A 65,894-nucleotide genomic window follows, 5' to 3' on the forward strand; every position below is an offset into this window, starting at 1 on the left:
GTGTGTGTCTGTGTGTGTAGACTCACAGCTCATCACGCTGTCTCTGTGACAGCACCATATTGACTGGTTCTGGGTGCTGTCTGTGCTGCAGCTGTGATACGTTGCCTGGGTAAGGAGCTACTCTATAGTCCACAGCACCGTTCTTGGCTCTGAAGACGAGGAGGCAGAGGAGGCGGAGGAGGAGGAGGAGAAGGGCGGATGGTGTTGGGAAGGGCTGTTTGCTCTTAGAGAGATGGAAGCAGGATCGGTCCAAAAACCTGCAGCACCGAGCTCAGAGGCACGTATCCAAATCAGCACACGCCTGTATAGAGTCCCACAGGTGTCCTAACAACGATCCAATCCTCCTTTCATCTGTGGGTGGGTGAGAGAGAGGGAAAGAGATGGTCAAAATACAAGAATTACAACTGTGAGTCTAAATATAGGATTTGAATGAAGCTACCATAAAGCCAACAAACTAATAAAATTCTCATATTTCTATGTAATGCTTGAACATGTAAGCGTTTATTTCAATTTCACTGAGATACAATGTGGAAACATGGTGTGGGTGACAGCGTAAAATAGCCTAAGGAAAAGAAAAACCCTCTAAGTAATACTACAGAATACAAAAGGTCTAATCTGGTTTAACATTAATATTTAATACAAATATCCTAACATTTTTGCAGGGGGTAGAAAATGTTGGTATTGTACTGTGATTCTACACGCATCCTGACCTGCCCATTTCAGTGCTAGAGTCAAGCATTACACATCAATATTCAATTTACTCGGCCTAAAGTAAACTACATTAGACTATAATTCCTGTCACTGCACACAGCATATTATTAATGCGTGGCCGCAGTAATGAGCTAAAAGCTTAACTTGTATAAAGGAAGACCTATTCAGTCTGCTGCCCTCACACTGATAAAGAGTACTCCAGAGATTCACTAATGGAGACACTTTTCTCGAAAAAAATGGAGGGTACCAGCTTCAGGAAATAAAGTCATCATATCCCTCTTACTCTACAGCAGTTTACTAAAGTCTGGATCACAACAAAGACAGATAACTCATCTGTTCATGACTAAAATGATAACTACAGTTACACTTGTGTGTACAACATCATCAGCTTCAAGCGATAGTGCTGTAATTGGACAACGAGTCTCACAGTTCAGTGGTAGAGGACTACGCTGGACTGGAATAATCTACTTGATAAAAGGTGTCCCATATGTGGCATAAAATGTGAGATATCACAGTGATTAACACCCAGAAGGCAAAGGCTTGGTGAGTCATTCTGCTGATTCTGATTCAGACATTCCTAACAAGGGCTGTCTAAAGCCAATGATGGGGAAAAAAAGAGAGAATATGTTGAGGTATTAACAGTGCATAACAGTGCCTAGGGCTTTTGGTACAGACATTTTTATGGATAGCTGCCAAGGAATATCACTGTCGCGGTGGTCTAAGTGAGAGATTTGGCCGCTGAAAAGAAAAAGAACTTTAAACTTAATGGCCTCACAAGTTTTGAGCTTTGAGGTTTTGGGTTGGAAAGTGGAAGAGGTGAGTTAGCTAAGCATCTGTTCTGATACTGTGTGAAAACACCTGAAGGCTAAGCAAAGTCGGAAGATGACAAGGGTGATGAAGGGGCTACTTCAAACCTCTTGGTTGAATTAAACATAAACTGTCACTTTGAGAATGCATTACAAAAAGAGAAGGGAGTACTGTCAAATGCTGCTAATTGCAAAAAAACAAAAAACAAAACAAAAAAAGGCAACAAGGACAGAACATTGCTCTAGTTAAAAAACTGGCGAGTGGCTTGAGGGGTAGAACTGTCTGATTTTTTTTTCAGCTGATATAGTAATGTGCCTTGAAAATGGTAAAGTAGACAGGGGGTATGAAGCTGAATTTAAACCACATACTGAATTCAAACTATATATCAGAATGACAGTGCTTGATCCTAATTTACACTATTTTTCAGTACTGCAAAATAAGTTCTGTACATGATTATGATGTTTAAGTGATGCAGGCTGTGTGGATAACCTGGAGTCAATAGAGCTTATTTGTGATCACCTGCTGCAGTTCAGGTGGTCAGGTGAAAAAGGAGCTGACATATAACACAAGCTATCTAAAGCTGTTCCACGCAGGAGAGATTTCAATACAATTATCAGCTGCTAAACGAAGACGCTCAAACGTTACACTTTCATTTGACCGTTAGAAAAAGACAAATGGGCTGGTGGAATGTATCATCTGGGTATCTTAAACGAAACGTGCAGGAGGGAGGGAGTCGTAACCAATACTACCACGCCTGTGAGCACCGGTGAAAACTACAAAAACCGTCGTTGTTGTGAATGGTCATCATAAGATCAATGATCAGCAACACTGCCACCTAATGTCACATACACATACAGAACTCAGGAGAGAGCAAGAGAGCAACGGCATAGCCCTAAAACTGAGGCCCTGTGTTACCTAACGGTAGCAGTGGGAATGTTTTCCCTTGCAAATCATGACAGACTACCAAATAGCTTGTTAGTCTACATGTTGACAGATCCCAAGCACTGACATCATCCATAACGCTAGCTGGGATGTTGTTTATTTAACAGGGGTGAATTACAAAGGAATATCTGACAGGAGAGGCATGTGCATTTGCCATTTTACTAAAAATGTTCAGTTTATACCCAACACATTTTTAAGGCCAAACTTTGAGTTACTAGCGAAGTTAGCTACACCCGTAGCTACACAACAACAAGGTGTGCGCTACGAGCTGACTAGCCAGCTAACGCAAGACTAATTTGGTGTCAGTGCTCAAAACATGTACATTTAAAGCAAAATCAAATACTACAATGCCCCGGTCAATGTCAAATTCATGAGAATAAAATTTGGCTTATCGTTAAGAACAGATTACCACCCTTTTTACATAGCTCTAGTTAGCATGGCACAACTTGCTTGATAGTAAAGCAACGGTTGTTAAGTTAGGTGTAAACACAGTGTTAAAGGACGCAATTGATACAGTTTTTTTTTATATAGATCTTCTTATGATTGTGTGAAAAAGACAGAAAACACACTCTATGAATTATGTATTAATCTTCGTTGCTCCGGCACGGCCTATCCGCCATTTTGAGAGAAACGGGCAGGCGGTGTAAATTTTGCAGCTATATCCACATTTTACCGTTTCATTTTACGTGGACAAAACCCCGCAAGTATATGAAAAGCGTTGTTTTACCTTGCTCTGAGAGGTATGTCTCGCTTGCCAAGTAAGATAATCAGACAGAATCATAAGCAACTGATCTTAATGGCTATGACAAGCCACTTCCGATTCTCCCGGCCAAGGCAACACTGTTTTCTCCCCTCCTCGGTTTCTGTAGCTACCGCACTGCATCGGGGACGCGCACGGTTTAACGAAGGGCGCGTCTTCCCTGAAACATCACTCAATCCGTAAACCAGTTTGTCTTCAACCGCGCTGCTTCATTACTCATGAAAAATCGGACGTCTCTCTAAAACAGGCAGCAGAGGACAAGTTTCTACGTTCAGCATGAAGTGGTGCTTCGAGAGTAAAAAAAAAAAAACTTAAATATAAAAAATATATTTTACATCTTATTGAGTATTATTAAGTTATTAAAGGAACTTGCCAGTTCACTATTTTTTCAGATATGCTGTTCATATCTGGTCATCGTCATCATCATCATCATCATTCATCATTATAATTATTATTATTATTTTTGTTGTTGTTGTTGTTGTTGTTACTTCAAAATCCCAACTTGCTGCTCATTCAATGGCTGGACAAAACTCAGCGTAGTATTATTTCTCATATTTTCTTATAGTCACCACTTTTTGCCACTCATTCAGGTAAACAAAACTTGGCATCTACCTCCATGCCATGCTGAAGCAGATTGCTATTACTTCTCCAGCTGACGATCCAAATTGTTTTTACATTGTAAATTTTCCATGTATACACATTGGTGAAATGTTCACAAATTCACACTCTCTCAACATTTCAATGCCATTCCAGAGTCACAAATTTTGTACATGTCATTCAAATCTCATAACCCCAACCCCATTTTGTTTCACTTTCTTTTCTGTTGTTTGGACAATATTTTCATTTTTTCATCCACTCCTTTAATTCTTCCATTCATTTATCCACACTTGTGAATGTATACTGTAGTTGCAACCATTCTACATTGTAAAACCTAATCTTTTTATCTTTTTATTGGTAGAAAACTGGTTCCCCTCCTCCCCTCTCCTCCAAACATATGTACAACCAATTTAATAACTACAATTCAAAACAAAACTTATTGTAATTGTCACCTTCACCCTCAACCAACGGCTTACAATTACAAAACTACCTGAGAATGCTTTATTTCTATTGTTTCACTCATCCCCTTATCCTCCCTTACGGATTTCCATCCTTCCATCCACGGTTGCTCTATTTGAACTGCACCACTATCTGTTCAGCAGACTCTTTATGTTACAACAGTGATACATCTTCCATTCTTTACTGAAGCATCATCACTTCCTTCTACCAATTTATACTTCTTATACTTCTATCTCAACTGACCTGGCAACAAAGAAGGAAGACAATATAGTGGGGAGAGTGGCATGGATTGATTTCAGTACAGATTTCAGAGAAATAATGCCTAAAAGTAATATTTCACAAATTAATTTAGCTTAATTAAAAAATATGTTGCATTAACCCCTACTCCTACAAAATGAGGATAATACACTATAAAGAGGCCATGAATGAGACACCGTTAACCAACAAGACGACATTTAACATGGAACATAATTTAGTTAGACAAATGTGTTCAGCTTTAATTTTGCACTTCCTTCTCTTTACACATTTTTTTGGTCACAAATCAGTCAGCATTTGTGGACCCTACACCCTTGAAAAAAGGTTAAACTCTCCCATGTAAACACATAATCAGAGCAACACAAATTTATAGTTCTTAGTCCATTTTTAATTCAACTCATTCTCACTGAACGAAAAAATATACAGAAAGTTATGAATTATCATGGAACAATATTAATATTCTAGATTAGACCTTAGCAGGTAACATTCATAACTTTATGTAAGTGTGAGTTAAATAATTTCTCACACCCTCTCAGACAATTCATACAGCCACCTGCATCAAATATTCTTTACTGTCTGTGTTTTTCTTTCTCTCTTTAAGAGTGCAAATTTATAGTGACATTTATATGAAAGTAAAATGAAAAGTAAGGCTCTCCTCTGTGCTTCAATATTATATATTTTCTAGATATTTAGCAAGTAACTGCTTATTTCAAATAGTAAACCAAGTTTCCTGAAATACCAAGAGAGCAGAGAACAAGTAAGCAACCGTAGCATTCGTGTTTATTTGTTTCTGTCTTCAGGGATCATAAACACAAACACACAATATTGTTTTAGGGGAATGCTGGGTCCTCCTGTGGAACAGGATTTGGCCAGATAGAGGTACCCAAGGCGCTCTTTGAACCAGTGGAATAAACAGAAAACTTTGGAAGGAAGCATAAGCACCTCAAATTGATATTTGGGTTACAGAACAGAGCTTACTGTTAGTCTCCGCAGCATTCCTGTCAGTAAGAGAGGGGAAAACAGAGACATATATTTAGAAAGCCCATTTTGTCTTGCCATATCCATGTGTAAAAATGAACAAGTGAAGGTTCATTTTATAACCACACTTTTGTAGGTAAATTAACCAATTAGGCATGTAAAAGCTACACATGGGAATGTCACATGAGAAGGGGACAGAGAAGATATAGTAAAAATCAAAATATTTCAGAGAAAAAAATCTCTTCATTTAGACCAGGGAACTTTAAAGCGCTAAAGGTATGTATCCAGAAGGTCTCCTTTATTCAGAAGGTGCTGTAATCTATTGCTGCTTCAAATAGATGGTTTGATAAACTAAATAACCACAAGAATTTACAGCAAGTCAACACTGGCATACATCTCCACAGAGTGCATTGAGACTGGATAATCAAGATTTCTCTCCCTAATGGTATACTTGTGCTCCACAAAGTAGTCTCTCTTTAGCAGGGGCAGGTTAGTCGATGTACAACATAACATGTATTACAAACAACAGTATCCCTTTCTGTCTCAGAATTCCTTCATTAACATAGATATTCCATGTATATGTGTTCCATTTTTGTCTAATGGAAGGTACCTACAAACTATTGTCTCTTAGAGTGGAAGCTCATCTGAAGGACATCAAGTAGGGGCACCACCCACCACCAACTCTGCCACTGACAGTTAGCTCTGTTGTGTACCTTCCAAAGCGTTCATATACCTTTTTTGAACTTATGCTCCCTTCTACAAATACACAGTATACTTTAGTTTGCAGAGCATACAATGTATTGAAGCTGTTTTTACATGCTAAAACTTTTGGGTGGCACCTCAGAGAGCAAATATGCCATTACATGTAGTCTGACATTTATCCTGCTATGAAAAAGGGTGCATGGTAATAGGATTTTCTGCAGACCCCTGTTAGCTCTATACTGCTATTTCACAGATTTCCTTGTGAAGTTTGTGGAGTTTTCTCAGCATCTGACCCCATGTCCTCCACATTCTTGTTGCTCCAGGTCCTTGTTGATGTAGGACAGAAGAAGCACAAGGAAAATAAAATGAGAGATCCGAGAGGAGAGTGGAGAGGACTATGCATTGAAAAATTAAAGATTTTCCTCTTTTAAGTATTTATTATCACTTCTATTTTAACAGTATTTCCTGTGTGTTTCTCTGTGATTGTCCTGTTTTACCTGAGTGGGATTAGGACAATGCCTGTTATAAGGTTGAGCTTTTCCAGAATCCAGATCTTGCTTGGGGGTGCCAGCTAAACAACAGAGATCAAAAATCTATGCACATTGTTGGTGTGAGTCAAAATCCTTTTTGTATGTAAACACACAGAGACACACAGAGACACGCAATATTAGGACATTTCTCTGAGATAGTTTAGAGGTACTCACATTAAGAGGGATGAAGCCAGTATCAGAGCTGTTCTTCTGAATGATGTTTATAGTTCTTTGCATGATCACAGCTTGCTGTGTGAGGTGTTTCAAATACTCTGAGCTCTCACATGTTTTATCATGTGTTTCTCCCACCTGGAGAAGATAACACACAGCATTGTGATGAAACAGTCAAAATTTCCTTATTCAATATTAGGTGTTCATCACCTTAGTTAATATGCTCCTCCTGATATATGACAACCTGTGCTGTTTAAATACAACTTAAACCAAACTGAATAAACGGAAGCAAGCTAGCTTCTAGGAAACAAGGCAAAAGCTAGCAATACTGTAAACTGAATATCTTTTTTTCCCATCCCCTCTGGTCTGAAGGACACATCATCAGTGGCTAAGCACTCACCTGGTTTCTGTAAATAGTGTAACTCTCCCTCTCATGTCTCAGTGCGGAGCGGAACTCCCCTTTACTCTCATATACCTTTGCCAACAAGTGATGACTGAAAAAGAAGACACAGCAAAATCCACAGAAGATTCACATATAAATAAATGCACAATGAAGAATGTCCACTTACACACATGCACATTTAATAAAGTACTGAATTACTTTGATTGTCCAACCAAACATATCTGATGGATTTCACCAGCTCCAGTGGCCTTGTTGCATGTTCCTCACCTTTGAGCGAGTTTAAGAGATGAGGCGCCATGGTATTTCAAGGTTAATGTCAGGGCGTTTTCCAGAAATTTAACTGAAAGGTCACACTCCATTCCCCCATGCAGCATAAGACCAATCTTACTCTGGCCACACAACAGAGGAAAGAAAAAACATACTGATGATGCATTTTTTAATCCTTACAAACATATAACTTCCCTTCAGAGTTCATTTTTTGCATATAGCTCAGTTAGAAAACAATATTGCGATTTTCAGACTGGGCATTAATCAAGACTGTAAACTAGCCATGCATAGTCAATTTTTCACTGGTAGTGTTCCATGAGAATGAACTCTGTATCACTTGATTACTAACTGTGGGTGTTCTCTTGTTTATCTTTACAGATCATTGAGAAAGCTTAACACTCTCAGCACTTTCAGAGAAACAGAGTATGGAAGTCTGAAAGGATGTAACTACTGAGCATCCACACCTTTAAACAAAAAACCTATGAACAGACTGAGAGAGCGAGAGAGAGAGAGAGAGAGAGAGAGAGAGGGAAAAGGTTTCAGCACCATGGAGAGCAACTAAGTGTCACTCCCAAAAATCAGCGCCTATTAGCACTGATGGAAAACTCAATGTCTCATACACCTGTTGCCAGTCTGGAAGAGCAGCAGAGTTCTCTCATTTGTCAAATAAAAAGCCAGAGACACCAGAGTATATGTAGCTCAGCTGGCCAGTGCCTCTTGTTTTGTCTCTGTTCAGGTAGTGATACCATCAACTGCTAGCCAACCAAGCTTCTTAATACTGCATTTCAACACTGGAGATAAGAGGAAGATGCTGACTTGTCAAAAATATGGGCTGTCAAAGAAAACACCAACAGTATGATCTCTGAGAAAATATTGTGGTTCATTACAATGAAAACAACTGTGTTTGACAATAGGTAACTTACATCCAGTCTAGCCATCTCAGGGTGGTCGTCCCCACACACAAGTACCATGAGGTAGCGAGCACGGTACAGCAGACGAAGAGCAGTGGAGAGCTGTCCATTGGCAAAGCAGTAAAGTCCAAGGTTCATCTAAATGTACAGGCATTAAATAAGACATTAAAAGAGACACTGAAGAAATATCAAGGGAGCTGAGAAAAGACATTTATGGGTCTAAATCGTGGACAAACAGCAGACAGGGACACAGAGGGAGATACTCACATATTCTTGTATGGTACTGGGATGGTCAACACCCAGCACTCGTTCACTTATTAGAACAGCCTTCTGCTGGTGAACGAGTGCCTGAGAACACACACACACACACACACATAGACAAAGCCAAACCCAAACACACACAAACATGCATACACATATGACCAAACATACATACACACAGAGGGACACATATAGAGTTCCATCACTCAATGAGAATGTTATCATTTTTGTGAGTGATGCGTGTATATATTTACGGGGATGGACACTGAGAGTGAAGATCTAACTTGACCTAGAGAGAAGAACACATATTTTCTTCAGTGCGTCCTGGAGTGTGTACACTGTACCTCAGGGTAGTCAGTGAGGATGTAGTGTATTCGACCCAGCAGACGAAGGCAAGTGCACACGTCCTGGTGCAAAGGCCCATACACATGAGTGAAGAAACTGAGGGCCTGGTTGATTAAATCACAGCCATCTTTCAGACAGCCTTAAAAAACAACAACACACCAATAGAATTCTGAAAACATTGTTATTGATGTAGTGATAACTATTAGATCTTTATTCTTACACAGAATAAAATTGTGTAGTACGTAACAAGTTTGGCAATTCATATTTTGCACAGTTTGCAGTTTGCTGTTGCAGTACACATGGTGTATTCACCTTGCTGCACTCTTGCCTGGCCGCAGCGCAGGAGGTGGTGTGCTTCACAGGGCTTTGGGTTTATGTGTTTCACTCTGGGAAAAATATTGAGTATGTCCTCTTCAGTGAACGTTGTTCTGTGTTTGCCACCAAACTGATACTCCCTATTCAGAACCTGGAGAGAGGAGAGGAGAAGGGGATATGGGTTAAGGCTGAACAGACAAGCAGAGAGAGGTGGATATGGAGTTAACTGGGTAGTAACTTGGTTCAGATAGAGTTGTAATGGATAATGAGAGAGAGAGAGAGAGAGAGAGAGAGAGAGAGAAGATTTCTAAAAAATGATGTGATTAACATAAACTCATGCTGCTTGTAGAAACGAGTTTGAATGCAAAAACCAGATAGTCAAGTTACTGTACGAGGTGATTAATTTTCTTTGATTAAATTATTATCTCTCGATGTATATTACTGTTCCTCTACCTGTATTAGCCCTATTTCCCCCCTCAGAGGTCGAGATTTATATAACTCTTTTCTAACTTCTTTGAATTTTTCAGTTGATTTCATATTCTTTTTTTCATTACAAATATACCTGAAATGAACACATAGACTGATGGATTGATGGATGGATGGATGGATGGATGGATGGATGGATGGATGGATGGGTGGATGGATGGATGGATGGATGGATGGATGGATGGATGGGGTTCACAGTGAGGTGGTGGGTGACCTGGATGCCGGTTTTGATGGTGAGTTCTCTCAGCAGGGTGATCCTCTGTAGACCATATGTCTCCACTGCATGGTCTACACTCTCACTGCCAAATCAAGAAGAGACATCAGAATTTCACAAACCATTCATACAGCAAAGACATAAAATATATTCCACAAAAGAGTATTTATGAGGAATTGTGTGTGTGTCCTGACCACAGCGACCTAAAAAGGCTCATCAAACAGAGAAGTCCATTGTACATAAATCACCAGCTATGGAAAGCTGGATCATGGATTTCATCAATGCATTTTGAACTGTGTTAAAGTTCTTTATTTCTGAAGGCATTTTCTGCAGGTGTTTGTGTGTGTGCGTGCGTGTGTGTGTGTGTGTGTGTGCGTGCTTTGCCAATCAACACGTAGAGCCTAATGTATGACAGCATCAATTTCATTAGCTTCAACTTAGTTGAGATGCATAAAACCATTTATAAGCTGTAATATCCAGATAATGCCACTCATAAACTGTCATGTTCAGATAAGACCAATTATAAGCTTTAATATCCAGATAATTGCATTTATAAGCTGTGATATCCACATAATGCCATTTATAAGCTGTAATATCCAGATAATGCCATTTATAAGTTGTAATATCCAGATAACACCATAGCTGTCACATCCAGATAATGGCATTTATACGCTGTCATATCCAGTTCACACCAATTAGAAGGTGTAATATGTGGGTGCCAAGCCTCACCACTGCAGGCTGTAGTGGTAGTACTCCTGAGCCTCCACTTGTATGTTTCTCCAGAGTTCACCTGTGGTCAGGCTGGACCATGATACGGCACTGCCGCGCTGACATCGGCTCCTGCGACGGGACACCGGTCTCTTAGTGTGCTGACTGCCCTTGACATCCGGACTGAAGCTCAGGAGGCAGTTTAGGAAATGACTGACAAAGGCAGAGAGAGCTGATGGCTCCACAGCCTGAGGTCATGATGAAGAAACACATCATTAACATACTGAGGATCATAAATGCTGAAAGGAAGAACCAAAACAGTAAAATGACAGGTTTTGTGTCTGTGTGTGTGTGTATATGTGAGGCTGCAGCCATATTTTCAGTATTTTCCTTATGTTTCTAGCGTCTCCTCTCCCCCATGTCTTCTGTGCTCTCCCTAGTGTTTTTTGTGTCTCTCTGTGTTGAGTGTGTGCCTGTGCTGTGGGCGTGGCGCTCCCTCTCTTCCCAGATTGCCAGTCAGCCTACACACCTGCGGTCGACCTCCTCATCTACTCAACAGTATATCTCCCCTGGTTTTTCACCCATTCAGCCTGTGCGGTAGAGCTCGTTCCTTGGCCATTAGAATTGGGTTTCTACCTATTCTCATGTTCGCTACTTCTTTGTCTCCCTGCATCCAAGATCACCCACCACTCAAAAAATCTACAGTAAACAAACACTATTTTCATTCTAACACTGAATCTGTGATCTGCATTTGGGTTACACTGTTGATTACAGCAGAACAAGTCGGCCAGCATGAACCCAGCAGACACAGACTCCCGCCATCAAGCCCTAGATAACCGATGTTGGAGAGAAAAAAATAACCGTCTGTTGTCTTCATCTTCTTTAGTTAAAACCACCCCTAGCCCTTCCTCACCACCGCAAGCACTTTCCACCTCTGACACTCCAGCCTCCCCAGAAGAAGAACCTATGCAGTTGGGTTAGGTTTGCCTTTCCCCCGCCGAAAGTCTCTGGAGAATGAGGGCGGGTGAGTGTCTTGACTGCGGTCTGACCGGTCGTTTCTTCACCGCCTGCTCACTTCGGCCAAAATAGGAGGCTCACCAGTCGCAGCTGGGGTGCTGGTGAGCCAAACTACCTCCTCTCTTGTCCCCTGACCCAGAATGCAATTTCAAGCTACCTTGTGCTGAAGCCAACAATCTTTGCCATTGCTTATGTTGGTGGATTCAGGAGTAGATGAAAATTTTCTGGAATCGAACCTGGCTGCTCAGGCTGGCATACCTGTAGAATCACTTACACATCCTTGGACATCAATGCCTTGGATGGATGACTCCTAGCCCATGTCACACAATGTAACAAACCCCTGCACCTTGTCCTCTCAGTAACCAACAGATCCAGTTTCACCTCATCACCTCTCCCCATGCTCCTTTGGTCATGCTCCTACATGGTCATTGCCTTCGGTCTAACCTACGCTCCCCCACCATCTTCAAAGCCTTGATTAATGACGTCCTCAGAGATTTCCTCAACCGTTTTGTTTTTGTTTACCTTGACGACATCCTCATTCTCTCCTGTAATCTCAAAGAGCACATCCTCCACATCCGTCAAGTTCTGCAAAGGTTACCGGAAAACAAACTATTTGTTAAAGCCAAGAAATGTGAGTTTCACATCAGCTCTGTAAGCTTCCTGGGATACATCATTGAAAGCAGGCAGGTGAAGACAGACCTGGGCAGGGGCAGAGTGGCCAAGACCAAACAGCTTCAGCGTTTCCTTTGTTTTGCCAATTTTTACTGTTGTTTCGTCAGGGACTACAGTAGGATAGCTGCACCTCTAGCTCAGCTCACCTCATCTTCCATTCCCTTCACCTGGACCCCAGACGCAGACCAAGCCTTCTCAGAACTAAAGAGACACTTCAGCTCAGCTCTTCTTTGGTTCAGCTGGATCCCTCTTGCCAGTTTATCATGGAGACTGACACCTCTGACACTAGTGTGAGTGCAGTACTCTCTAAATGCTCAATCCCCAACCAAAAACTCCATCCTTGTGCTTTCTTCTCTTGCCGCCTTTCTCCTGCGGAGCGCAATTATGATGTTGGTAACTGTGAGTTGTTGGTAGCTAAACTTGCATTGACAGAGTGGGGAGACTGGCTAGAGGGAGCTGAACAGCCTTTCATTGTATGGACTGTAAGATTATAGTGACATCTGAACAGACATGGTTCAGGATAAGAGAACTGTTTAACCTGATGGTCGTATTACCATAGATACAAAGAAAGCTTCACACCTTTGGCGCCACATTACAGTTGGAGCCAAGAGCAATTGATTAAGGCAAAATATAACCGGTAATGGGCAAATGGCAGCCATCACAGACAAAAGGGGACTTTAGCATTAACACCTAGATTCTGATTTGCATCAAGCAACATTGTACACCTATTGTCTGTTTGCTTCATGGTATAAAAGGCCGATCACGGTAACAGTTCTCTGAGTTAAGCTTCAGCGCAAGCAGACGTGCTGCCGGATTCCACCACCACCAAATAAAACTCTTCTCCAAGCGCGCTTTTGGTCCGGTTCGTTTACTTGTAAAATCACAAGAAAATCCAACAGGATTGACCATAAGAATCTAGCGTGCATCCAGACATCTAATCGCCTTAATTCTTGTCAAGCCCTTTGGGCACTGTTGTTTGGTCCTTTCAATTTCAACTGACCCCATCTTTCTATCATCATGTGCAGTGGCTGCTGTTTCATTGGAAATCAAGTCCGTTGTGAGGGAGGCCCAATGGGATCAACCTGACCCAGGTACCGGTCCCCCTAATTGTCTCTTTGTGCCTGGCTCTGTTCATTCCAAGGTTCTCCACACTTCTCGCTTCGCCTGCTAACCAGGGGTTGGCAGCACACTATCGCTTCTGAAATGGCATTTCTGGTGGATGCTATGGATGCTGACCCCTGTGCCTATGTCTCTGCTTGTATTGTGTACCACCTGCTAGATCGCTCTCAAGTTTGGAAAGCCCTCTGCCAAGCTCTTGGAGCTTCAGTTAGTCTGTTATCTGGTTTCCACCCACAGACGAATGGACAGACTGGAAGTGGCTCTCTGCTGTGTCTCTGCTCAGAATCCATCCTCCTGGAGTTCTCATCCTAGATGAGCGCACACCTGCGGTCCCAAGCCTGCTTCTCCAACCATTAGGCCACAGCTGCCCCTAAAACACTACCTGGTCTGTATGGGGATCGAGCCCCCTTGCTTTTATTAGCACCACACACTAACCAACTGGTAATACACAACTTGGAGTTCTCTATACACTATTTGGCAGCGGTGGGATTCGAACCCACGCCCCCAAAGAGACTGGAGCCTTAATCCAGCGCCTTAGACCACTCGGCCACGCTACCACGACTGAACAAGGTCACAACTTAATGACCAGCGCCACCATTGAACTGTTTCCTTTTGATTGTTCATTAGGTTATCAACCCCCTCTGTTCCCCGTTCAGGAGGATGAGAATTCTGTACCATCTGTCCAAGCCCATCTCCACCAATGCCACAAGATCTAGAGAGGTGCCCGTTCAGCTCTGTCCCATTCCACTGACTGCAACAAATGCATCGCTGGCTGCCCCTGGACCCCCGTACCTGACTATCAAACAGGTCAGAAAGTTTGGCTCTCCTCAAAAGACATTCCGTTACAAACAGATTCTAGGAAACCCTTGCCACGCTACATTGGCCCATTTAAGACTGAAAGTATCGTCAATCCTTCAGCTGTCTCAAATTATCCAGTTCATTGACGATTCATCTGACTTGTTCACATGTTTCGCAATTAAACCCCACAGTTTTTCACCCATTCACCACCAGTTGCTTCAGCCTGTGTGGTGGAGGTCGTTCCTCTGCCATTAGAATTGTGAATTCTACCTGTTCTCAGGTTTGCTATTTGTTTGCTTGAACTAATCCTTGTCTGCCTACAACCAAGGTTTACCCTCTTGCCTGCCTGTTTCCCCTGTAAACCATCCATCCTGCTACGCTCACAGCCTGTCTTTGCTCACCTGCCCTGCCACCGTTGTCAGCCACCAGCTCCCTTTGCTCTCTCTGCCTTCGCCGCTACCTCCATTTCATCTCCACTCACAAAATCTACAATAAACGAACTCTGTTTTCATTCTAACACTGAGTCTGTGTTCTGCCTTTGGGTTACTCCGTTGATTACAACTGTCTGTCTGTGTGTGTGTGTGTGTGTGTGTGTGTGTGTGTGTGTGTGTCTGAATCCCACTCTGTCCCTCTCACTACCTTTTCCTCCTTCTTCCCTCTAACTGACTCTGAAGTTCTTCTACTAATAAGTGAGCTAACAACGCTACCAGACAGCGAACACAGTTCTAAACAGACGGAGAACCTAAGGTAAAGCAAACGCTGAAAGAATCGCGCACGAAGTAGATTATATACGGAAACGACAGCAGAGTATACAGGGCAAACGACTCCTTCCCCCCTCCCCCTCCCACCTCGGATCCTGCACCCTCCCCCCCTGCTATCTTCTCCTCCTTCTCCCCTCTATCTGACGCTGAAGCTCTCTTACTTATCAAATCCCATCGTCCTACTACCTGTCCTCTTGATCCCATCCCCTCCCCTCTCTTTCAGGCCATCTCGGACGACATTCTGCCCTTCATCTCGTCCTTGATCAACAGCTCCCTATCTACTGGTACGGTTCCTTCTGCCCTGAAGAGAGCACGGGTCAAGCCACTGCTCAAGAAGCCCAGCCAAGACCCTGCGGATGTCAGTAGCTACCGCCCAGTCTCTCACCTACCGTTTCTCTCCAAAACCTTGGAACGTGCTGTATATAACCAACTCTCACCATATCTTCTGCAGCACAATCTCCTGGATCAAAATCAATCCGGATTCAAAGCCGGCCACTCCACCGAGACGGCCCTTCTTGCTGTCACGGAGGAGCTCCACTTGGCCAGAGCGAAGTCTCTCAGCTCTGTCCTCATACTCCTAGACCTCTCCGCAGCATTCGACACGGTCAACCACCAGATCCTCCTCTCATCCCTTGCTGGGCTGGGCTTCGCGGGTTCTGCACTCGCATGGTTCAAGTCCTATCTGTCTGACCGCTCCTACCAGGTCTCTTGGAGGGAATCGGTCTCCTCCACCCGCACTCTACACACAGGTGTCCCACAAGGGTCAGTACTTGGTCCACTCCTCTTCTCCCTCTACACCAGATCACTTGGCCAGGTTATCTCCACCCATGGCCTCTCTTACCACTGCTACGCTGATGACACACAGCTGTTCTTCTCCTTCCCCCCCTCTGACTCCCAGGTTCAACCTCGCATCGCAGCCTGCCTAGCTGACATTGCCTCCTGGATGTCTGCTAACCATCTCAAACTTAACCCGGAGAAAACAGAGCTCCTGTTTTTTCCTGCTAAGAACTCCCCAGCGATCGACAATACAATCACCATCGAGGGATCTGCGGTGTTTCCCACCTCAGCAGCCAAAAACCTTGGCGTCACCCTCGACAACCAGCTGACATACTCCGGGCACATCGCAGCAGTCACACGATCCTGCAGATTCGCCCTATACAACATCAGGAGAATCCGCCCTTTCCTCACGCAACAGGCAACCCAGCTCCTAGTCCAAGCGCTTGTCATCTCCCGCCTGGACTACTGCAACGTTCTACTGGCTGGCTTGCCGGCCTGCGCCATCAGGCCGCTCCAGCTCGTGCAGAACGCCGCTGCACGCCTGGTATTCAACCTCCCTAAGCACTCTCATGTCACTCCGCTGCTTACTGCACTCCACTGGCTTCCGGTAGCAGCCCGCATCCAGTTCAAGACACTGGTGCTGGCCTACCAGGCCACAAGAGGCTCTGCCCCATCATACCTTCAGTCTCTTATAACGCCTTACACCCCAACTAGGACCCTCCGCTCCACGTCCTCCGGACAACTGACGGTCCCCTCACTCCGGGAACCCGGCAGCCGCTCCTCCCGACCACGCCTCTTCTCTGCCATTGCCCCGAGGTGGTGGAACGACCTCCCCCATGCAGTCAAGACTGCGGAGTCTCTTACCATCTTCCGCAGGAAACTGAAAACCCACCTCTTTAGAACACACCTGTCCCCCAATGCCTAACCTCCCTTCCCCCAATGCCTAACCTCCCTTCCCTAGAGGGAAAAAAAAAAAAAAAAAAAAACCTTTGTCTTGTATTTCTGTTTGTAAAAGTATTCCAGGGGCGCAATGCGAAAGGGCAATTTGACGCTCAGTCTTATTATGATCTCTGTTGAAGGTATTAGAAATCCGACTGATGCACCAATTGTAAGTCGCTTTGGAAAAAAGCGTCTGCCAAATAACTAAATTGTAAATTGTAAATTGTAATAAAATCCCACCGTCCTACTACCTGCCCTCTTGATCCCATCCCCTCCCCTCTCTCCTTCGGTCCATCACTGAGAATATCATTCCCTTCATTTCGACCTTGATCAACAGTGCCCTGTCTACTGGTACAGTTCCCTCTGCCCTGAAGAGGGCATGGGTCAAGCCACTGCTTAAGAAGCCCACTCTAAACCCAGCTGATGTCAGAAGCTACCGTCCAGTATCTCTTCTAACATTTCTCTCTAAAACCCTGGAATGTGCAGTCTATAACCAATTCTTTCCTTATCTTCTCTAGAACAATGTCCTGGATCAGAATCAGTTGGGATTCAAAGCTGGACACTCCACCAAGACCACCCTCCTCGCTGTCACAGAAGAGCTTCACTTGGCCAGAGCAAAGTCGCTCAGCTCTGTCCCCATACTTCTAGACCTCTCTGCAGCATCTGACACTGTTAACCACCAGATTCTCCTCTCATCCCTTGCTGGGATGGGCTTCATGGGATCTGCACTCACATGGTTCGAGTCCTACCTGTCTGACCACTCTTACCAGGTTACTTGGAGGGAATCAGTCTCCTACCTCGGCCCTTTCCAGACTGGTGTCCCACAAGGTTCCGTACTTAGTCCACTCCTTTTCTCTCTTTACACTACATCACTTGGACAAGTTATCTCTGCCCACAGTCTTTCCTACCACTGCTACACCAATGACACACAGCTGTTCTTTTCCTTCTCCCCCTCCGACAATCAGGTCCAGCCACGCATCGCAGCCTGCTTAGCTGGCATTGTCTCCTGGATGTCTGCTAACCATCTAAAGCTCAACCTGGAGAAAACGGAGCTTCTCTTTTTTCCTTCTAGGAGCTCCCCAACAATCGATGCTTAGATCATCATTGAGGGTTCTGTGGTGTCCCCCTCCAGAGAAGCCAAAAACCTTGGCATGACCGTGGATGACCAGCTGAACTTCTCAAGCCACATCGCGGCGGTCACCCGTTCCTGTAGATTCTCCCTCTACAACATCAAGAGGATCCGCCCCTTCTGAATGCAACAAGTAACCCAGCTCTTGGTCCAAGCACTTGTCATCTCCCACCTCGACTACTGCAACACCTTACTGGCTGGCTTACCGGCCTGCGCTATCAGGCCGCTTCAGCTTGTTCAGAGTGCTGCTGCACGCCTGGTATTCAACCTCCTAAGACACTCTCATGTCACTCCGCTTCTTACTGCACTCCACTGGCTTCCGGTAGCAGCCTGCATCCAGTTCAAGACACTGGTGCTGGCTTACCAGGCCACAAGAGGCTCCGCCCCATCCAACCTTCAGTCTCTGATAACTCCTTACATCCCAGCCAGAGCTCTCCGCCCTACCACCTCTGGTCAGCTGGTAGTCCCCTCACTTCAGGAACCTGGCAACCGTTCTTCTCGACCACACCTCTTCTCTGCTATTGCTCCGCAGAGGTGGAATGACCTTCCTCACTCAGTCAGGACTGCAGAATCTCTTGCCATCTTCCACAGGAAACTGAAAACCCACCTTTTTAGAACCCACCTGTCCCCCACTGCCTAACCTCCCTTTCTATGTCTCACACACACACACACAAAAAAATCATACTAACCTTGTGCCTATATCACAGATCTTGTTTTTTTATCATTTTTGTCACAGAATTCCAAGAGTGTGATAGTGAGGGTAATTAATCTACAGCCTAATTGTGATGCACTTATTGTTAGTTGCTTTGGTTAAAAGCGTCTGCTAAATACCAAATTGTAAATGAATCAGTGAATTAGTGTGGAAAGTGAGTCCAAACTACAATATTATCACATTACAGAACAGTATTTAAACTAACTCACTTACCAGAAGGTATGTCTTGAAAAGATGTTTTGCACATCTAGTAATCAGTTCATACATTGATATTCTCTGTGATTTGATGAAAGAACAAATAGTAAACATATGAAGAGACGTGGTATTAATGACATTATGACTTTATTAAGGTACAGGCACATGAGGTAATATACTCACGTAAACATGGTCCAGTCTGTCTCTGTGGGTTGTATTCTCCAGAAACTCCAGCATTTTGCCAAGGTAACGTACATTTATGCCATGCTGGTGTAGAGCTTCAGTCAGTGTGTGCCCATCCATAGGTACCACAGTGTAGTCAAGGAAGCCTTTGATCTACACACACACACACACACACACACACTGCTCATTACTATTCCATTTGCTTTCCAGTGCAGTTACAGACATTTTCCCTGATTTATTATAAATTCTTTTTATTAAAAAGTTTAAAAATGACTGAAACAGAATATACTTACCAAAGCTGGGATTTGGTGTGAAACCAAAAATGCTGCAGCATCTTTCAGCAGTTGTTTCTGTTCCTCTATCATCTTCTTGCTCTCCTTAGGAAATCGTACCTCTAAAACACATGTACACACACTTTAGCACAACCTGCTCCCTTGCCTGAGCGGGACAATATTAATGCATATTCATGTAGAATTCATACCCATGTTTAGAAACAGAACATGGTCTTAAATCACAGTCTTTGGCGGTGGCATGTCTGAGACTCAGTTTTGTATTCTCAAAGTTCAGCCTTTGTGATATATTTACAGCAACTAACTTACAAATATTTAACCATTTACTTATTTGAGGAATTCACACAGGGAATAATTTATACAATCTCAGTATCAACTAAGTTCAGTAATAGTTTAAAAAAACAAAGAGAGACTGAGAAGGATATTAAAAAACACTTTTGATTACTTGTGTTGGCTTAGGTACCTGCTGAAAATAGATTGGGGTTGAAATGTATGTTGGGTGGAGTTTGACTGACAGGACCCTCAGGACTATCAGCATTTGTCATCATTACTCTGTTTCTGCTCACTGCAAAAGAATACTGCACTAGTAACATCAGTTTATATATTGCACAGCTGAATTGAATAATTAAGAACAGTCCTTAATTAACAGAGGCTCTTAATAACAGTGGCTTTAAAGCTCTAAGAGAGGAGCCAATAAAAAAGTTACTTTGAACTCTGAAACTTTAAAACTTCTTCACACTTTAATTTTCAGGTCTATATACTTTCAGATGTGTACATACCTGTTTCTTCTCTTTTCTGTGTTAACACTGTCTTAGCTAATTCTTTCTCACAGATGGACACAGATGATATACTGTCTTTTGACTCCATGGCTTTGTTATTTCTCTGAGTATCTGAGAAAGAAGTCTCAGTATCCGCTATTAAGGAAGTGTCCATTTCACCTTGGTTCACCTCAGACTTTTCAAACATGTAAAGCAAAGCATTTCCTGTCAGACCATCCTTAACTGGGATTGAATCAGCAGTTTTACTGGTGTGTCTTTCCTGTCCAGAGCGCTGGAAGACTGTTTCCGTCAGTAGTTTTTTTCTAAGGAAATTAAATGCACAGAAGTGAAAAAATAAGTAAGTGAGCTGTGCTTAGACCACAAAGCTCACAAATGCTAAAAGCCACTTAGCTGAAGAGTCTGTGCATTATATCCAAAGAGTCTAATCACTAATTTAAGCTTCATTAAATCATTTTCCTCAGTAGTGTTGAGAGCCAAGACCAGTCCTCACCTGTGCTCCACAAATACCTCCACCAGCTCCTGCCTCAGGCATGCCAGACGATGGGGATGTTGATGAGGGAAACCGAGTTTCTTACACTCAGGAGGAACCTCTTCCCTCTCCACAGGAAGGAAGTTGAGGTCAGATGGAAAGGTGCGAAGAAGGTCCAGGATGTAACGACGGCCATCATTACCCACGATGCCCTTGCACTCAACAGAGGAACACAGTTCTACCTTTTGGTCATCCTTATCAAGCACCTGGTGACGTTGTATTCTCAGCTGTCGGCTTGGTTTATCCAACAGTTCTAAGAACCTTCAGAGGGACAAAGGCTCAGATTACCTACTGACTTTCTCAGTAACTGAATTAGGATTGACTACCTCCACATTAAACCAAATGATACATCACAACCTGGTAATAAAATATGTCTATGAATCAGATGAGCTGAAGGTTGTTTAAAATTGAAAACGTAACTCTTAGTATGAGTGCTATAGAGGATGAATTTTAATGACATAGTGTAATGTAATCCTTCCCCTCTTGACAACTCTGCAGCTCAGGACACGTTCATCATAAAAATGACTGTGGAACAAAACATAGCCTTTATATAATGACGCCAAAGCCCTTCAGAACATGAAATGAATTTGTTTACCTGTCATCGGAGAAGACAGTTTTGCCAAAGTCGGCGGAGCCATAGACGATACTCTCCTCCTGGTTCCGTTCCAGGATTCCTGGAACAATGGACTGGGCAGTGACGCGGTAGCCACGGTAATCCACAACAGCGGTGCCAAGCAGGTACAGGCCCTCTGCATCCAAGGCGCTGTAGGCTCGCACACCGTTCAGGTCGTTGCTAGCAGCGGCATGAGCTGCAGCATCTCCACCCAGTTCTCTGTAATGGTCACGAATGTCAAAACCCAGACTGAAGAAGATGTTGTTCCAGATAAACATACGACTGCGCGGTTCTTCGCTGGGGTTTATGGGCATCACGCTTCCGTCAACAACCGCCATAGCCCCACATGTTGCCGCAGCAACAAAGTCACTGTTTACCTACCCAAAGGAAGAAAGGATACAGAAATTATTAAATCAATTTTTGCATTTTGAAAAACAATCGATTATGTTGGCAGACTGAAATGAGATGTAATTTTCCACTTGCATATCAAGTTGTGAGGGAGGACTGGGGAGTTTGCTGAGTTATGAATGAGAGAATTTTGCCTTAAAGGCAGAGGTCTATGTAGAGCTGGCTTTACACTGGGCTGGCTATTGTACCATTTTATTATCAGCCTTCATCACCAATAAATTAACAAAAAGTATATAAGATCTCTCTCATACACAGTGCTTCAAAAATGGCTCCAAGCATGTCTGTACATCGTTAATGACTTGAATGAAAGTTCTGCTGATGAACTGTGATTACTTCCCTTCAGTGAGAATGGAGATGATGGACAGAATTAAAGAAGGAAAGGCTCAGACCTGAAACATGGCTCTGCTCCTCTGCAGTCTTTCTGAAAGACTCTGGCGTGGGAGCTCTCTAATGCTCTGGAATTCCTCATTCCAGTCACGAGTCTATAGAAATGCATACAAGCACACACAGACAGACAGACACACACACACACACAGACACAGACATAAACACACACACACACACAAACATACAGCACTATTTTAACTTTAATGACCATAAAAAATCCTCAGTATGTACTGACAAAAATCATCAATACTGTCAGAACATAAAAAACTTTTTTTTTGTTGTCGGTAGTTTCAAAACCATAAGGCGATGCTTCAGTGCTGATGGAGTGGTTCGCTCTCTGCCAGGGTAAGTGTATATGCTTGCTATGTTTCTTCCCCCCTACCTGTCCAGGCACATGTTCCTCATAGCCCAGGTGGGAGGAGCTGGCATCCTCCGCCCTCACACAGTCTACAGAATGGTGAAGCTCTGGAGCAGTCCAGCTGAACAGCTGCAGGGGCGTGGCCATCCTCTCAAACAAGTGGCACAAATCTCTGAAAGTCAACCCAGGGCACGCACTGAGTGACCAGGAACTCTCTTCAGGAGTCATTATTTATTTATTTTTGTCAGATACTGCAATGCAGCGGTTCAGGAGCAGGACTTTGGTCTGTATTGAGAGTTAAAAGTGAATTAGGGTTACCTTTTTTTCAATAAGGCACTAAAATTCCTCTTAAATATTGGACTGATCTGACTTAACAGATCTGTTAGGTCGTGACACAGGACACCAGGGCTGGCCGGTTTGGGGTTGAAGATGTAAGTTGTGGACCTGAAAAAGATGGCGTAGTCACAACATAGAATCTGCTATAAATGTATACACGTTGTCTCTAAACTGAGACCTCTTGGATTAGGTTGATTTAGGATTATGATTTATCATAACAATCTAAACTGCTCATTGAGATTGAGAGGCAGTAGTGGGGATTTGATACAAAAACCTCAAAGATCTGAAGAAAGAAAAGAAAAGTACTTGTCCTGTTCCCCGAGGGTTCAGTGTGCCAACAGTAGGTCTCATAGACCAGCTATGCATATGCACAGATTTGACCATAACACGCATAAGAGAAATTTCAGAAACATTTCAGTAGTGAGCAATTTTTTCTTAGCAGGGGTGTCCTCATAACTTTTTAATATTTCTTGACTCCCAATTGATTCATGTCTCTTTTTTCTTAATTGTTTTACTACGTTCCTTTCCCCTTCTTTTTTTATGTCTTCACATGTTTTTGCACACTTTATTTACTCTCCTAATGTGGGATTATTGGAACGTTTACTCTTGCTAATAGTGATTAACAAGAATGTGTGTCCATTTTAAGAACTGCCATTCATCATTAGATGTATTTGGGAGCACACATTATCATTAGCATACGTTTCACAAAATCTACACTGTTCTTACATACTCACTTTGTTTTCCATACTCAGGAACACATTAATGCAAGAGGCCCAATTCATCCATAAACTTAATGATATGAGTATTCATTTTTATACCCGGTATATGTGTATGTATGGACTCATATGGCATAATGGTCTATAAGTTTGTCGAGATGGGTGTGTAATGGTGTGTAAATGGTGTACTTGCATGGATCTTTAAGGCATGGTTGCATATGTGTTGTGTAAGCGTCTCAGACTTCAGCAGAAAATTATTCTTTCAGTACTCACTGATTGAGGTAGAATCCGCGGGCTGATGCCGTGATGCTGAGCTGTCTGTTCTCCATGGTAACCACATCGAGATACATGAGATCACCATGCATCTTTCTGTTCCCAGGAGGAGGGTTCCAGTTACTCATGGTCAGGGCCTTCAAGCATTCCACAGGCTACATGGTGAAACCAGACAAAGCATAGCCAAATCAATTATTTATGTCAGTCAACAATGATCAACTACAAGAATGTTTCACTCAATTCTACTCAATTCTGCTTTTCATTATTTACAACATTGCTATAATGTCAAGTAAGTGTAGATTTCAAGGGCATATCTGGGTCGCCCGAGATATTTTCTGAGGTTTCTTCTGTGCTTTGCCTCTCTGTTAATTCATGTGCTTGATCTACACATTAAAACACAATGAAAAAAATAAATCAAATTTTTATTAAGACTAGAAAGTCTGGACACACTCCCTTTAAAGTGCCTTTAAGGAATAATTTATTACAGACAGAATATTTCCCCAAACTGTTTAAATGCATGTCAGGCTTAAGATATATTTCAACACCAGCTGGAAATCAATGCAGATAATTAACAGTCCCGACGCTGTTAAAGACTCTTTCTTATCTGGGTACACACTGTCAAAGTGCTTAATTAACAACATTACATATACATGGGGAATGTTAAATCCAATCATTTTGAAGGTTCTGATTATTACTTTGCCACAATTCCCTGAAGATATAATTATGTAAATAATCATTTAACTGACATCCTTCCCTTAGAACCCTCCGGCCTTCCAAACAGAGGTAAATGCTACCAATTCTAAGATAAATTTCAGCAATTTTACAGAAATTGATGTGCCTTCCCATAGCAAAGGACAAGGACAATGTTTGGGTAGTAAATACCAGCATATCACCTTCCAGTTTTCTCTTGGAGGCTGCAGGGGTGCCAGTAGACGCTGTTTACTGCCTGGAAGAAGGTGTTCAGGTGGGGCACAAGGAAACTGCTTCAGCTCAACTCCTTTCTTCTTGACCTTGCGTCTCTCTGGCAAAGAGAAACACTACTGTTGCTGCCGTCCATTTGAGTTAGTTAATAAAACACCACAAAAATGACCATGTTAATCTTACTCTAAAATATTTCCAAAGAGCAGTCCTACATTTCATCCACTGTTCATTGTTCATCCACTGAAAATTATGCTATCGAGACGTTCCCTACTGATGACTAACCTATCTCACTCCCTCCTTACCCGTCATTTTTTCATCAGTGAAAAGAGAGAGAAATGATGGGGAGCGACACTCTGCTCCATTATAGCCGTCTGTAGGATCCATACTCTTCAGCAGGTTTCGAACATGGCGCAGATGGATACGTATCTCTCGCACTGTGTATGGCTCTGCAGTGCACAAAATGGCACAGTGGTGACACCTAACATAAACGTCAGCATGTCCGAAAGTGAAGCATCAAACTCTTTATGAGTTCAACTGTATTTTTGGCTTTCATTGTAGACCTGTGATTGAACTGAGGCTTTCAAACTGTGCCTCCAACAATCAAAATAAGTTCCTAATAAGTGTCTAAGAAACTCCTCTATCATTCTCTTTCCAGGAATTGCACTAACAAAAAGAATTACAAAATGTATTTCAAAAAGTATCGCAAAAAGTTTGCACTGCTATATGTTCAGGTGAAAATGAAGGTCTAGCTGTATGTCTTAAGACCTAGTTGATTGTCTCTATACATTATACCAATGGCATTGCTGTTATTCACCAAAAGACATTTGCTTAAATAGGGTAAATACTTCACACAGATATATCATGCCTGCAGCTTTTCATTCTCTGTTGATGCTTTGTACACCACAGCTGAAGAAAATGGAACGGGAGGTAGCACTGGGTCACCGTAGAAAAGATAAGGGAAATCTCACCCTCCACGACCTTGAGCACAGAGCCTTCCTGCAAGCCTGGGACGGACTTGAGTTGAATGAAATTATCAAGCGAGTTTCCATTGAGCTGCAGGGAGAAACAGGTGCAGTGGCAGCTCTCCTTCCGATCCATCAGCACCTGTTTGATCTCCAATACCACTGCCAGAGGTGACACCTAGCGTAAAAGTGGCACTTTGATACGTTGCTTTCACGTACCTTGTCTGAGTACGAAGGAATTAAAGGAATAAAGTGGAAATACATGAAAGAAAATATGCTCAACATGAAGCTATGACTATTCTCTTTCATATTATGAGTCGGTACAGACTGCTTTAGATCTCCTGTGGAGTGATGTGACTGATTAGACAGTTTTAAGGGATGTCACATGGAGCTTGTGTGTAACAGCTTGTTCTGCAGTGGTGATCTCATATTTGGGTCTGTGCGTTTGTGCACGAGAGGGTTGTCTTTGTGAAACTGATTATGCAACAGCTCTAATGGCAAAGTACACAGGACATAGTTCTTAATGAAGAGGGTCTCTATATATTTGAGAGATGAGTAATTCATCAGTAGGGGTGTTTTAAAACTACAGCTGACATAGAACATAAAAAGAAACAGGACAAGTGCACTATCAGTGAGCACCTGTAAACCACAGTTAAAACCAAATCATAGTTGGACTGAGCCTCAGAGAGATTTTACCTGTAGCTCAATAGATTCTGTGAAAGGGAGATGGATCTTGACATTGAAACCATTTTCCGAAGTGAGCATCATTTCTTGTGCCGTAGAGTCTGGTTGGTGCTTGGTGCTACAACTGTTCTGTTCAGTGATGTGATTTATGAATTCTGTGTCAGGGTTGTATCCTAAATTTAAAAAGCATTGGTGGACAGGAAAAGAAGAGAACAGGCAGTGAGAGAATGATGAGGTAAATGATTTTTCTCGAGCAAAAATCAAGTTCTAGCGCAATTCTAAATTGGAAAGTGATAAAGGGTCTCTCGTGAATGTTATGTCATTGAGAGAATGGTGCCGTAGTAGTGATGGATGTGATCTAATTTGCATGTTTATCAAAATTGTAGTTGAGGCACACACACAAACACGTGCGTGCACACACACACATACACACACACACAGAGGGAGAGAAACAAAACCAGATACTCTAAAAACAGAGGCATGGATACACGCATGTCCTCACAGACATAGACCTAGCCATACACACTTCACCCCAAATGTGCACACACACCTGCGAAAGGTGGAGTAGTGAGGAACAGTTTGTCAATCACAAACAGAGTGAACTCCTCTGTTTGTCCCAGCTCTCCATCCGTATATGTGAAAATGAGCGGTAGCTGTTCACAGTCTTGTCCTTCCTGTTTAATGTGCGGTCCTTCCTGTTTACAGTTCTGTCCTTCCTTTGCACTGTCATGTCCCATTGGCACTGCGTTCAGTGTAGTCTTCTCTTGGCCTTGGTGTATTACCACTACATCCATCTCTGTCTCTGTTCCACTCTGAATAGTTTCTGCTCCGTCAGGCTCCATCGTCTCTACCAAGTGTCTAGGCTCCATAGCCTCAGTGTCTAATTCTTTTTCCACTGCATCTAAGTCCTGATCTACCTGCACTACACTGTCTTCCCTCAGCATAGCACCCTGGTCTAACAGGACACACTCACTTTGTTCTACAGTGATTACGATTTCTTCTGCTCTTGGTCTATTTTGTTTGACTCCCTGATCTGCCTTGGGCATTCTCTTTTCTTCCTCCACAATAGCTTGTTCACTCTGGTCTATATGGAATTCTGTTAGTGTCATGCCTTGGCTTTTTGAAGCATTTTGTGCACTCTGTATAACAGACTTTTCTGTTTCTGCTGTTATGTCTTCCTGCTGTGGTAGAGCTTGTCCCACCTCTGCTATGCCAGGGTTTGTTTGTGCTCTTTCATGCTCTTTTACCACTAAACCTGCACTGCCTACTGTCTGTGCTGCATCTGTTTCTGAACATGAAGTATCATATTCATTCCAAACAAAACCACATTCATTTTGTGTTCTGTCTTGTTCCATTTGTGTTACTCTGTCCTCTATGGGCAACAGGATCTGCTTTGTCTGTACAGTATCCCTTGATGTCTGTTCACTCTGTTTGACCTTCTGGACTCCACATCGCTCCTGAAAAGAGTCCAGCCGAGTGTGAACCAGCATAGGTTTGCTGGTTATGTTAAGTGTTAAAATGTGACTTTTCCTGCCCCCTGGTGGTGACTGCACTCCATCAGAGAGGTGCTGAATTACATAGCCAGCAGCTGAGTGCTCCATGGTTTGTGACTGTAAGAAAGACAACAGAGGCCACTCATTTCCATAATTACTTTGCATTAAGTCAAGGGAACAGAGCTCTTGTTCATCCAAGCTTGTTCCTGACTGCCTTTCCATCTCTCCACATCCCTCTCCTCCGCACTCCCTGGCAAGGGCAGTCCCAGAGCTGCTGCTCAGCACTATATCTGGATACAAGAGGTGATCCTGATCCAGGGCTTTAGATGGTTCAGAGTCTTCGGGGGCCTTAGAGGGACAAAAGTTCTCCTCATCACTGTTCTCTCTGGACAAGAGCGGAGATTGCTCTTCTGTCTGGTCAGGAGCGTTTTCACGCTGGAAATAGTTTGACAATAAACGACAGCAGTGAACCACATTGCCCATGTTTCCAGGGACCACCATCCAATGCCTCTGTTGCTAAAATACAGGATAAACAAACCAAACCCACAAAATATAACAGGAGAGGTTTTTAGGGTTAAAGTCCTGGTCATTGACCACTCCGAATACAGTCCAACAGTTGCTGTGATGGAGAGGTAACAGCAGGAGCAGTGAGGTATGACAATCAACTGATATACCTCTCTGGAGGAACCAAGATATATCACATGCTGGACATGTAGTAATGTCAGTCTTTTCAAACAAACATGCTGGGATATAGATGAAGATTTCCAAATTCTGTGGGTTTAAAGATAATAGCTATTACAAAGATGGTGAAGATATTCGCCTTGCTACCGTTAGATTTTCATCTTTTCATCAAAGCTGCTTTCCTTCTTTTGCTGTCCTTATTTTATTTGGTATTTCTTATCTTCTTCTCAAAGAGACAAAAGTCAAGGAAAATGGTTAACTCTGTAGACTCCTGTGAGGCACATTAAAGTCCAATCTTTAGTCCAGTGGTTCTGAAAAATCTGTCACAAAACAGAAACAAAGTTTTAAAAAAAAAACAGTTTGGCTGCGCATGAGAGTAAAAGTTAGTCCTGTTAATTGTTCTTAAAAATAGTCCTCCAGCAGTGCATGAACTTGATTAAAATGAAATGAGAGAGTTGCTGTCCCAGATACAAGATCCTCTTGCTCCACTCCTTCCCTCATGGTCTCTTTTCCCCATAGTCCTCTCTCTATCTCAGTGGAAGGCAGACACACAGTGAAGCCCTGTTTTCACTGGTCCCTGTCTCCATTGCCCAGTTCTCTTGCCGGCCAGTGAGAATCATGACAGGTCTTTTTAGATCCGCACAAGGACGCTGCTTAAGTTCTGTTCACCAATGAGCTGAATAGACTACATGACATAACTTCCTGGATTCCCATTAATATATTCATCACGTGTAGACAGCTACTCACCAGAGACCTTTGAATAAATAGCTGGAACAAATACCGTTCTCCGAAATTGTGGTGTTACGCAAATGTCATGCTTTTCATGTCAGTGACGTGAAGTCTAACGAATTCACCATTCTGTTTCAGAGGGCCCTCTAGCTAAAGCCACAATGGTTGCCACGGGAGAACGCTACAGTAACGCCAGAATTTTAAGACAGTCCAAAGACCTCCAACCAAAACTATGAGAATATTCCAGAAGTACACACGAAACAGTGGCGATGGAGCAAACCATAGTTATCACACCTTATACAAGTACTGAACAAATACTAAACTGAAGTTACCTTTCTAGATAATTTTTACCGGCTGTCTTGTTCAATGAGGGGGCAGCGTCTGCACAGTCTACTTGCCTCAATGCAGCCCTTTGTTACATATGTAACGCTTGGATAGGTTTAGATGTTTTGGTGCGAAAAATGACTCATGCTCGATTATTATCAAAGCACTGAGTGTGAATGCGCCACTAGTAGGCTACGTTACAGAGCTTTAGTTTGAAGAAAATTGCTGGAAACAGCGGGATGCACTACAGTATTATAACAATACTGATAACATCAGCATCATCTTACAAGGACGGAATGCTACACATTAAATGAGCTAACCAGAATTTTACTTGTCAAACAGCTGGCGTACATAACCTTACTTAGCTTACTGCAGTGTCTACGAATGGTAGAGCTGGAAATCCAATCCCTCAACCGTAGCTAGACTCAACCTCGTTGTTTTCCCTCATCCACAGATCGTAGCCTACGTTTCTTACGCTCCGCATTTCACCACTGCAGCCAGCGCTGAAGATCAATGTCCCCTCTTCTGCGTCTTACAAAGATTTAATTCCTGAAACGATTTTATTAAAGTGAAAAAGAACAGGAAGATGCCTCGTCCACTTCTCTCATTCATTTTCACTCACAAGAATAAAAGTTTTAGAAAGCGAGGTAAGTTTAAGTTTTCATTTGTGATATTAAACGAAATGTTAGTGATGTCTGTTTACTGCGCACGTAGTCTTGCAAATTAATAACAAACACAATATATGTCTTAGTACACTGCACATTAATTCCTTGAATGTTTTTGTATAGACTGGTGAAAATACAGAGTGGAGTGAGGCAGATTTAGAGTTTAGAGCAACCCCGCAGAGGGGGCTGGCATGTGTGCTCACTTAGTTTGTGTGCTGTGCTCGACTCTCGGAGGGTCATGAGCAAAATGGTAATCTCATTTTGTTGCTGGTCAGTCATGATCAGTTGTCATCGGAGGTCGTCAGAGAAGCATCCCAAGTTTTATTTCACATTAAAAGCCTACTGTCAAATTATGATTTAAAGGTCGGTACTTTAATCCTTTAAATTGGTGATTATTCAAAATTCATCATTTAAAATCCAAAGCGTCATGCATACTGTTCACGACAAAACTTAGTTTAGCGGCTCTAGTCACAGCCTGTGTCCAATATAATGGGCCCGCTATCCCAAGTGAAGACAGGAGTACTTGTGTTGGTATAAATGGTCGTTTGATCAAGAAACAAACCATCGAAAATGTTATAAAACCCATGAGCCAAGACCAAACATGCCATCAGTGTGTGAGAGGTTGTCATCGCAAATTGCTACATATCTTAGTATAAGCATCCAGACAAAAATGTCATTATATAATGTTTAACTGAATAAAGCGCTGGAATATAGATCCCCAAAACTGGTCATTGATCTTAACTTGGAGTTGATAGTATCCAACTTAAATAAGTACAGTGCAATTAAAAAAAAAAAAATCAAATATAAACAAGATAGAGCCTCTGATGTATCAAGAACACATCGAAGAGGTGACAGAGAACTTTGGGATCCCTTTGAAGATATAGAGTTTTAAAAAGGATTCTTGAAATGATCTGCATTCACCTTAACTGTTCTGATCACTAACTCTTTAAAGCATATGGATCTTATATGCTTGTCTTCTCGCTTGATCAGGTCCTTCTTATGACTTAAATACTCTTGTAATTGCCTTGCCATTATAATCAAGGTAATACATATTATCAGTATCCTATACGTCCCATTTCCTGAGATGTTGTAATTTATTAAATTTCATACGTTGCATCTCTTGATATTTGATGGCTTTTTTTCTTTTTTCTTTGTATTTTTCTTATTTTCCTATTTGTATTTCCCCATTGTCCTTCTTGTCATAGTCCTCACTGTTAGCTTTGAACTGAAGGCACCGTGTGAATGAAACTAGATTATTCTTTCGCCCATTTTTGACTTGGTCTCATTATTAATGAAAAGCGAAAAATAATAACTCACTATGTCATAAACTGAAGCAAGAAAACCATCTGCCCACATTATCTGTAAACACAATGTACACATAATGGGTAAGTTGCCTGTTATGTAGAGCATGCAATTTGAAATTAGAGTCGAAATTAAATTGAGGACTCAGTTCTTGCCATTACCTTCTTTTCCCTGGCCTTTTTTATATCTCCATTATGAATTCATAACGTTTCGGACCAAACATGTGAATAATGTTGTAATGTGTCATATTTTATTCGCTAGATGGCAGTAGAGATCTTTAAATAACTCAGCCACGGCAACTCGCACTACTCGAACAGATGCTTAGTGTGTGCACGTTAGCCTTAACAGACACTCGACTGCTACAGTCTTTGTTTTTCGACACGTAACAACAGACTTTGTTTTGTTATTTCTGTGTTACTCCTTTGTATTAAGTTTTCAAATAAATTCAATACGACAAAACAGATTTTTGTATAATGATTTAGCACATCTTTATTAGTGCATCGTTGCAAGTATTGAGTGCTATTAAACTACAGCAGTGACGTTATGAAACAGTAGAAATGATTAATAGCTTAACTTATATGAATTTATTCTCTCACAGTTTTCGCAGTGTATCAGCATAGAATACATACAGTAGAGGGGCACTGTTAGCATATACCTGGAGTAACCTATTACAAGTCTTCTTATCCTCTCATTATCGGTTTCCCTGATAAAATCCCACACCACACACTCAGTACACAAAGGTTTTGCTCCTACATGTTAGGCCTAACAAATGAAACTCCAAGTTATTGCAAGTTACAGTCATTTACAGTTATAGGTAAGTTTAGACAGCAGTGCTATTAACAAGAACTGTTTCAGAGTTTCAATTTTTAAAAGGCTCAAAGTTACACACAAAACACAGACACTGTAATTAAAGGATTTCAGATGGTCTCTTTCCTGGGTCTTGTTCGCAAATAATGGAGACATGAAAGTACCGGCCATTAAGAAAAAGGCTGATCGATTCAGTTTCCTCTCAATTGTTTTGACTCCACCAGCTGCTTAGGGGCACATTTCCCATTTAAGATTGATCTTAGGGGTTAAGATGGTATAAGGTTTAAGCGCAGTTTAAGAATATTCATGATTTTCTTATTCATGTGTTTCTCGATGCATCATGTAATCTGAGAGCATGGATACAATACTGAAGCTGTTTAGCATCAGAAATAAAGGATAAACAACATGTACGTTTGTATATTTGGATCATAAGAATCATGCTCTGTTTCTAGCCAATGTGTATTTTATCACTAATGTGGGCACCATTTTCATTCTGCAGTCAAGGTTTGTCAAGAAAGATCTCACCCATGGCAAATGTGCAGAGGGGAGAAAGGTTACGCAGGATGTCTCTTCAGTGAGGGGAGATAAAACAAACATTGCATAAGGTTGAAAAATAATCATATAAAACTACAGTGTAAGGGCTTTCTCACCAGTAATGAAAAAATAATGTATGGAATAATGTTGAAATAAAATATGCATTTACTTAAGTTTCATGTAATGATCTAATGAGTGACAAGACATAAAAAAAATAAACATGTCAGTAACCTTCATGTTTCAGTCTGAAAACATGTAAGGTTGTTTTGTTTACTTAAACTAAATAATTTGCTGTAATGATAAATGTTAAGAAGTTCAAATAATTTGGTGACATTCTGCATCAAGTAATTTTGTATATCGCAAAGATAAACCTGTTTTAGGAAGGCTCCTGCTAGTAGTGTCAGGTGTTTCTTTTTCTCTTAGTGATACACATAGCTTTGAATCAGTGGTCAGCGGCACACATAAAACCGTGTAAGCTTGCGGATTGTGTAAGATGGTTTTAGGTTATGTGGCCCAGATTTACATTACCGTTGGGTTGGTGACACAAGGTTTTCTAAGTATATTTAAGCACAGGTCTGCTATTTTGGACAAGATCTCCATCACTTTTGCGCATTTAATGGTTCTTCTAGTCAACTTTAAGCCCCACAGGTTCATACTCAAACATGGAAGGATTGTGTTTTGTTTAAGCGAGTGAAGCTCTAATCACTGAGCTGAAGGCTATTGCATTCCGACTAGTGCAACGTGGGTGACTGTCCATCAGAACTGCATTTCACCATCATTTGCTTCCCTGAGGCTCAGTTTATAATTCCGTGGTCTCTGTTCCCGCCTCCTCTATCAGTAACAGGTTCCTTCGTCTGCGTCTCCGCCCCTCTAACCCCTCCACACGCTCCCCTTCCTCCCGGCGCCCTGTCAAAGATCTGTGCCGCGAGAGAAGCCGGTGTCTGTAGGCAGAGAGGAAGAGGGTGGGGTCAGGCATAGGGCGGGGCTCCTCAGGCCCCAGCACTCGTTCACGGGGGACACACTCTCTCACTCGCTCCGATCTCATCTTTTTGGCAGAGATGCGGCCTGCATGGCTGGCTTCAGCTACGACAGGTGATGTAGGCGTTTGCGTGGCTGAGCAGTCTGAGCTCTGTAGGAAAGGCAGATATTTTTTCTGTAAACGTGATTCCAAGAAAACAGGAATGGTAAAATGATTTAATAAGTAATGACTTGTTAATTAACATGTATTTGTTAAATGCTGAAAATGCTTTTGTGCCGAGAAAAGTTGAAATAGTTAAATTACAGACAAATAGACGTCGAAGAATTAACTGAATGAATGTCTGTCGTAACCGTCAGTACCGTCACTACTTCATTTACAGTCTATCATTAAGTCAAAATGAATTACAGTATGAAACGCTGATGACATCCATGCGAGCAATAAATATTAAACAATTATTATATAGCCTCCAAACCTGTGAAACTTCATTCTCCTCTTCCTCATTGTGGTAGCGATAGAGACGAAAATGGGCGGAGTGAAAGGAGAGCTGCGCTGCTGTGTCATTCTGCTTGCGCAGCTCGTGTCCAAGGGCAGTGATCTTGTGGCTGCGGCGTTTCAGCTCATCCAAGAAGCGACGCTCCTCCTCTCTCAGTTTGACCTGCAGAGAACTGGCCAGTATCCCCTTCTGTCTGACCTCTGCCCTGAGAGCGACCAGAACGCAGTCCTGCTCCTCCAGCTGATCCTCTGCTTCCCGCAAACGAGCCTGGAGCATCTCCTCCTCCAACTCTACGTCTTAAAACACACACACACTTGCATAAACACACTTACATACCGGTATTTGGAACTGCACACGTACATCAGATTAGGAGATACCGGTTAAAATAGTCATATTCAAATTGCTGCTTATCTATACCTTTTGCACTCTGTGTGCTAAGCCACTTCTTGTTATCACACCCCTACTCTCTCTCTCTCTCTCTCTCTCTCTCTCTCTCTGTCTCTCTCCCTCTCTCTCTCTACCCCCCCCTCCCTCTCTCTCTCTGTTTCTCTCCCTCCCTCTCTCTCTCTCTCTCTCTCTTGTCCTTACCTGCTCTTGATCTTGCAGGCAGTCTGTCATTCAGTTCACAGGTGAGTTCTGCAGACAGAGACAAGAGGAAACTAAAGGATCCAGTAGAGGAATGTGCCAACTAATGTCCGTGTGGGTCTGCCTCACACGGGCAGTAGCGGTTCAAAATTAGGTGTCTGAAATACTTCAGCAGTTCAATCACTGTCAATTCTGAAACTGCAGCAAAATGAAGTGCTCAAAACAGCTGTAAATGTCTTGCTGTGAATTAGCAAGTATAAACCTCACACCTGTAATAAATTGGATGGATTTCAAAAACAGTGTCAGAGTGGTATTATACATATATCAGTAATGAAGCTTTAAGCTGTGGACAGCTGTACACTGTCACCATCGCTGAGGATATAAATTGTCTCAGGATTTTGGTATAATCCTGTTATGGTCCTGGTTTCTGCCTATTTGCCTATACGACAAAGGAGAAAATGTGAAATCAGAGTAAAGTGACTGGAGGTAACTGACCATTGCATCTCTTTTTCAGGTGACGAATCTCCAAACGCAGGCCAGTCAGCAGAACTCGATGCTCCTGTTGCAGAAATGCTATGTTACTCTCAGCGCTTTCAACTTGTTGTGCCAGACTGCTGCTCTCCATTGGTAATACTCAGTCTGTCTGTGGGGATAAAAACCAATATGTAAAGCGGTGATCAAACGCGGATAAGCACGCTCTTACAGTGTGCATCATATCTGTTAGCCTCATCATTTACTTAAAATGACAACATAAATGTGAAAATGGATTGTCCATAGAAACCATTTGCATTCAGCTCCTGCAGAGCTGCCTAAAGACCCCATTTTACTTTGATGTAAAAAATAGTATCCGCAGTGCCACCCTTAAACCCAACACCCCCACCCAAACTACACACTCAATCCAGGTCATAGCACCAGGTTATGGTGCTTTTTTCTTACCACAGAGCTACCAACAGCTTCGTATAGGATATGCTTTGGCTATATATCAAATTCTTGCAGTTAAGAAAATATTACATATTAATTGTGGTCTTAAGTGCAATCTCTGTGCTACGGTTCTTTTAAGAAGCTTTCTAATCTTGTGGAACTGTCTTTAAAATGTCTTAAAAATGCACTTTCAGACAAAATAAAAAGTTTCAGATGAACACAAATGGCTCAAAAATCTGCTCTTTTCTTAGCACCCATAAAGCCTAATCTCTGAACCTTTCATTTTTGAGAGCGGATAAGAAAAGATCCTCATCAAGTCTAACGCAATGACTAAACAATGTAACAGGAAAGTCATCGTGCTGAGTTTGCTTTTTGCAAAAGCATTTTTTTGATGACTTCGTCACAAAATTCAGTTCAGACCGCAGTGTTTCTCTGACGTTGCAGGGACAATGACCACATGTCGCACCATGTTCCCATCCAAAAATTTCGACCTCCACCTCCAAGTACACTCTGCATTATGTCATTGTTATAGCCGGGCCATTGAATGACAATGAAGTGTTTAACGACCGCATTTATTAACATCTGCATCTGTGGACATTAAAACCGTCCAGACTCGACCACGACAAATGAAGTACAATAGACGTATAGGAATCGTCAAAGAATCGACAATAAAGCAGTAGAACACATACTACCGCCCTTACTGTAGCAAAAAAATGCCAAAGCTCCGCCACCAACGTATTGTATGGTATTTACAAACAAGTTCCTTTATACAACGGATCTGTATGGTCTATGGCTAAGCACTGATCCATCCTCGTTTTCCATACTGTTTATGGGCCATCTCCATAAACAATGGTACACAATAGTAAAGAACATAAACTGGTAACGGGCAGGGTAATCGAGTGTTAAAATGCATGATAATAAAACGAAATACGTTACTTACGTTTTTACTTTGATAACGCGACTTCAGCAGGGCCTTGAGGACAACATTGCAGAGCAACGCGACGAAAGAGTGAGCCGGAGTAGCCCGTACATTGTAGTCCGGAAACCAGCCAAAAGCCCGCTGAAGTGAGAGACTATTGATTTATTTTCAAAGATTTCTTGTTCCTGCTCATCAGAAACGAAATACACGAGTTTCTTAATTAAATTGTTATCAGTGATGACACTGAAAATGTTGAATAACATCTGTCGGCACCTCTTGTGTTTAATAAAGTCTGTGCGTTCGTATTGCCTAAAATTCCAGCTTTCATTTTGACGTTGGGGATTTATTGTTATCAATAATCTAATTAGGGCTGAGATTTCAGGACCATGGACAACGATATTTTCGGCGCAACGTGCTCTCTGATGACCATTTTAACGTTGCTCTGACGACGTCTCATGAGATATCGTCTATGACCTTAAGTGAGTCTTGCATATTCAGCTGCTGAACTGTTGCATTCAGCACCTTGATATACGAAACCATTGATAAATTGACTTCCTGCACACGAGAACAAGGTGAATAGTATAGCTGTTGCCCCTCAGTATTGCATCTACTCCTTGAACAGCGATATTTCTGAATGTGTGGAAGAGACGTTCCCTAATTCTGTCGGACTTGACTCACAAATCGGTTGATAAAGGTTTAAGTTACAGTTTGTGACAACGAATGCTTTGGACAAAGATGCACGCATAAATGAAAAGCCATCATATATCTTTATTACATTTACCCATTCATCCTCGCGGCACTTTGCTATTTACTGTTAGTTAATACACATCAATACACTTTGTTGTTCCAGTTTACGATATATGTGGACTACTGAGAGAAACTATGAGGAATGTTAAGCCTTGCAAAGCTAAAACGTGTTCGTCTGCAGCTCCACGACTTTTATCGTCAAACACGGGACAGTTGTAGAGCAGTTCCGAAGAGCTTGCGGAAGAGAACAAGGCTGCATTGACTGCCCAGCTGCAGAACACTGACACCCAGTGTCTGAGAGGATCAGTCGGCAATGTCCAACTCATCAGCAACGCTAATGAGTGGCTAATAAGTAGTCTGCTACACCAAATCAGTGTTAGGGGTGTGTGTGTGTGTGTTTGCGTGTGTTTGTGTGTGTTTAAACATCATTCCTCTTTCAAGAGTTATCCATTTCACAACAGAGTTACATCACAGCTCTGTGCTTTTTTCTGAGCACAGAAAAGAGCTCTCATTTCACTCCATTCACCTGCCTACAATAATGATAAAATTGTGCCATGTGTTTATTGGGAGGTAATGAATATGTCTCAAGATAACAGCATTCATTTATAAGAATGGTAGCCAATGACTAATGCCTACAATATCTAAAACAAGAAGTGTACATTACAAATCAGAGTCTTGCTGCTTACATAACATGAGAAAAAATTACAATGGTAATTTTATAAATCTTATGTTTGTTTGTTTTTTCAAATATAACTCAAACTGAAAATAATTTTGCCCAGAGTTGTTAATCTCATTGTTAATCTCACTCAAACAGGTCCAGAGGGCCTGGTACTACCTAGACTACATCCTTACTTTTTCTACTGCGGACACATATCAAAACATCAAAACTCTGAAGTTTCACCATCACTCCCAAAACAACCACAAACATGAAAAATTGATACATTCTTTTCTGAACCATCAGGAATGTATTGTGAGCAGTGCTTTCATAGCCAAACATATTTTTTGATTAAGACACGTACACACAGGAAGTAAAAAGTTGTGGTAGTACGAAAATGCTTCGAATACTTAATTTGTCACATGATACCTCTTTCTTTTTAAAAGATAAAAAAAAAAAGTTTTCAAATTACAAAACCGAAACTTCGATGTGTCCTTGGGATAAATAGTAATGGATGACGTGGGATATAGAAGTTACAGCTGAGGCCACAGGAAGATGTGCCGTGTCACGCACTTTGCTCTGTGCACACACCTCCATTGTTCTGAGTTGTTGCTTGGTCAGCCATTCTCCATTCTGGTGTTGTGCAACTCCAAATGACATTGCCTCTACCACTGAATACCCCCTTTGTACAACTTATCCAATTCCAAAAGTCAACAGCTCTGGATCCTAAATCAGTATATTTTTTTTCCCCCGACAACAAACAGTTTTCTCTTGGTGCTTTACTTTGGGTAGGCTTATTTTGACCAAGCAGCTCCATGACGACCTCAAGCCAGTCCTGCCAGCATCCTGACCATGACGATTGGAATCGAATTCTGTGGTTTCCTGAACTGAGGTCCTCAGCTCCATCACATTAAGATCATGTCTGTGATGCAAAATAATTGATTGTGTGGGAGAAATACAGTGCTAAAATATTTTTTAAAAGATTTTTTGAGGGAAATTTTTTTCATCTGGTTCGCGATCATTTGGAATGTTCACAAAGTCCAAAAGTAAGTAAACATTTTTTTATACTTCTGTATGTTCTGTGTTTTAAAATGTCTTTTAAATGATGTTGTTATAAGCTACTTATACGGATGCTGCTGCGCTTTTCTGTTGTACAGGTGTAAATGATGTATAGGAAGTCACACTAGTTTAGAAAAAAATGTGATACAATACTTCTATACAATGTGTATTATGTGTTGTAGTTTATGAGTTGTAGTTTAAGTAATACAATTACACACTACTTCTCTCTCATATATTCCGCAATTGAAGTTGTTATAACGAGTGTCTGTAGTCCGACAGTAATAGTGCTGATAGGAGAGAATGATTCAGATCCATACAAATGGCGTCTGTGGTGTGTCAGAAGTGAGGCCCATGTCACTGTTGTAGGATGATCAGGGAGGAGGGGAGTAGTTCAAATAGAAGTGTAAGAATTACAGTCAAAGAATAAATAAACAGAATAAACAATTAAATAAATAAACAATTAAAAAAAAAAAATAAACAGAAGGAAAATTGTTAAGATGCTGGCCAGGGCAGTGTTGTATTTGTAATACTGCACAATGTTCATTCATTAATTCGCTGTTTTTCAGAAGAGAGGACTCCGGCTCCAGATGTGGAATCAGAGGAGGAGGAGGAGGAGACAAAAGCTGTGTGTGGAGTGGAAGACCTCAAAGATGGAGAGTAAGAGAAGTATACAGGGATTTCCTTGGCAACAGAGATCAGCTATTACTCAAATCTTAATGTGGTAAAAATATATAACCCCACAGATAAGGGGTAGGTTAAGTTGATCAGAGATCAAATTTAGACTAAGATGAAAAGAAATACATTTGTCTGTTTAAATTCATTTTATTATTAATGGATTTGATTACATTACATTAACCATTTCCGTAGACATGTTGCAAATGCGTTCGAGCAGCTGTAGGCTGTGATAAGGGTAATGTTTACTCATAGCGTTACCCAGGGCTTCCAGTGTTAGTGAGAGCAGCTTTTCTGTCACTCAGGATGATGGAGGTCAATGTCGGGGATCATACCGTCCTGCTGGCACGCTGTGGTGGGGAGTACACTGCCATTGGCAACCAGTGTACACATTATGGAGCCCCACTTAGCAGAGGTAAGACTCACTGACTGTAAATTGCATTTAAATAGCTTATATGGCCTGTTTGCTTTATAGGCATTTGTCAATTCTCAATGTGATTTTTTTTTTGAGGATTATGGAAAGCAAAACTGCATTTGGTGCCTAATGTTAAGAATGTATGAAACAGTGCAGATGAGACAGTCTGTGTGAGTCATGCCCTGATCTGTCTCACTGTAGGGGCGATATCTGGAAACAGGGTGCGCTGCCCTTGGCATGGTTCCTGCTTCAACGTGAAGACAGGAGACCTGGAGGAGTACCCTGGGATGGACTGCCTGCCCTGTCACAAGGCACTGTTTTCACTTCAATCAATACACCATTACACAGTCACACAGCAACTGCTTAGAAATGGTTCTGTACGGAGATGCCTTAACGTAGTCTGTTTTTATCAAGGTTTTCTACAATCACAAGCACTTATAGAGTTTTTTTTAAGTTATGCTATTGTGGGAGTATGAGGTTATTTGGATCAAGTTCAGTTTTCGGTGAAATCTAACCAGGAAAATTCAGTGTTCTCAGTGATGCAACTTGAAATGAAGCTGACTTAATGTTGATTTTTTTCTTTCTTGAAAGGTGAAAATCAAGAACAAAACGGTATATGTGTCTGTTAACAAAAAGGTAAATACCCTCAAACTGGACTTAAAACTGGGTGTTACACTGAGCCAGTGGCTTTCCAAATTACAATGATGATTTTGTGATTCAGGAATATCAATGATGCAATAAGACATATGAGTTCAATTATGACTTGACTTATGATATATTAATTCAGTACAGTGAATGATTTTTTCATGGTCATAGTGGCATAAGTAAGTCTGTAGCATGTGCACTGTTAGATAAGATTCTGCATCATGACATGGTTTAATGATAGTGTCAGAGCAAAGTAAATGGATATGAATTGCATGTCTGCATGAATATTTTATGACTACAAATGAATTTTGTGCAGCTCGCAAGACAAGGGAAGAGAATAAAGGAAATGGGAACTAGAGTCTCTGGGGTGCTCCACACTGTGCTTCTTCTAGGGGGAGGTGAGAAATGGCGACTCACTGTCTAAGCAGTATTTCTCCTCCTTACATTGTGAATACACAGAGAGATTCCAACAGCCTTGCAGTCTGCAGGGCAGCTTGACTAAGAACATAACTCTGATTTACATCTGAATTAATCTGTGTCCTCCTCTGCGTTTATTACTATTAACATACCTTTTGTGGGTGCATACCTTCAGTGTCAATGTTGTAAGTCTCACTTTGAGTGCCTGTGTATTGATGTTTTTTAAGGGCATTGGCCCAAGTTGCTGTTGTGTTGTTTTATCACTGCACACAGTGAATTTGTCTTAATTTATGAGATGTCTTTGCAAACGCAGGGTCAGCCTCCTTGGTCTGTGCAGAGACTCTCCGCCAAGAGAAGTATGGAGGGAGGATCATTATGGTTACTCGGGATGACCTTCTTCCATATGACAAAACCAGACTGAGCAAGGTGGGGCTGGGAGATTGAGCACTGCAATGATTATACATCATAAACTCATCTCTGAATTATTAAGTCAGCACTACAGTTTGAGTTTGAGTGAGAAGCTCACTCACGTTGTTCATCAGGGCGCGCAAACCATGTTCATTTTTAGTGTGGACAAGAGCAGACATATTTCAGGGCTTGAGTTGTAGTGCTTGACATGAACTAAAATGAGCAGTTCTGGGAAATATCATGGGACAGATTGAAATTCACAGCGTACTCAGGCTTGGTTGAAGATGAATGTAATACTGCTGAACATGAAAGATAAGGTGACATGAGTGATAAGAGGATCTGACATGCTGTGCTGTTCCTTGCTTCAGGTTATGAGTGTGCAAAGTGATACTATCCTTCTAAGAAGAATGGAATTCTTCCATCAGTATGACATTGAAGTATGGCTAAGAAAAGAGGTGAGTGTCTCTCTCTCTCATTCTCTCTCGGTGTCTAATTAGGTGTATGTAATGGAGTTCTTTGTCATTGCAGGCCTTGTCTTTAAATACAGAGAAGAAAACAGTGACATTCAATGATGGCCTTACTCAGTGTTACGATCAGCTCTTAATCGCTACAGGCTGCAGGTGAACATTCAACAGTTGGCTCTAAAGATTTAAAGTGATGAGTATAATACAAGCAACACATTTAATATCTTTTAGACATTTTATGAAATATCAAATGCACTCAGGCCCCAAAGTCTTTAATCGGACTGTATTATAATCTTATAGAGCTAAGGAGCTGGACTGCCCAGGTGCACACCTGGAGAACATACTGATGCTAGAGACACCAGAGGATGCCAGACGCATTCACTATTCCTGCATAGGCTGCCAAATAGTCATTGTAGGAACTTCTTTCGTAGGTACATTCAACTCTTTAATGGATGTTAATATTGTATTTGATGATGTACATTTGTAATATTGTTTGCTGGTGTTGAGTGGTGTGGGATAACACTGTGTTTGCTGGTGTTGAGTGGTGTGGGTTAATATTGTGTTTGCTGGTGTTGAGTGGTGTGGGTTAATATTGTGTTTGTTGGTGTTGAGTGGTGTGAGTTAATACTGTGTTTGCTGGTGTTGAGTGGTGTGAGTTAATACTGTGTTTGCTGGTGTTGAGTGGTGTGGGATAACACTGTGTTTGTTGGTGTTGAGTGGTGTGAGTTAATACTGTGTTTGCTGGTGTTGAGTGGGGTGGGTAAATATTGTGTTTGTTGAGTGGTGTGGGTTAATACTGTGTTTGCTGATGATGAGTGGTGTGAGTTAATACTGTGTTTGCTGGTGTTGAGTGGTGTGGGATAACACTGTGTTTGTTGGTGTTGAGTGGTGTGAGTTAATACTGTGTTTGCTGGTGTTGAGTGGTGTGGGTAAATATTGTGTTTGTTGAGTGGTGTGGGTTAATACTGTGTTTGCTGGTGTTGAGTGGTGTGGGTTAATATTGTGTTTGCTGGTGTTGAGTGGTGTGGGTAAATATTGTGTTTGCTGGTGTTGAGTGGTGTGAGTTAATACTGTGTTTGCTGGTGTTGAGTGGTGTGGGTTAATATTGTGTTTGCTGGTGTTGAGTGGTGTGAGTTAATACTGTGTTTGCTGGTGTTGAGTGGTGTGGGTTAATATTGTGTTTGCTGGTGTTGAGTGGTGTGAGTTAATACTGTGTTTGTTGGTGTTGAGCGCTGTGAGTTAATATTGTGTTTGTTGGGGTTGAATGGCATGGGTCAGTATTGTGCTTGCTGGTGTTGAAAAGTGTGAGGAATAATATTGCTTGTCGATACTGAATTATGTTGGTTTCTTTAAAACCACTGCCATCCGTGAAATGCAAATTGGATATAAAGGATTTATGTTCATTTTTGGGAAGGCATGGAAGTGGCATCTTACATGACAGATAAAGCGATCGGCATCACTGTGATCGGCAGCACTGAACTCCCATATCAAAGGACTCTGGGCCCAGAGATTGGCAAGCTCACTATGAAGGTGAGTGACCAACCACATTAGGCCAGAGCAAATATATTCTCGCTTCAGAATTTATGACGTTTATGCATGTAAACCAGACTATTGGCCTACTGGCTATTGCTCTTCAATTCAGTGTTAATCTTGATTACAATTCTACCAAAAAAAAAAAAATACCATTTGAATTTGAAAAAAGGTCCTTATTGTACACAAGTTTGTCATCTGCTCCTCTTTGATCTGCTCCTCTTTGTAGATGCTAGAGGAGAAAGGAGTGAAGTTCTACATGAACGACAGTGTGACAGAGATTCGAGGAGAGAATGGGAAGGTTAGGAGAGCTGAGACATTTTGGAGATGTTGCTAGCTTGTTTACTTTATACAAAAATGGAATATAGGCCTACCGGTCTGCTTTACCCACACCTCAGTTACATCTCTCTCAAGAAAGAAGTGTTTAACATTTGCTACTAGAAATGATCATTCTTTTTCACTATGACTGCTGAAAGGTCAACATTTTCTCTTTGTCTCTGTGTGTAGGTGAAAGAGATAGTTCTGAAGAGTGGTGTGACTGTACCCGCTAATGTGCTTATTGTTGGGATTGGTATGGACAGCTGACAAGTAGACCACCTCATTTCTTTCTTTCAATTTTTCCTCACTCGTATGACTTGTTTGTATGGAATGACCCGTGGAGTTTCTCACAGGGATTATATCACATCTGTCCATCACTAAGATACCATGATACATTTATGAGAAGCAGGCCATTGTATTTCCACCTTATAATATCTTTTTTGTTTTTATGTGACAGTTGGAAGAAATACAAAAACATAAATCCTGTATTGTATCCTGTACTAATGTGGTCATTAGTAATTAATTGTGATGCGTTACTTTAAATTATTGTAGTTCATTACTGTGGTGCATTACCGTAGTGTATTATTGTAGCTCGGTATTGTAGCGTTTTAATCTAGCGTTAGACTGAGCTTTACTGATGTGTCTGTACTCATTGTGTCGTGCCTGATAACTGATGGGGTGGACTGTCTGACAGAGCATTTGGAAATTTATGACTGGCGTTGCGCTTTGAAGAACAAGGCTTCCATAAATTTAGCATTCTTTTCAATATATGCAAGGCAACTCTAATTCCTCTCTCTTTCTATAGGAGTCATTCCAAATTCAGAATTTCTCAAGGGGAGTCCCATAGCGTTGGAGCCTAAGAACTATGTCATTGTAGATAAGGTGTAGTAACTTAGACATCTTTAAACACTCACGCTGACTAAGAAGACCAACTACATTTAACAACAGACCAGTATATACATCACCTCATTATGTTAAAATACTCTCTCCACACAGTTCTGTTTAATCACAGAGTCACAGAGTCAAAATATGAGCACTTTTAAATAAGCCCCTTTTCAGGTTCCGTTGAGTGAACATCAGCAACTGATAAAGTTTCTGTTTTGCAGTACATGCGGACAAATGTTACAGACGTCTATTGTGCAGGGGATGTGACCTCATTTCCTCTAAAGATGGCCAAAGACCACAGAGTGAGCATTGGCCACTGGCAGCTGTCACAGGCACATGGTAATGATGCTATCACAGACAACATGAGCACTTACTTATTCTTCCTCAAGCACAAGGGATGCGTTGTTACTGAGGGGTGTTGTAACTGAGGCAACATACTGGACTGCATTAATTGGAAATTAATAAACGTAACATCGGACAGTCTGTCGTATCTCTATGGTGGTTGAAACATATTTTGAGAATGTAATACTTTTGACTTGAACTGTGGACAAACATGAGTGCACAGGATGTAGACTGTATACAACTGTGTCTTGAACTAGGGAAGGTGGCTGCCATGAACATGCTTCACAAAGAGGTGGAGCTGAACACAGCTCCTTTCTACTGGACTGTCCTGTTGGGGAAAACAATTCGATATACAGGTATGTTCTATCATTCTAATGAAGTTATAACTCCAGGTACTTATACTTAGCCAAAGTCGCCAATCCTATGTCACAGTATAAGTTTTACCTGCTTGTGTAGAACTGTTTTATTAATAAACATATAACTGGAGCAGCAAGATTAATGTTAATTGTTAAAGACCATGGTGGTTTTATTATTCTAAATAATTCAAAATAATGATCAAATCCACTTTGGTGTGCTAAATGGATATTAAAAAGGGGAAATACAGGCACCAGCGACCACAGGAGGACAGAAAGAGAAAGTTAGTGACTGGGAAATAGCACACTATTACTCACACCACCCAAGGTTAAACTAATAATGCAACCACTGCAATCCAACTATTCAAACTGTCGCACCACACGACCAGTGCTGTGTCCATTGGCAGGAAACTGAGGCAGGTCTATTGTTAAGGGGTGAATTCTGAACGTACGCACCAACGGGAACAATGGCTGACCTTCCTCCCTGCGATTCCCAGCATCTCTATTGACAGCCCTCTACCTTATTTTTCCTTTCTGTAAACTTCACTTTAATTGGTTAATCACTGATTAAAACTCATTAGATTACAACTACACTGCTGAATAACAAGTAGTCCATTCTAATTCACATGTCTTACACTCACTGCTCCCCTGCTCTCCAATCATAGCACAGTTAAGTCTTAAAAGTTACACACGTTTAGCCATTTGATGGTGGCTTCCTTTGGTGAGCTTGAAGAGCATTTTCATTTCTTGAAGAGTTACATTATGCGTGAACTGTAAATCTCTTTTGAAAATTAGGAGGGAACAGATAATGACTATTACTTGCTGGGCAGCTTGTAACTTTTGTTTGAATCTGTCTAAGTTTCCCATTAAACTTTTTAAATGCATGTACGTGTGTGTAAATCAGGGTATGGGGAAGGATACACTGAGCTTGTTGTGAAAGGAAAGTTGGAAGACTTGAAGTTCTTGGCATTTTATATCAAGTAAGTAAAATTTCACCAGTTACAATAACCTTATCTGAATCACAAAATGGTCAGTAAGACAATGTTCCTCCACAAGGACTGAGTCTCATCAAAGCCATCTTAATAGACAGTTAACATGTAAAAGGAAAAGCCAATGATTAAACTCAGAGTGAATAACATTAACTGCTTGTTTTGGAGTTTGGTGTGCATTGTTTACAAAATTCCATTTTGGGGCATTTTTTATGGTGAACATGTGATTTTTCCAGGAATAACGAGGTTGTAGCAGCAGCAGGGCTGAACTTTGACCCTGCTGTGTCGGTGGTGGCAGAAAGGTTTGCAATGGGAAAGGTCATCACAAAATCAGAAGCAGAGTGAGTGATTCAAACTTCTACCTCTAATTCACTACATCATGGTAATGTAAAGCCACACTGCTTATCTGTAAAATCATAATTAGAGCATTTTCATGGGATCTGATTTGACAAGGCAAGTTTTAATTAACAGTTTGTGGATTTTTGCTGAGAAAAAAAATTGTACAATTTATATGATATTTACAGAATTTGTGTAACATTCTAAAATTAAATGTTTGATGTTCAAATTAAAATAGAATAATTCCATTGTGGGTTTCCTCATCAGAATTAATGTCATTCTTTTATCCCAACCTAAGCTAATGCATACATTTATCTTATCTTTTGTCCTCCTTTTTCTTTTCAAGGTCAGATGACTTGAGTTGGTTAAAGCTGCCTGCTCCATGAACATCGACAGAAATTCAGTTATATGGGCCGCTCCATATCTCTCCTTCGGGCCCTCCAGTGTCATCAAATACTCCTCCACCTGCCCATAGCCGCCAAAAGACCCAAACAGACCATTTTAAACCTATAATGTTAAAACATTATAAACTGTGTGCCAGAGGACTGGACTACAGAAATGCATTGGATTTCTCAGCTGTAACAAGGACATAAACTCCTTCTGCATGAAGATCACTTCATCTCTTGTCATCTCAAGTTAAGCAAACACAGAAGTAGTCCCATTATTAATAACTGGATTCTATTGTGAATTAGATTCTGCTGGGAGACTGAAATCATATACAACATCAAAAAAAGAAAACATCAAAGAAAAGAAAAAAGAAAAAAAGTATAAGTTTAATATCTAATGTAATATGCCATTACAACATCCGGATAAACCATCAATGCCAGCTATGAAATCCTCAGAAGAACTATTAAATAGGTCTAACTATATAAAAAAATAAATGAGTTAAATAAAACAAATTAAAACTATAACTGTCTATAACACATAAATTCTTCTATAGCTATTTCAAAGACAAAACAACTTATGCAGCGAGAGGATGAGTAGTTAAGGTGAGTCATCAGTGCAGAAGGATCTCAATGTGTGATGTTGCAGGATAAAACAACGCTACCCATACACACTAATCACCACTTGATGAGTATAGGCTGAATAACTAGATCTTCAGTTGAGAGGCTACAAACAGAAGCATACATGGAGGAAAAACAGAAATGACTTCTAACTGTGTAACATCCAGTCAAAATACAAGGGAGGATCAGGTGCATATTAACTGATTGTTAGATCTGTGGTGGGACGGGGTCCACAATTAGTCAACAGGAAACAAAACTGCTGTGTACAAGAAGACTTCAAATGCAAGGATACATCTTCTTTTCTACAGTACAATTTTTGTAGAAAAGAAATGTTACGCTCTTCCACCCTTTCTGCTATATTTTTTTTCTGTTTCTCCCTCATTTCAGTGTAATTCTCCTGCTTCGCACCATCTCCTGTTTCCTGGCAACATCTCCTGAAGAACTGTGGGCCATATACCGTAGCCAAAATAGGTTAACATTTTACAGCTGGTTCAAGAATTAATTTAAAATACTTTAAAAAACGGAGCATTGAGCAACAGTTCCCATATCCAAACACTGCATGGGCATAAATATTTCTACAAGGATGATGGCAGTATGTGAAAAACGGCAAATGATTATGACAAAGACGTGGCACACTACAGGGTGTCAACATGGACAAGCAATTTTATTTAATATGTCACAATTTTTTAAATCAAGTCTTACTCCTGCAAGATGGAAGAGGCCATTTATTCTTGAAACATACATATTTAGACTCAGTACCAACCACTGGTCCAAAAAGGGTAAAATCTCCAACAGGTATTTGCTGCAGCAATGCAGCACAATGTGAGGACTAATTAAGTTTTAAAAGTTTCTCTCTTTGACTTCCCTCTTATATTAAACCAAGTGCTGTTAAGTTCAACAACCTCACTATTGTATAAAGTTTCACAGCAATGCTAAGCCATTTACTCTAATACAGTTTTTGACTTCTGTGTTATTAAACATGAATAAGCATCAAACATAGTTCTTATTTCACTGTTAAAAACATAATACTTCTTATCTCTGGTGGCAGAAAATTATAATGCATTTGAAATATGTATTTTGCTGTTAAATTGACTGAATCTAAGCTCTTTGAGTCTTTTGAATGTCACACTGTGCTTCAGACTGATTTGCAGGTCATCCTGCTTTATGAACGGGTAGAGTGGATATTGTAATTTTTTTTTTTTTTTTGCCACAGCTTATAACCTTCTTTTTTGTACCACCTCTGAAAATAAAGTACGTTTTTGCCATGACTGCATCTGTGTTTAAAAAATATTTGCAGTCTACATTTTCAGTAAATGAGTACACTGATAAAACAAAACTGATATAAGACAAAAAATTATACAAAATTCAAGCAGAGTTTCTTTTTTAATATTCAACAGTGCCAGAAAAGCAAGCTTTTCCAAATGAGGTAGCCTCTGGTTTTTCAAGCCACAGTACTGATCCTTACTACAATTCAGAGGAGAACGTATTCCAAATGGAAGTCATCCATCATGCCATCTCAGTAAACGTCAGCAAAGATTGTAAGTTACCACAAAGTTCTCTGATCCTGACAAATGTGAGGATTATCACAGGAACTTTGACACTAATGTTTTTCTGCCAAAAACAAAATGAATAAACTTTGCAAATCACCTGCTGGATCCTGATCTTGTCTCTCATTTTTGAAATAGAAAATGACACAATAACAACAAAAAAGAGGATTTAGTGGGGTTTAGTATGCTGTACAGCTGGCAGCTGGTCATATTATAAATAAATTACTGGTGCTTTAGTTGAATTGTTTTTGGTGTTTTAGGTAGATTAAATGGGCAAATTGCCACTGACAAACAAGCACCGTCACAGTCACAACACCATAGCTCACTTTTAAGGATCAGTGAAACGTTTGCATTGATTACAAGTTGTCAAGCACCGGCACCTTGTACCATTTAGACCGGGATACACGTTTAAAGTACCTGATGTAGCTGGAAAATTCCACTTTATGCCCTTATCTGTTTATGTTAAATGTATGTGCCTAGTTGTTTTGAAACTGCTCCTCCCCAACCTGTCAAAAGGTGAGGACCAAAACCTGAAAGTTCACATGTCATAATGCATCACTTGATACTTGATAACATGAACAAATCTTCTTTGTCTGTAACAGGGAGTGGTACTCAATGTTGCAGTGCAGTCATGTGAAAACTCCCTTTACTCCCATTAGAGTCTCCAAGTTTAAGATACTGTCCATTGCTTAAACTCTGCTAGATTCACAGATAGTTCATCAAAGTTTGGAAATAAATATCCCACTCTGCCAAAGCAGACCTCTACTTTGGCATCATGAAAGTACCGACAAGCATAAAATTAAACTGAAATCAATAAACATATAAAACCCTGAGATTGTTCACACCGGGAACTCTTAACATGGGATGCTGTGATTACGATTACCACATGTGAGGAAAATTATACACTGGGTGGGAAAAATAAGACAGTCCTACAATCAGTGTAATATTGAGTCTTTCAGACAGAAGAATTGACCTGTACACCAGACCAGAATAACTGTAGGCAGTCATGCTTCCTTCAAAGGTTAAAAACCAAACAAATTTAAAAAAGCCAAGTATACAGTGTCTTGTGAGCCAAAGCATTAGATTTGTGAAGTGTTTCTTTTTTAAAAACATCTGACTCCTCACCCAAAACAACATAAGTGTTTTATGAAAGTGTCTGTGGTGATGCCCAGTGACAGTGGCGACTGTAAGCTTGACATGCTCCCCGACGTTCTGCTTCTGCAGCAGGATCCTATTAAGACACCTTCCCCTATCAAACTCCCTTTAGCTCAGCATTAACCTCTACTGAAATCCCAGTCAACACTTCTGTCACACACTTTTCTTAGAAATTCAGTTCTTTATGTTATCCTTCTGTTTGGCCCATGGTCTGCTCCTGGTCAGCTTTCCTCTCAATATTGAACAAAGCTTCTGTCTGGAGTTTCTCTGTAAGAAAAACAAATACAATGCATGAGGCAGATGGATTACGGCCCAATCCCTCCAACACAAAAGAACTGTAGAGTGTACGGTTCAAGGTAATGATAGACTGCGTCATCATCCATTCAATACTGCCCGCAGAACCTCAAGCACAACATTAGTAACTAAAAGGCAATCTCATTACAGCAAATTATCCTGTGTCTCAGGACAGACCCGTTGATGACACCACACCCTTCAATACAGCCTCATTACATTCAGTTGCCGCAAATCATATTGTGCCACAGTATGTTATAGAGTGCCATAAACAATATTTGGGCAATGGGTTATTTACTGATTGCATAAATGAAGCTAATTTCATTGGACGCTGCTTTGAGGCAAACAAGTATGATTAGGTTACCCTGTTCTTAGGCAAACTTGTCTTTAAATGAAAATGAGTGAGACACTGAAATCTGAGGACAATAAAACTGAGCCCTAAACAAGTTCTAAGAACTTCCTATTGAAAAGATGCAAATTACAGATCAGTCTCTCCTTTACAGGTCTGAAGTATCTTTAGTTGTGGCTGAGGTATGGAATAAACATCCTCTTGACTGCTTGGGGGTCTCGAGTGCCTGAAGCCATGCTGCTTAGAGACGCATCTCCATGGAAACAAAGCTCCTCCCATGCTCCTCTACCCAAAGATTTAGAACAGGCATTCCTACTGTGCCTGTTAGACATTGCTCCATGGAGGCTAGCGCTAGCAGTTCAAAGGGTTTTACAAAGGGAAATGAAAGAAAAATAAAAAGTAAATTTTAAAATACAAAAAAAAGATGGTGTAAAACAGTTTAGTCCTGTTTAAGCTCCATACTGGACTCATTCTGGGAGATGGTTGGGGTGAGTGAATGAATAAACATTTCAGAAACATTTAAAGACATATTCTACCTCATTCCTTTTATATTCCAAATGACTCAGTTTCTTGCGTGTTTCTGCAATCAACAATTTTCAACACTCATTCTGATCCTGATTTTCCTTAACAAACGGCCTTGGTCATATTCCACTGACTGTAAGTCAATTATAAGTCAGATATAATTTTATTAAGATTAAAATATTTCAAACATTCCACCTAAGAGCAAAGTCTTGTACTTATCGTCTGTTAGACTACTGATCAAGGGAGTGAAAATGTTTATTACTCCATTACCCCTGTATTGTGTTTTAACAATGACAAAAAAACTATCAGAGTTGTGTGAAAAGGGCCTAAAATAAAGCAGTCGATTTTTGTAATGTCTCTACTTCAGAAAGGTTTTACTCCTGACCCAAAACCACCTCAGTGTCACCTAAAAGCGTCTTCCGTGATGCCCAGTAGCGCTTTCGACGGTTAGCTCTATAGATTTCCAGACGCTCTGCTTCCGCAACAGGATCCTCTAGAACACCATCCCACCTCAAGCTCTCTTTGGCTTGAGGGGTCAGATCAGCTTTATCTTCCACTGACAAGGAAGTCAACATGTCCGTTATACACTCAGGTCTCTTCGATCTGCAGTTCTTTTTGTTGGCCCTCTGTTTGGTATGGCCCTTGGTCATCCCATTGCCAGCTCTCTTCCCTATGTTTGAGAAAGCTTCAGCCTGGACTTTCTCTGTGTGAGAAAGAGCACAACACATGCGCTAGACGGATTACAATCTAATATCTCTAAATACAAAACAACCGCAGAGTTAAAGATAATGATGAATTGTGTCATCATCCATTCTCTGGAACTCACCAAACCTAGAGCACAATATAAGAAACTAAACGGAAATGAGAATAATTTATCACCTGTCTCAGTAAAGAATTACTGATGTCACCTTGTCCTGACAATACATTATCAAGTTCCACTGCACTAAAGTTTCACTGAATCATAGAATGTTATACTGCATCATACACAACGTGTGCAGAAGGCAAAATACTCATAGTTGAATGAATGAGGTCTGTGTCTACTTTGTTTATTGACGCAGTTGTGATCCCTTGACTACAGTTTGCCCACTAAACCCTTATTGACGTGTGCCATTTCCTTCATTCAGGTGTGCTGATAAAGCCACTTCATTTTAGTTGTGCCTATTTTAATTTCATTACGTAGATTATTTAGCTAAGATTCTATATTGTAAATGGCAAAAGGCGTTCCACGTATGGGCTGAATCTCGTGAAAATTAGGAGAAAACAAAGGAAAGCCAGATAAAAATACCTGAATCGTCGGAATTTAAAGGTGTGCTAGAATGTCCACTTTTCTTTGGTCCCTTCGACAGTTTCTTTTTCTCTTTAGTCGTGCCAGTCTTCTTCTTAACATCTTTTTCGACTGTTCCGCTTAAAAGAGGAATTTGGGAACCCTTCTTCGTGTAAAACGTTTCTTTTCTCAGGTTTCTCACAGATGGGTTAGGTGTCTCATTCTGGCCGTAATTATTTAAACTTGCCATGATTTGAAATTAACTCTTGCGAAATGACACTCCTCAGTTCATGGCTTTTAATATTACAAGCGAACCCTAGTCTTACCGCTAGAAAGGATACTTAGCCTACAGTCCTTAAACAACTTGCAAAAGATTGGGTCCTCAACTGTCTTCAGACACAACTTTCTTCCCTCTGAAATATCAAAACATTGCCAGTCGAGGTGAAAACAAGTTCACAGGTCCACGGATAGAAACAATTTTTTTTTATTATTAATATATGGAAGAATTATAACCGAGTCGCGCGTCTGTTTAGCCTTAGCTGAATTTACCTACATGTGTCTCAAACCGCTTGGAGTTCCCTATGCGTAAAAGCGTACTGCTTAGAGACGCTTCTCCATGGAAATAAAGCTCCTCCCACAGTGATGTTCTCCGTTCGACTAAGCTACAGAGTACAGAGTGAACTTTGTCCCAGCAGTATGCAGACGTGTGATTTTAGGGTCACGAATGTGTACAGAGATAAAAAAAAAAAAAAAAAGTATACATTATGTTCAAAAATTCGTACAGCTGTGATAACAGAGTCCCAGAGTTGAATGTTTAGCTAACGTAGGTCAAAAGGGTAAACTATATTCACAAATATAAAATCTCTTTGATCCTATAGGGGCCTCAAATCTGCATTGCCTAATTCTAATTCAAACAAAGGTCAATTTCAAATTGTCCACACAAATTACTAATCAGACACAATCATTTTCACTCAATATTGACAAAACATATTTTCTGAACAAAAAATCCACTGGTCAAAATCAGGTTCCCTTTTAAGGGCAGTTGGTGACATAGTAGGTCTCCACCAGGGATCACCAATTTTCTTCTGAAATCAGCAGTTGGAGTTGTACCCTACTCTGGTTTTATATGAGGCAAATCCACAGTCACACCATGAAATTTACAGCCTTCACATCCTTAACTTCACCGTAAGATACTACCTAAAATGAGCACACGACTTCATTTTATTGTGGCAACGTATATGAGGTGGCGACATTATAAATTCAATTGGAGCCATGTTATACTAAGTTGCACACACACTTTGCAAAACAACTGTTTATTTGTGTGGGTTTTTTATGAATATACTTTCAAAACACATGACTATGAGTTTGCATGTTGTGTGAACAAACAAATTTTGACTTCTAGCCACATGTACTTGCTTACAGGTAATATAGGGGCCTTTATCTAAACAGTTATCGTCTACCTGTCTGAAGCTGTTTGGTTTAAAAGTGGAATGATTAAAGCTGTTATGTTTCTCTTTAGATTTGGAAAGACAGATTTCAGCTTTATAAGTAGGCTACAGACTAAAAGTCTTTCAATTCATTGTAGGATATCAGAACCAACTGAAGTCTGTTTCTCGTAAAAGGAAATCCACAACAAGGCCCTGCAATACGTGTTAAAAATAGTCATGACGACCATTTCTAAACTGCATTCCAGTAAATCAGTTTGATTCAGGCACGAAAAGGATAGCTTTCCTGTAAAAAACAAAACAAAAAACAAAACAAAAATATGAATTAAGGAATACATTCACGGCTCATAATAAAATCATGGCCTCAAATGAAAGATTACATTCCAATCACATGCAAAATTGTGGCCACAAGATGCAAACATGCTCCGACAAGATGCAAATTCATTGGCGTGGGATAATTAAAGAGTCATCAAGAGACGACATCTTTTCCAACAAGTGTTATGAAGACTTCAAGGTAGCACTGAGATCAGGAGACCATAGACTATGGATCTGACTTGCATGATCTGATCACAAATCTGATTGTTGTGCCATGTACTTGTTATTAATAACAAATTCAATTTTGAAAAGATACAGTAAATTTTACATTTTGTTTCTTATACATGATAGATCTTGCTTACCCAGTTTTTTAATGTCCATATACCAATACTACCTGGTGTACATTAAAAGAATTTTATCTTATTCAGTCTCTTAATAATTTACTTTAGGACGTGAACTATTAAGAGACTGTGAGGTGTGTTGTAGGAGACTTTAGAAGAAGTTTGTGCTAAAAAGTACAGGACAGAGAAGAACCTTTTTAGGCTGTGTGAAAACACCTTATTTCAGCTGTGGTCAGTGCCTGTATTGTAAAGTAACTGAGTCAATTTAAAAAAAAATTACAGCTAATTACAAAATCATTGAAATCATTAGTCATTGAAATTCTCTGTAGCAGTACTTTTTTAAGAGTCTATCATGGAAATAACACCCTTTTTGGTCGTGTGTATGTAGGTATGAGATAAGCCTGAGTAACAAAAGCAAGCTTTCAATGGCAGTATTTGAAATATTTGCATGTTTCCCAAAAAGGGATATGCGTAGTTGGTGAGAGGCTGTTGATGACGTAATCGCCTAGAAATCTAAATACTTTTTGCATGCATAAGAAAAATATTGTCATCGAAAGAAGCAATGTGCGTGACAAGAAGTGCTCAAAATTGGGGCATCAGTGTAAGCACTCAGTAAATGCAGATATTTGTCTGTGAATCACGGCAGATTCCATTCTCACTGCTTCGTAGGAAGTCAGAGTACAGTTTGTAACCCTGTCCTAAGAGTGCAAAATCTGTGGAGGAGGGGGGTGGTTACACACAGGGATCACGTCCTCTGCATTAACTGCTTAACGAAAAGTTACGCAGGTTATATTTAAAAGACAACATTCCCTGAATAAATTTAACTGTATGTAGAATGTTTGAGTATTAATGTGCTGGCAATAAGATGATATTAACAGTGGGCGTTGCCCAAAGTACGTTGCTTGCGAAGACAAATTAAAAGCCAGTACAAACCACGCCCAGCCGGCTTTGCCTGTCTGTGCCGGTCCACCCACTGTTGAGAAAAGAAAAAACTTTTAATTCAAACATTTTACTGGCCTGAGGTCCGCTGTCATTGGAAAAAAAGTGTTATTATTGGTTAGTTTACTTATCTTCCGCCCTACATCCTGTGTAAAAGAATAATAGTTAGAGCTGCATGTATTCACAAGCAATGAGCTGTCGTCACCACCAGCCTTTGATGTTGGCGTTTCATATATCAGCTGTTTGAAATCGCGTCATTGCCTGCCCAGCTGATTGGAGTATGAAAGTGGCAAGGAGGTGAGAGGACATACTGTTGCTTTTATTCAACTTGATTCAAGCGAAGAGTTCGCCCCAAGCTTCTTCCTCGTGACGGTGAAATGCGTGCCTTGTTGGCTAGTACAGACTCCGCATAGACTGCCCTGCTCATGGGTTTGGCAAGACGTTTAGATATGTTACACTGGACGGAACAGATGTCGGGTGGGCGTCTGATTAAAAAATCGGGACATTTCTCACGGCATCGTCATTGGGTTGTGAGTAAAACTACTAAACAGGCTACACGTATCTCTGACAGTATTAAGTCAGACAGACAAACCTTACGTAAGTTTGATTTCACAACTGAAGAAACTCGGTGTGAGACAGACTTAACTCTTTGAAGGAGCGGCAGAAGTCGATAGTGGTTATTTTCAGGCTTTAGCCCTTTCGCTAATGTACCACCCTGTATTTCTGAAGTCATAACCTTTTTCGTAACATAGTGTGGTCGTGACAGAACCCACCCAGCTGTTTTTTAGACGAAGTGAACGCTAGCATGGCAGGTTTAAATCATCCAAAATATATACGTGTGCATGTCGCTCCATTTATCTCACTGTGTCTGAACTTGATCTTTTTGGTATGAAAACATAACATGAATGATTAGACAGTTTTAAATCAACTGAGTTTTGTTTCAGAAGAATGGAACTAGCTTTGGTCAGTCACTTCGAACTGATTCCGGCGTTGCGGGCTGGTAGTTAGGCTACGCGTCTATGTCACCACATACTGACGCAGCAGTCGGGTGACACACTACATACAAAGTTGCTCACGTAATGCCAAGTTGAACGAGAACTATCTGAAGTAGCTTACTCAATCGACCAAATCGAAGTGCGAGTGGTGGAACATGGGACCTGTGAACTCTCGGTGAAATAAACTCATTTTGGATGAGGGCTGTTGGCTTTCTATCACTGGCTTCAACATGGAGGTAGACTTCTTATTAACAATATTTAAGGGTGTTGAGCGTATTCCCCACAAAGTCTAAATGGTGTTAAATAGGCTATTAATTCGTTTGTAGTTGACCTAAAAATGCATCTCGGTTGTCCATTGAAGGTACCTTATTTCTAGGCTATAACTTCAGTACAATTCAGTAGTCACTGATCCCGCAGTGTTTGAGCAACGGAAGTGAGATTCTTGAAATCACGCCCTGCAGGACTTGACCAGAGACATTTGCTTAATTTGGGAAAGGTTTCGTTTTTTCCGTTTAATTCGGTTTGATTTCACGTTATGTACTGGCCGGAATGCTGATTCCAGAAGAAGTGAAACAGACCACTGGCACTCTTGGAATTCTGCTGGAGGTTAAAGGCCTGAATTGGGAGACTCGCGATCAATTGGCAAGATTTTACGGAGCATGCAGGGCGAGAAGAGTATCCTATTGGATTTTCTAAAGAAAAATATTGACATTTAGTTGCCTTGATATGTTTTTACCGCCCCCCCCCCCAAAAAACTTTTTGTGTTAAACAAATTCAAATCTCCGTTCTAGGTGAAGTACAGGTGTAGTGAGGTGCCCGACATGTTTATTTCACGCAAAGTTACAAGTCAAGTTTGGCAGTCTAGGCATGCTTATCTTTGGTTGAGTGGACAGCAATTTGAATTTGAGAGTGTCAACCCTAATCATGTCTGTTATGTGTTTTTTTACAATATACAAAAGATATTTGCCTGCTACGGACTCTGTCTGAGCAGGTGGTTCATTTTGTGCCAGGAACAGTCATCTGTTTTTGTAAAGTATGCAAGTACAAAAAAAAAAAAGGAACCAGGACTATCAAATGACTCATGACAATGACTCATTTTTAATTGTTGAGGAACTGAATGAAGACAATATCTTTTACATTTTATATACACTATGAATTAGTTTGATAAAATGTTATTAAATTACAATTTTATTGATTAAAATGATAAATATGACTGAGGACAATTAAATAACAGTTGAATCTGTGATTAATTACCAAAATTAATAACATTATTCAATTTCAGTTTTTAGGTGCAGACTTCTTCAATTAGTATATCTTTGCCTCAGTCCAACCAGGTGAAAATACAGGAGCATAATCCAAAACTAGAAAAGCCATCATCAGGAGATGAAGAAAGAGGGGATGAAGTGAAAGTTTGCGTGTGTCTGCGTGTGTGTGAGACCACATGCCATACTAAAAAAGGGAAAAAATAATGTGAAATGCAGTGTTAAATAATAGGGCAAGGAGATGGACTCTCTGTGAGAAATAGTCAACAATCAATGGAACTCTGTGCTGATCTGCATTCCATGAGCAACTATGATTATTGTTGTCTTGGTACCACGTACTTAGGGCAAAATATGCTTCGACAGTTTGACCAGGGATGGGATTAGTGTATAGTAATGTGGTTATTATGGCTAGGCCAGGAGTTCAGGAAGAAGGTAAAGATAGTTTTAGTCAAATTAGCCAGCAAACCAAATAACTGACTTTTATGGTGGTTCCGTTCTACAACTGGAAAACCTAACATATCCTATTCTGATAACTCAAGTCAAATTTAAATAATCCATGCAATTTGTGTGTGCAGTGCTGCACACTATAACGTAGTAAAGAAGAGCAGAGCATTGCATTGTTCACCAGCGTATATGCACATGCTGTTAGGTCAAGCTCCTGGGAGAAGATGCCCTTGAATATTGATGTAAGAACGAATGGTCCTTCCCATATCCTAACCATGACTAAGGAGAAATGGGAGTGCTGATCAGATCAGCATTAAAGTCAAGTTTTTTTCAGTGACTGTGAATGCTTTTACCTCTCAGGAAGTAGCGTACTATGACTAGAAACAATTTGTAGCAGTCAGACTAGAGTTATAAACATGTTTAGCTAAAGTGAACAGGTTACATGCAACAGTTTGTCCAGAAAATGAATGAGAACTAGAGAGGAGGTTTAGGCTCACGTGTGGACAAAAGGTCTGTAATCTGAACTACACATTGGTTAAGAGTAAGTGCTTATCAGTCGTGAACATGCTGCCACATTCAAAATCCACTAATCTATACGGTGCCCAGATTCGACAGCTTCATTTTGGTGCTGCTTTAGCTACATCTAAAGGCCACGTTACATGGCACAGAGGGCCGTTTTCTCTTCCTCCTTTACTTTTTGTGCTCCTCCCTAAATTTTGGTTTCCCTCAGCTGTTTTGCTTATGCCGTAGCTGCATCCTTCGGAGTTTGGTCACAGAAATGTGTGCCTCTCTTACATGGTCAAGTTGGTGAGAGATGAAGTTGCATAATGAGAATCCTCATTCTTCGTCATCTTCTAGATTTGGCTCAAGAATTTATCCCTTTCTCACATAGTCGATTCAGCGAGGAATCTGGTTGCCTCACATGAATCTTTGTCTGTCATCCCATTGGCATTCAACTGCCATGCCGACTGGAACACAACATGTAGGTTAAAGGTTATAGAAATAATAATGTATAATAATAATGAAACAATAATTTCCTAATGTGAAAACAGACTGGAATTTTATCAACAAAACAATAGTTTTCTAAGTGCCTTTCTGTTCTTCTGTTAATAACAGTTTGTGGGCTTAAGAATATACCTCAGTCTGCACTCTTATCTGTTACAGTCAAGTTGAAGGTTGTGAAAGAGAAGTAGGCCTAATTTTGTCATGTTTGGTGTCATCTCTGTCAGCTTTGTGCCATCATAAGTGCCACAGAATGATATGCAGTAACTTTATTTTCAGCCTTTGAAAGATTAACTTCTGAAATTCAAGTTATTTGAGTCATTTCACCTTAAAATTAATCTGATGAAGGAACCAGTGCTGTGTGATGCCATTGCTTGACCGTGAGCCCAGTTTTGCTTGATCCTCATGACCTTTGTTAAACAAGTTGGAAATGACTTTTTTTTTGTTTGTTTGTTTGTTTTTTCACAAATAATGAGAAGCTGTCGTGTGCATGTTTGCAGAATTGACATCTGTTATAAATTTTTGCTGGGATTCCATATATTAATTTAATATTTTATTATATTCAGTGTTAAAGAGTAGACCCTCTGGTCTTTCTGCCTCAGATAGGCCTCACAAGAATGTGACTGAATGGTGGCAGGTCTCATCCCATTACCACAAAAACTGGTTCAGCACTTCAGAGGAACATGTTGGAAGTTGTTTTCCAAAAGTCTAGAAAGTTGTAGAGTTTTCAAGGGGAGACACCTGGACATTCAAATAGATAAAGATTATGTATATGTAGATGTGTGTGTGTGTGTGTGTGTGTGTGTATATGTGTTTACAGAGTGGCATTTATCATTATTTATTTAGATATTATATTCATGTGCATGTAGTTGATTTATTTATATATATATATATATATAGAGAGAGAGAGAGAGAGAGAGAGACACAGACATACACACACACAAAACAGCTTAATAAAATGGTTCTGTGTCAGTATGCCTGTTGGCCTTGATAAATCAGTCAGTGAATGCATGAAATCAAGCTGACTTTTAACAGACAGGACACACCTCGCTGTCATCACTATATGAAGATTCTCAAGACGTTACCCTTTGCGGCCCATTTTACTGAGTCATGTCTGTGCTTGCTCACTGGGGGAAGGGAAGGGAAGGGCAGAGATGAGAGAGGGAGAAAGAGAGAGAAAGAGAGATTGTTTAAGGTTATCAGCTAACATTATGGGGCTATAAAGACTGAACATGTGTGGTCGACAGTTAGGTGTCTATGACTGAATGGATGAAGAGGCATGCACTAAGATTTTCTTACTTCTTGGAAGATACATTGAAAATGCAGTGAATTTTAAAAAGAGGAGTTCTGTGCTAGAGGCTGCAGCTTTGCTCCACATTTCCAACTCAAACAAGAGCAATGGGGCAGCAGTGAGGCAGTGGAATTTTGAACATTTTCAGCCGGAATCCCAGGAATGCAGGACATGATGATTTACTCTCTGACCGTCGGACTAGAGCCAGGCAGACGGGTGGGGCACCCTGATTTGTTTGTCACAAAGTTAAGGTGGTGAATCATTGTTATACATATATAAATCTTCATGTGCCTGGTTTGGGAGGAGACTAAAATCTGAACATGACCACTATGAATCTGTTCATTGCATTTCATGTGAAAGGATTCTTCTGAAAACCATATCAGAGTGGTTTAATTAAATCTGTTCCTTTGAAGATAAGGATTCCCAGATGGTCCTGACGTGCCCTGATAGTTATTTGTTCCTTCCTCACCTGGGATGTGTTAATGTGCACCAGACTGGATCATAGACTCCCCTAAAGGCTCAAAGATGAAGAACAAAACTTACCAACAAATGAAAGTTGATCGGCCAAGCTTTTGTAATTGAGTTAAACTGCTTCTAAGCCAGGACCATAAAGCATTACTTCACTACGTAATGTCTTTGAATTCATCTGGAAATGTGGTATGTTCATTTGCTCTTTATGATGTACAGCACTATGAAAATTTGCTCTTTGTCTCCGTCTCTCTCTCTGTCTCTCTGTCTCTGTCCAGATGAAACTGTCTGGGAAAAGGATGATGTGGTTTTTGTTGGCTGACCCACAAAAGTTCTTCACTGGCAGTCTTTATGGCTCTATTTGCAATGTAAAGCTGCCAGTTGAAGAACTATTGTGGCTAGCTCTTGCCTGCCCTGGTCACAAGTACCCTGGACACTGGAACACATCTGTATAGATGAAGTCTATAAGTTAGTCTAACAAGTCAAAGTTATGTGTTAAGTGAACAGTGCTTAAATAACCAGTTGTTTTTAAAAATGTGTTAAACCATTGAAAATTTGTTTTTCCTCTGTGTACAGCTGCATGCCACAAAGCTGTGTATTTCTAGATGCCAATAAAATGAGTCATTTGAATACCTTACTATGTTTGACTTTTACTATTGCTCTCTTAAATAATGCTACTAAAAAGACAGATGTATCTGTAGAGACATCCTAAGCTCTCCAGCTGTGATCTGTGCCATGTAGAGACAGGAGAGCCAATACTCCAGACAGCTCACCTAGACTCCATTTAGAGAGATAGAGAGTCTAAACTTTTGTGCCAAAAATAGTGTACTAACAAACTACCCCACTCTAGCTGTACAAGTCATTGAGTTTTCTTTTTAGAGCTCAAATCCTATTAGCATTTGGCACACCTTTTATCCATTATATGGACGAGGTAAAATGTTGTCTTGGGCTTCTCTAGGCCAGGGAGCCTGTTACATCACCACCAACTTTCATACGACCTAAAATTTAGTATGAGACATAAAGCAGTGGAACTATGTAACCTCTTCATCATTCCTATTCCCTCTCCTAACTAAACAGCACTTAAATAATGGTACATATATAGTAGAGATAGACGATAAATGCATTTCAGTGAACCTTTCTTCGTCCAGCCCTGCTTTGATTCTTGGCTCTAGCCAGAGGAAGGAAGGGAGTCTGTTGTAGAGTATACTGTTGGTAGATTAAGAAGAGAGCTTTTTTACCTGGGCCAGTGTGTGTGTGTGTGTTAATCCAGACAGTGAATGCAGGATAAACCTCATTCAGACAGGTACATCACGTCCTCCTCTGGCCAATCTCGTTATAAATTTAAATGCACTCTTCCTTCACACCAGACAGTATACATCAGTGAGTGCACAGCCAGGGTGGCCTGACTGCTGTCAATCAAGCATTGCAGAAAGGGCATGACTGCAAACACTCAGTGGAGTTGAAAATATCAGAACGCAGCCGTGACATAATTGTCATTTGATACGCAAGTAGATCCTGTCAGTAACAACATGTGTTCAATGAGTGTTTCAGAACATGTATATGGAGCAGACCTTATGATCCAAGTATTCAATAACAAGTTTTAATTAGCTTTGTTTAGTTATGAAATCAAGAAGTGAGTAGTTTGAGGATATTTGGAGTGAATTAAATTGCCTTGTTTTAAACAACAGAATCAGTGATGGTTGCACCATTCCTATTCAGAGTCTACATAATTAAACAAATGGGTAAACTTCCCTAAACACTTCATTCTTCAGAGGAACAGGTAGCTGTTGTCTTTGGCAGGTTAAGTGTTGAAAAATGTCAAGCTGTAAAAACAGCAGTAAGTAGTATCAATATACAGTAACTGTGTAGCAGCTCTTAACAGAGTGACAGTTATGTGTTTTCTTGTGAGAGATCCAGTTAATGTAAACATATCTCTTATCAGATGAATGATGTATGCTTAATTAGAACCAGCTGGATCATAGCTGTTCAGTATGCTCAGTGACTAGAGAATTAGACTCTCAAATGAAACTACATTGATTTAAATGCTGTACTAGTCCATGTGAATGCATATTAAAACATTAAGATGACTGGTAATGGTCATATTAAGGGCTAAGTGGAATGAAGAGGATTTAAATGAAGCGTAACACAACAAGACATTTTTGAACATAAACAATTTGTGAACGTTAATGACTTGGTTCAGCCCTGATATTCTGCATAATTAAATGTCTCCACAAGGGGGTGACAAATAGCACAGTGCTAATATCATTCTGCCTATTCGGGTGAGTTCAAGAATAATAATAGGCCAATAAAAAGGCAGATTTATGAACTAAGACACAAATTGACAAACTTTAACAGCTAACCAGTATAATAGAAACAGTATTAAACAGTATAATAGATAGATGGCCATGCCACATTTGGCTGGGGTCATTATGTAGAAAATAGATTAGCGCTTTTTCATCTTCACATCCACTTAGCTCACCAGCTAATCTCCAATGCTGATGTTTCATAGCTACATCCTTAGAACAGACACAAGGTGGCGCTGCAGCCTGTCTGAGTAAGGAAAGACCACTCATGCATGCATCCTGTCTGTCAAGTGTCATCTGGCCCATGTGACCCTAAATGATGAATATCAACCTATTTATCCAGTTATCTCAGTTTATCTGATTTAGACTATCGCTGTGCTTCTTCTCATATTACCAATCTTTCCAAGCTGCAGACTCACTCATACGGCAATTATGGAGTGATTAAAGTACTTTCACATAGAGGCACGCTAGAGGCTTTTAACAGTAAACCTGCAAATAATTCTGCTCAGTAAGATGGCAGTATATATATGCACACTACAATAACTTGGTCAATGAGTATAATGAATATTAACAAGCAAGTAGAAATGACACTTAAAATACTTCAGATGTTTACAGTAGGTCTACATATAAATGAGCAATATAACATCTATGAGGTATTTTTTTAAAGTATGGGTCTTTTACCACAGGGCAATGTTAATAATATCTTAAATGTCATCGAATCACAAAATTGTATGGGAACCAGATATCAATTTACAATTTACAATTTTGTTATTTGGCAGATGCTTTTAGCCAAAGCGACTTACAATCAGTGCATCAGTCGGATTTCTAATACCTCTTGAACAGAGATCACAAGACTTCATTACTGTCAAGTTTCATCAGTTGGTAATTGTTGTCTTGTAAACAGATATCTTTTATCTCAAAAATTTTCAGAGAAATGATGATATACTTATTTGTGGCGTCAGGATCTTGGGGGATGTTTTATAAACTGTGTTGTAACAATCTTTATAAATAATATGAACCACACTTTAAAGAAAAGGAATCATATTTACCTTGAGGAAACACACCCTGTACTTGCAAATGGCAACTGAAAACAATGGAACCGAAATGAAACAGACATGAGAATTTATAGTTGATTTGGGAATAAACATAACTATAAGTGGGTTTTCACTCTTTTTAAACGATCATGTTCCAAGGTATTTCCAGTACGTTTTACTGGTAACACTGTAGCGTTACACTCACACTCCTTCACAGACAGATACAGATTTTTTTCAATCTCCCTGTGTGTGTAGTGTGTGTACAGGCCTGCTAATGTATAAATAATGAACATGAATATCTACAACGTAATGATGTGATAGAAAATTGCTTTAAATATTTATTTAGTGGAGTAACAATTGTGTAGTCATCTCCATAGCTGAATATTCTCCATAGCTCTGATTTCAGTCCCTCCCTTGAACTACTTTTTTCTACTCAGCTTTGTTAGAAACTATGTTAACATGAACATCTCTCTCTCTCTCTCTCTCTCTCTCTCTCTGTCTCTCTCTCCTGCACTAGGTCTACCCGTACATAAGAGCTGGTTAAGTAAAATAAATTAGTGAATAAGACAATTTGTTTGCCTGTGTCCAGGTTCCGTTGTAATCTCTGATAGAAAAGTAAATTGTCCCAGTAGTTCTTTGTTTTATTACTATAATTAGAATAAATTATATGCCCCTGTATAATAAATTGCCATATTAATTGTCAACTTCTAACGGTTCATCATTAATATTAATTATGCAAGTTAATACGACGTAATCGTCATTCAGTTATCCAGACACCTGAATGTCAGAGTCATTGTACATTCTCTTGCGAAAGCATTACACAGTGATATTTGTACAGTTAACAAGTTTAATGTCCGCGTCGCGGTTGCTGATGCG

General features: G+C 40.6%; 4 protein-coding genes and 1 non-coding gene across 5 annotated transcripts in view; 1 reads left to right on the plus strand and 4 right to left on the minus strand.

Annotated features, from left to right (window-relative positions):
• The window catches only part of pafah1b1b (platelet-activating factor acetylhydrolase 1b, regulatory subunit 1b), a 14,184-nt gene extending 10,912 nt beyond the window's left edge, over nucleotides 1–3,272 (minus strand). Inside the window, exons 1-2 of the mRNA XM_030782092.1 lie at nucleotides 3,188–3,272; nucleotides 27–351 (exon numbers count right to left, since the gene is read on the minus strand). Of these exons, the coding sequence (XP_030637952.1) occupies nucleotides 27–58 (32 nt within the window). The 5' untranslated portion in view covers nucleotides 59–351; nucleotides 3,188–3,272. The remainder of the gene's footprint in view (nucleotides 1–26; nucleotides 352–3,187) is intronic.
• A 3,186-nt stretch (nucleotides 3,273–6,458) lies between these two features.
• On the minus strand, nucleotides 6,459–28,356 carry cluhb (CLUH binding protein of NUMT mRNA b). The gene is given in 26 exon segments (XM_030783078.1): nucleotides 6,459–6,528; nucleotides 6,709–6,782; nucleotides 6,916–7,050; nucleotides 7,313–7,406; nucleotides 7,583–7,704; nucleotides 8,506–8,631; nucleotides 8,761–8,841; nucleotides 9,099–9,238; nucleotides 9,412–9,565; nucleotides 10,115–10,199; nucleotides 10,844–11,070; nucleotides 18,960–19,022; nucleotides 19,125–19,277; nucleotides 19,418–19,518; nucleotides 19,878–19,979; nucleotides 20,580–20,983; nucleotides 21,318–21,712; nucleotides 22,133–22,225; nucleotides 22,513–22,660; nucleotides 22,807–22,932; nucleotides 23,814–23,968; nucleotides 24,707–24,834; nucleotides 25,037–25,180; nucleotides 25,703–25,874; nucleotides 26,393–26,553; nucleotides 26,931–28,356. Coding segments are annotated over 26 exon segments (5,079 nt in total).
• Nucleotides 14,106–14,187, minus strand: trnal-aag (transfer RNA leucine (anticodon AAG)). Its single transcript has one exon. It is a non-coding gene; the product is annotated as a tRNA-Leu (tRNA).
• Nucleotides 28,357–33,714: 5,358 nt separating the features above from the next.
• On the minus strand, nucleotides 33,715–35,597 carry ccdc92bb (coiled-coil domain containing 92Bb). Its single transcript, XM_030783079.1, has 4 exons — nucleotides 35,468–35,597; nucleotides 34,976–35,023; nucleotides 34,340–34,683; nucleotides 33,715–34,035 (listed from the first exon to the last, which is right to left on the minus strand). Exons 1-4 carry the CDS (start codon nucleotides 35,595–35,597, stop codon nucleotides 33,715–33,717), a joined length of 843 nt encoding a protein of 280 aa, XP_030638939.1.
• Nucleotides 35,598–36,350: 753 nt separating this feature from the next.
• aifm5 (apoptosis inducing factor mitochondria associated 5) lies at nucleotides 36,351–47,433 on the plus strand. Its single transcript, XM_030783080.1, has 19 exons — nucleotides 36,351–36,396; nucleotides 39,840–39,930; nucleotides 40,251–40,360; nucleotides 40,562–40,671; nucleotides 40,952–40,996; nucleotides 41,322–41,403; nucleotides 41,736–41,848; nucleotides 42,199–42,285; nucleotides 42,359–42,450; nucleotides 42,595–42,725; nucleotides 43,709–43,824; nucleotides 44,054–44,125; nucleotides 44,332–44,395; nucleotides 44,948–45,024; nucleotides 45,249–45,366; nucleotides 45,627–45,725; nucleotides 46,627–46,702; nucleotides 46,948–47,052; nucleotides 47,394–47,433. The coding sequence occupies exons 1-19, from the start codon at nucleotides 36,351–36,353 to the stop codon at nucleotides 47,431–47,433; spliced, it is 1,674 nt and encodes a 557-aa protein (XP_030638940.1).
• Nucleotides 47,434–65,894: the final 18,461 nt, after the last annotated feature.

This window comes from Chanos chanos, chromosome 8 (assembly GCF_902362185.1).
Source record: "Chanos chanos chromosome 8, fChaCha1.1, whole genome shotgun sequence".
Taxonomy (NCBI): domain Eukaryota; kingdom Metazoa; phylum Chordata; class Actinopteri; order Gonorynchiformes; family Chanidae; genus Chanos; species Chanos chanos.

Excerpts from the sequence above, each read along its gene's own strand:
- ccdc92bb (XM_030783079.1), bottom strand. The coding sequence starts at position 35,597 with ATGGAGAGCAGCAGTCTGGCACAACAAGTTGAAAGCGCTGAGAGTAAC. Across the intron at positions 35,024-35,467 it reads CCTGAAAAAGAGATGCAATG|AACTCACCTGTGAACTGAAT; the intron begins GTCAGTTACCTC and ends CTCTGTCTGCAG. Across the intron at positions 34,684-34,975 it reads GCCTGCAAGATCAAGAGCAG|ACGTAGAGTTGGAGGAGGAG; the intron begins GTAAGGACAAGA and ends GTGTGTTTTAAG.
- aifm5 (XM_030783080.1), top strand. The coding sequence starts at position 36,351 with ATGTCGCACCATGTTCCCATCCAAAAATTTCGACCTCCACCTCCAA. Across the intron at positions 40,997-41,321 it reads ATGTGTCTGTTAACAAAAAG|CTCGCAAGACAAGGGAAGAG; the intron begins GTAAATACCCTC and ends AATTTTGTGCAG. Across the intron at positions 47,053-47,393 it reads ATCACAAAATCAGAAGCAGA|GTCAGATGACTTGAGTTGGT; the intron begins GTGAGTGATTCA and ends TTTCTTTTCAAG.